Source organism: Ambystoma mexicanum, chromosome 4q, assembly GCF_040938575.1.
Source record: "Ambystoma mexicanum isolate Mex_15411 chromosome 4q, UKY_AmexF1_1, whole genome shotgun sequence".
NCBI classification, from domain to species: Eukaryota; Metazoa; Chordata; class Amphibia; order Caudata; family Ambystomatidae; genus Ambystoma; species Ambystoma mexicanum.
Genome location: NC_090928.1, coordinates 305,195,702 through 305,267,790, shown reverse-complemented (window position 1 = coordinate 305,267,790; position 72,089 = coordinate 305,195,702).

The window sequence follows — 72,089 nt, the reverse complement described above, 5'->3', positions numbered from 1 at the left end:
TTACGTCACCAAGTTCAAACAGTTGGCTCATCAAATCACCTGGCCTGAGGAAGTCTGCATAATGCTGTTCCAAAGAGGCCTCGGAGTAGACCTGAAGGACGAGTTGGTACGCGTCCCAAGACCCCCCTCTTTCGAGGATCTGGTGAAACTTGTTCTACAGATCAATTACCGCTTACAGGATAGGTGTTTGGAGCGGAGACGTTTCCAGAATTCAACCCCTTGTCCTTCTTCTGTTTGCCTGACTACTGAGACCAAGACTGGCAGTAAGAAGGAGCCCATGCAGATCGGTACTGCCAGGGGACCCTTATCGGACGAAGAGCGCTCTAGATGTAGGCGTCTTGGTATGTGCATGTATTGTGGATTGGCAAAACATTTGTTACGTGTATGCCCGGTCACTCCTGCTTGCAAGGTGGGAAACGCCTGCTTCCTCTCGTAATAGGGATATACGGGCGGGAGGCAGGCAGTTGTCCATCAAGCAAGGAGATCACTGGAGACCAGAGCACCGGGTTGTTACTGCTTTTGGTTCACTTACCCATCCCGGGCCAACCTATGGTTGAAACACATGCCATGGTAGGTTCGGGGGCTGCTGGAGTGTTCATGGACATAGGTTGGGCTCAACACATGAAGAAATCACGATGGTTGATGGTTTGCCGCTGAGCGGAGGACCCATAGAAGAACACACAATCCCGTTAGAGATGTCAATCCATCAACATATGGAGGTCCTTGCGTTCAATCTCATATGAACCACTCATTACCATGTAATCCTAGGGATGACTTGGCTGGTCAAGCATAACCCCTATGTCAATTGGTCAGCTCAAACCCTGTTTTCTGGCTCCGGATATTGTAACCACTCCTGTCTGTTGTGGGTCGGATCAAAGAAAGTTCTATACTCACCACTGCACTCACATGCAGGAAGACTTCAGTGGCGACCACGCTATCCGCCAAATAGCAGCAACACCAAGAGGTGTTTGGCACTGACATCAAGAAGGTTCTGCCCCCACACAGGGTGGACTGTGCTATAGATCTGCTCCCCTCAACGGTGGTTCCTTTCCATCGTATGTTCTCTCACCTTCTAAAAGACTACCAGTAAGGAACTATTTGGATGAACACCTGCACAATGGTCTGATAACGGAATCTAAGTCCCCAAGGGGGGCTTCCCTGTTTGTTGTCCCCAAGAAGGATACAGATGAGTTAAGACCTTGCCTGGATTACAGCGAATTGAACAAAGTTACAGTAAAAGACAAGTACCCGCTACTCCTGATATCAGACATCCTGGAAGCCATTCAGAACGCTAAGATCTTCACTAAGCTAGATCTCAATGCTGCCTACCACTTGATAAGGAGTAGAGCCAGCGACAAATGGAAGACCGCCTTCAGAACATTACCAAAACCAGGTAATGCCCTTTGGTTTGGGAAATGCCCCAGTGGTTTTCCAGAGATATATGGACAGAATATTTTCTGACCTATTGATGGGGTCAATAGTTGTTTACTTAGACGACATTCTGGTGTTTTCTGTTAACCCAGAGGAACACACTCTACGTGTACAAGAAGTCCTGGAACGCCTTCGGAAACAACACCTAAAGGTCAAATATGAGAAGTGCGTGTTTGATGCCCCCTCAGTACCCTATTTGGGTTACTACATAATCTCAGATCAAGGGATTACCATGGGCCCAAGGAAGATCCAGGCGATTCTACAGATGCCTGCCCCACTGTCCATCAAAGAATTACAGAGCTTTTTGGGGATGGCAAATTTCTATAGAAAGTTCATCTCAAACATTTCTTCTTGCGTGTTACCACTCACCCGACTTCTCAAAAAAGGCGCCCCTTATGTGTGGAATCAACAAAGTCAGGAAGCATTTTGTGCCCTCAAGAAATTATTCACTACAACTCCCATTTTAAGGCAACCTGATCACCAGAAGGTTTTAATCCTGGAAACTGATGCCTCTGATGCGGCAGTAGGGGCGGTGTTGAAACAAATGCAGACCACCTGCAAGGAACACCCTCTAGTCTACTTTTCCAAAACCCTATCATCAGCAGAGGGTAACTAAGCAGTGCTGGAGAAAGAGCTGCTTGCTATCAAACTTATCTACAAGGAATGGAGACATCTGCTTTTGGGGCCCAAATACCCTATTGAAATAAGAACGGACCACCGCAACCTGATGTCGCTACAAAACGTGGAGTGCCAGAACAGTCAGCAAGCGAGGTGGGCACGTTTCTTTTCTCACTATGATTTGAGATTAACCTATCTTCCAGGCTCCAGAAATGTGGTTGCCGAGTTGTTGCCCCGGAACGGCTTGATGGACAAACAAGGACCCCTATGGGGAAAGATATTTCCCAAGACAGTGTTTATTCATGCTGTGAACAGTTGGATCCAGCAATTGCAGAATGAGGTCCGTAGCAACCCTCCAGCCCTCACGATACGTGCCTAACTCCTACAAAGAGATGGATTATTCTACTATAAAGACAAGATCTACATACATACATCGGCATTCCAAAGCAAAGTGATGGAACTGGGACACGATTCAATGGTTGCAGGACATCGTGGACAGAAACCCACCATTGACCTGATCCGGCAATACTTCTGTTGGCCTTCTTTAGTGAATGATGGTAAGACTTATGTCAAGGATTGCACAGTATGTGTACAAAACAAATGTCATTTCCCTGCAGGCCTTCTTTGTTCACTTTCACTCCCCACTCGCCCAGGCAGAAAATATCAATGGATTTCATTGTGGACTTATCCCTTTCCTAAGGATGCTCAGTCATAATGGTCACAATAGACTATTTTACCAAATTAGTTCATTTTTCTAGTCTAGGAAAACTCCTGACTGTGGAAGAAATGAGCGCTGTGTTTCTGCAGGACGTCTTTCGTCTACATGGCTTGCCCAAAACCATAATGTCCAACCGAGGGGTGCAGTACACCTCCAGGTTCTGAGGAGCCTTGTGTAAACCTCTTGGGATTTCCAGAGCAATGTCATCAGGGTATCACCCTGAAACCAACGGGCAGACCGAGCGACTAAACCAGACCCTGGAGCAGTACCTCAGGTGTTTTACCAACTATGCACAGGATAATTGGGCCGCACTACTACCATTGGCTGAATTATCTTACAACAACATGGTTCATTCAGCACTCTGTAAGAGCCCGTTCTTCAGCTCCTATGGATTTCACCCCGTTTGGATTCCCAACTTGCCTTCCGTGGTCACTGTGGTACCAACAGTCGAAGAAAACATCAATAATCTCCAAGAGATCCAACAAAGGACCAGCCAAGCCCTGCATCAAGCCCAGGCATGAAGCAAGACCTTTGCAGACCAGAAAAGGAGACAGACTAAAGCATACAAGAAGGGCAATTTAGTCTGGTTATCAGCCAAGTACCTTCGAGGTCGGCTAAAGCCAGGCAAGTTTTCACATTGGTTCTTTGGGCCCTTCTCGGTTATTAAGGTCATTGATCCTGTTGCCTACAAACTCTGCTTGCCCAAATCCTGGAGTCGAATACATCCCGTTTTTCACATCTCTTTGTTAAAACCCTTCTTGGGAAAAGACAAGAAGAAGGTTATTCCCCCGTACCGGATTGTGAAAAGGAATATGAGGTGCGACAGATATGTGATTTGCGTTTTCATTGTGGAATCATCCAATACTTGGTGGATTGGGAATGCTATTCCACTGCTGACAGATCCTGGGAACCACATTCCAACATTGAAGCCCCTCGGTTTATCTGCCAGTTTCATCTGGCACACCCCTGGAAGCCCTGGGGTGCAGGGCATAGGAAGGGGCATGATGTTATGCTTATGCGTGGATACCCGCATCCTTGGAGACTGTTGCCGTGCACATCCTTATGGAAACAGTGGAGACGTTTTTGCCCTTCCCAAAATGGCCACGTGTGGCGTGCATGTCATCACGTAAACGCAACCAACCAGGAAGAACCAGACCGGCATTTAACACAGACATGAACAGGTAAGCACTGCGTTGCACTGCCCTTTTCATTGTGAAATGCTAGTTTAGCTTTCTTTCATTCTGCCAGCCTGCTCTTTGTCTGTTCCTCATGTTTTCTATGCGGCCAGTCCCCCCGGGTGTTGTGTTGCGTCTCTGTCCCCGGGCCCGGCTTCGGTCGGGCTCTCTCTCTCTTGGCCTCACTCAGTTCAAATCCTCCTTACCTCCATTCTGTCCTACGCTCGCCGGCTTTTCTTGTCGGTGAGCTCCTGCATTCTTCCGGTGCTACATTGTATGCTGTGTGGTCCTTCATTCTTGTTTCTGCTGACTTTGGCTACCACAGGGATTCTGCCTTCCACTGCCTTCATTAGGCACTGGATAATTCTGGACACTGTCATTCATCCAACGCATACCTCGCCCCCTTATTGGGGGTAAAGATCCAAACTACTCGAACCATCAATTGTGTCCTCGCTTCGTGGGATCATCAGGATTTTCCTCTTGGAACAGGTTTTTTCCTAAGAGACCAAGCTCTCCGGGTGGCCCCTGTGCTGCCCAGATTCCACCTTGGGTGGGCACAGTGGTGACATGGGGTGATAGGCCTTATCTCTTTGCCCCAAAAGAAAGTAAACCCAAGAAGACTAAGCTGGAAGAGGGCAACAAGCCACAAAAAGTGAGACACGATCTGACACCCTGCAAAATTTGTGTAGGTTGTGTTCCTGGGTTGATTTGCCGAATACCAGGATGTCGTTGCTGCAGTTCAGATACCCTGGAATGTGTTTGATCACGTGGTGGATCTCCTTCTGGAAGATCTCTGCCGCCGACGATATGCCAACATTCAGGAACTTGTAGCTGTATAGCCCCATGTGGGTCACGAAAGTGGTGATGCTCCTGGACTCCTGTGCTAGCTCCAACTTATGGTAGCCCTTGTTGAGGTCAAGCTTCGAAAATACGGTTGCACCATTGAGGAGGTGGATCATGTCCATTATTCCCGGGGCTGTCGCTCTCGTTGGATTGCCATGTTGGGGCGGCGCATATCTACGCACAGGCAAATGGAGCCCTCAACCGATTTATTAGGAACCGGTGCAATAGGTGCAGACCCATGGAGTGGGCTCCACCGCCGGCCTCAAGATGTGGAGGTCAAGTGAGCGGCTCAGCTCCTCTTCCACCTGTTTTTGAATGTTTATCAGGATGCCCCTGTAGGTTTGGGCAACCGGCTTGACTTCTGGATCAATGTGGAGCCTCACTTTGCAGTTGCACAGTTTGCAAAGGCCTTTGAAGAGGTTTGGATATGTTTTTGTGACTTCTCCTTCAGGGACATGATGTTATGCTTATGCGTGGATCCCCGCGTCCTTGGAGACTGTTGCCGTACACATCCTTATGGCAACGGTGGAGATGTTTTTGCCCTTCCCAAAATGGCCGCATGTGGCGTGCACGTCATCACGTAATTGCAACCAGGAAGAACCAGACCGGCATTTAACACAGACATGAACAGGTAAGCGATGCATTGCAACTGCCCTTTTCATTGCAAAACGCTAGTTTACCTTCCTTTCGTTCTGCTAGCCTGTTCTTTGTCTGTTTCTCATGTTTTCTATGCAGCCGGTCCCCCCCGGGTGCTGTGTTGCATCTCTGTCCCCGGGGCCGGCTCCGGTCGTGCTCTCTCTCTCTTGGCCTCACTCCGTTCAGATCCTCCTTACCTCCATTCTGTCCTACGATCGCCGGCATTTCTTGTCGGTGAGCTCCTGCATTCTTCCGGTGCTACATTGTATCCTGTGTGGTCCTTCATTCTTGTTTCTGCTGACTTTGGCTATCACGGGGACTCTGCCTTCCACTGCCTTCATTAGGCACTGAATAGTTCTGGACACTGTCATCCATCCAACGCATACCTCGCCCCCTTATTGGGGGTAAAGATCCAATCTACTCGAACCATCAATTGTGTCCTGCGCTTCGTGGGATCATCAGGTTTTTCCCCTTGGAACAGGATTTTTCCTAAGAGACCTAGCTCTCCGGGTGGCCCCTGTGCTGCCCAGATTCCTTGGGTGGGCGCAGTGGCGACTTGGGGCGATAGGCCTTATCTCTTTGCCCCAAAAGAAAGTAAACCCAAGAAGACTAAGCCGGAAGAGGACGACAAGCCACAAAAGGTGAGACACGATACTGACACCCTGCAAACTTTGTGTAGGTTGTTGTGTTCCTGGGTTGATTTGCTGAATACCAGGATGTCGTCGCTGTAGTTCAGACACCCTGCAATGTGTTTGATCACCTGGTGGATCTCTTCCTGGAAGATCTCTGCCACCGACGATATGCCAAAATTCAGGCACTTGTAGCTGTATAGCCCCATGTAAGTCACGAAAGTGATGATGTACCTGGACTCCTGTGCTAGCTCCAACTGATGGTAGCCCTTGTTGAGGTCGAGCTTCAAAAATATGGTTGCACCATTGAGAAGGTGGATCATGTCCATTATTCCCGGGGCTGTCGCCCTCATTAGATTGCCATGTTGGGACGGCGCATATCTACGCACAGGCAAATGAAGTATCTCCCACATCTTTGTCATCACTTCGCTAGTGAAGTGGCTACCTTGTTCCTACTAAATCCTTTGGGGTAGTCCAAAACACCAGAAGATGTGGTTGATCATCAGGGCAGCTGCTGTTTCTGCAGTGCAATTTGGGCCCGGGAGACATTCCACCCACTTAGTGAACAAGCATGTCACGGTCAACATGTACTTGTTCCCCCTAGAGGAAAGAATCACGAGCCTGATAAAATCGACTTGTAAATCTGACCATGGCAGTGTCATCCCCCTCTTTTGGAGAGGCACACGGTGTGTGAGGGATGTTGGCTGAAATTGTGCACACACAAGACACCCCTTCAAGTATTGGTCGAGGTCCTGTCCCATGTGTGGCCAGTATGCAACCTCTCTTAAGATTTCAAGTGTTGTGAGAAACCCCTGATGACCAGCTGTGGCCGCATCATGGGCGTGACTTAGCATCAGGCTTTGGAATGAGGTGGGGACCACCCACTGGTCATGGCCAGCTATGGATCTCCTCACCAGCAAACCGTCTTGGATTCTGAAATGTTTTGGACATTTCATCAACACTCTGAGTTCCTCTTTCCCAATGTAATCGGTATCCGTCAGGGGAAAGTTCTCAGGGTCCTCAATGTGTTGATAAAACTTACAAATTATTGGATCCCCTTTTTGAGCCGTAATCAAATCAGCATCTGGGGTCTCCTTACTGCATTGTGCAGTTGAGAGTTCCTTGTGAGCATTTGTCTGGGACCTAGTGATAGCAGTGACCTGGAATTCCACCAGCAGGGACTCGATCTCAAGTAGATCCCCTTGGATGGCTGTGGTTTTGGCCAGCTGATCAGCTAGGTCATTTCCAGTTTTGTCTGGTCCCTCTACTTTAAAATGACCCTTGATCTTTTTCCAGTAGATGGTCATCTCATTCGAGGTGACCAGATCATCAATATTGTCATGAACTGCCGATTACGTCCATTCTGGACTTCGTGTTCCATGATGCACCGAGGTCTGAACTCTGTGTTCCTTCCAACACTGCTTACCAGCCTTTGCGCGTTACGTGCAACTTCCTACTAAACAGCCATGCCCCGCGGCTCTGCGTGTCTCAACGCTACTGCTTGGAGTAGTCAGACGTGTGTTGCCAGAGTCCACTCGGTGCTTCCTTTCTAGTCCTTGTCCCCAATTCCCTGATTATATTTTCCCGTTCATTCCCTTTCCTTACCCTCCTACTTCCGTGCTTCCTTCCTGGATCCTTTCTGTACTCGGTCCTACAATACTCCGTACCTCTGAGTCAGGACATTGTTCCCTTCCTGGTTCCCGATCCTGGAGGTTTGAACGTTACCCAGCACAGGACATTTCAAACCTCACGCTGGAATCCGAAGACTCGCACACAGGCCTATATAAATCCCGGACCGTGCGAAAGAAGGAAGTCACTTCCAAGAAGGTCGCAAGTAATGAAAAACAGGTGAGAAGGGGAGAGACTTGTGACAGATTGAGACGCCTCAAACCTGATACAAAGGCAGATATGGAAGCCGCAGTTCAAGACCTCATGCGAGGTATGCAGGAATTAACCACTGAAGTCTAGAACCTTAAGGCAGAGAATGCAGCATTAAAGCAGTTAGTTTTATCTCGTGACTCTGCAGCCAAAGAAAGTGTCTTGTTGGGAGGAGTAGTGGACAAATATGATGGCTCATCAAAAACCCTCCATTCCTTCCTTGATTCTTGTTTGATACAGTTTACCTTCAAACCGTACTACTTTTCCACCCCAAGAGCTAAGGTGTGATTTATGATATCACATCTCACGGGCAATGCCTTAACCTGGGCAACCCCCTTAGTCAATGTGGGTGATGCACTCCTAGATGATTCCGATGGGTTTGTGGACGCCCTTAAGGCCATGTTTGATCACCCGGGACTCTTGTATAGTGCACAAGAAAGACTGCTTGAATTCCAAGAAGGGTCCCAAGATATGCTCACATATGTGACTCGCTTTAAACAACTAGCAAAAGAGGCCGATTGGTTCCAAGAAGTCAGCTTCACCCTCTTTCGAAGAGGTATGAATGATGAGATAAAGGACAAATTAGCTAGCGCGGCTCACCCAAGCTCCTTCCAAGCTCTCATGGACCTCTCCCTACAGATTGATTTCCTGATCCAGGAAAGAAAGGCAGAGAAAAGGAAGTCTAAGCCAACATCCCCAAAGACAGTCACAGACCACCCCTACGAAAAAAAAGCCGTAGCATCACAGGCCTCTGATCCAGAACCCATGCAACTAGGCGCCTTCGGAGGACCAATTTCCCCCCAAGAAAGGATCCGTCGGATCAATACAGGGCTGTGCATATATTGTGCCTCTGATAAACACCTTGTAAGAGAGTGTCCTATTGCGCCGCCTCGGCGTTCGGGAAACGCCAGCTCCCGATCCTAAATGGAGCACAGTTTCGGGAGAAAGATGTTTGCTCCTCATCAATTCCTTCCTTGAACTCCCCAGGACAGAACAATCTCGTGATTTTACAGACATTTCCGTCACCTTCCAAAAAAGAATCCTGCCCCATCCTGGCCTTAGTGGATTGCGGAGCCATGGGCATTTTCATAGATCATGATTGGGCCCTCAGCCATCACATTCCCAGAGAAACAAAAGAGGTAATGCAACCTGTTAAAGCCATTGATGGCAGACCCTTGTCTTCGGGACCCATAACTCATCAAACCAAGGAGATTCTGCTTTCGATAAACAACCATCAAGAAATGATTAGATTTTACATCATACGATCTCCCCACTATCCCATGGTTTTAGGCATGCCTTGGCTACAGAAACACAATCCATACATCAATTGGGCAGCAGGCTCCTTGTTTCTTGGATCAGAACACTGCATGGCCCATTGTTTATCTCTTACCACCTTGCCAAGCCCTCAGAAAATCTCCAGGAACCCCGGCAATCCTCGGTAACAGTCTCCAACATCGTCCAGATTCCCCAGGCTTACCAAACATACTCAGATGTGTTTTCAACGGCCATTGTTCAATCTCTCCCACCTCACAGGCCTAAAGATTGTGCCATTGATACTGAACCTTCAGCTGTGATTCCCTTTGGAAGAATGTTCATTCTATCCGAGCCAGAAAAGAGGGCCCTCCGAGAATATCTAGATACCAACCTAACTAACGGAACTATTCAGCCTTCCAAGTCCCCAGCGGGAGCCTCTCTCTTCTTCGTTCCTAAGAAAGATTCCAAGGAGCTTAGACCATGTTTGGATTACTGTGGCCTTAACAATGCACCCTCAAGGACTGTTACCCATTACCTCTTATTTCGGACATCCTGGAGGCAGTGAGGGGTGCAGTCATATTCACTAAACTCGATCTCAGGGGTGCCTACCATCTCATTCGTATAAAAGAAGGTGATGAGTGGAAAACAGCCTTCAGAACTCGCTTTGGCCACTTTGAGTATCTTGTGATGCCCTTTGGACTTGCTAATGCCCCCGCTGTATTCCAACGTTTCATGGATTGGGTTTTTTCTGACATGTTGTTCCTTTTCGTCATTGTATACCTAGATGACATATTGATTTACTCCAAGGAACCTCGGAAACACCCGGAACATGTCAAGGCAGTTCTACAGCGTTTACGTGAACATAAACTCCTGGCCAAACCTGAAAAATGTCTTTTCCATGTATCTACCGTTCACTACCTCGGATTTGTTCTTAGCCCAAAAGGCATCGGAATGGATTCTTCCAAGGTTGATTCCATCCTGTCTTGGCCTGTTCCTACCACTGTGAAACACATCCAGTCCTTCCTGGGGCTAGCTAACTTTTACAGGAAATTCATGCCCACGTTTTCCAACATTGTACACCTTATTGTCACAATTTTAAAGAAAGACACTCTGTTTCAGTGGTCCTCAGCTCAGGAGTCAGCATTTCAACGATTGAAATCGGAGTTCACTCGAGCCCCTACCCTAACTCAACCTGATACAGACCGACCCTTCCTAGTTGAACCTGATGCATCCGACTACGCCATCGGAGCAGTATTGAAACAAGAACTTGAGGACAAGATGGAACATCCCACTGCCTATCTCTCCCGTACTTTGACTCCCAGTGAAACTCATTATTCCGTCCTGGAGAAGGAGTTGCTAGCCATCCGACAAGCCTTCACTGACTGGCGTCATCTCCTTCTGGGAGCCAAACACCCAGTAAAAGTCCGTACGGACCATCAGAACTTACAGGTCTTACAGTCCCTGGAATGCAGAAACAGCGATCAGGCCCGATCCAATCTCAAACCCAAATCCACCATTTTTCTGGAGTACATAACCTCATAGCTGATGCCCTGTCCAGGCATCCTGATTATGCGCCCCTTGAGGACCGGGCTTTTCCCAAGATGTTTCCTAACACAGTGTTCGTTGCTCAAGCTTTTACACTACTGGAGGATATTCGAGCCAAGACACCGTCTTCCGAACTTTGGAAGGAGTTTAAAGGAAGCAATTTAAGGAATCTCAAGATGAAGGACGGATTTCTATTCAAGGAAACACGGCTGGCTATTCCCACACAAGAGCTGAGACATAAGATCACAAATCTATGCCATGATACCCTCAAGTCCGGACACCGTGGAATCACCAACACCCTCCGTCTTATACAGAGACAGTTCTGGTGGCCAAGGATGAAAGACGACGTAAGAATTTATGTCCAATCCTGTGCAGTGTGCAATCAGAATAAGTATGATAACAGAAAACCAGCGGGTCTCTTACACCAACCAGCGATACCAACAAGACCTTGGGAAATCATCGCCACAGATTTTATTGTGGAATTACCCGAATACAGAGGATACACGACCATAATGGTTACCATCGATTTGTTTACACACATGGCTCATTTTACACCTTTGTACAAGCTACCATCTTCATCTGAATTGGCTGGGATATTTCTGGAACACATATTCAGACTCCATGGACTACCTTCCAAGATCATTTCTGACAGAGGGCCCCAGTATATATCGTAGTTTTGGAAACAACTATGTCGGATATTGGGGATCCAGCCCGCATTTTCCTCGGGGTAACATCCACAGATCAATGGAGCAACTGAACGAGTCAACCAGACCTTGCAACAGTACCTTTGTTGCTTCGCCACCAAGGTACAGGATGATTGGTCACTCTTGATTCCTGTGGCCGAATTCGCCTACAACAATTCCGATCATTCAGCTATCAAGATCAGTCCGTTCTTTTGCAGCCAAGGATTTCAACCTTCAGAACTACCCTCTGTTCTTCCACATCCTACCCCAGTTCCTGCGGTTGATTCCTGGACTGAAACACTGATCAATGTGCACAAGGAAGCCAAAGAACACCTGGAAAAGGCCCAAAAAGTTGTTAAACACTATGCAGACACTAAGAGAAGGCCTAGTCCTTCCTATGCAGTAGGAGATAAGGTTTGGTTGTCTTTGAAACTCCTTCCTCGGCATCTACAACCAAATAAGTTGGCTGCCAGGTATTATGGACCTTTCTCCATCCAGTGGCCTATCGACTCTGACTTCCAGAGTCGTGGAAAAGGATCCATCCAGTCTTGCACACTTCTCTGTTAAAAACATTTGTACAATCCACTCGAACTGCTCCAAGACCAACTCCAGTAATTGTCAATAACCAACTCGAATTCGAGGTTTCCAGGGTATGTGACTCCAGGTACAGAAGAGGTCAACTCCAGTATTTGGTCAAATAGAAAGGATATCCTCCCAGTGAGCGCACCTGGGAACCTGTCTCTAACATGAATGCCCCCCGATTGATACAAATATATCATCCTATCCACCCAGGCAAACCCAGAGGTGTGGGACTTCAGAGGAGGCATACTGTCATGAACCGCCGATTACGTTCATTCTGGACTTCGTGGTCCATGATGCACCTAGGTCTGAACTCCGTGTTCCTTCCAACATGGCCGTCTCTTTCGAAACACTGCTTACCAGCCTTTGCACGTTACGTGCAACTTCCTATTAAACAGCCACACCTCTGCGGCTCTGCGCGTCTCAACGCTACTGCTTGGAGTTGTCAGACGTGTGTTGCCGGAGTCCACTCGGCGCTGTCTTTCTAGTCCTTGTTTCCAATTCCCTGATTATATTTTCCCATTCCTTCCCTTTCCTTACCCTCCTACTTCCGTGCTTCCTTCCTGGATCCTTTCTGTACTCGGTCCTACAATATTCCTGTACCTCCGAGTCAGGACATTGTTCTCTTCCTGGTTCCCGATCCTGGATGTTTGAACGTTACCCAGCACAGGACATTGCAAACCTCACGCTGGAATCCGAAGACTCGCACACGGGCATGTATAAATCCCGGACCATGCGAAAGAAGGAAGTCACTTCCAAGAAGGTCGCAAGTAATGAAAAACAGGGGAGAAGGGGAGAGAATTGTGACAAATATTTTGGATTAATTTTCCATGTTTCAATGGTTTATTATTAGCACATAGCATGCCTCTGGTTTTCCAGTTAACCAGGTGCTCCACGAAACCGTTCGTACATAATCCGAATCTGTGATTATGACCCGTTCGTGGAGTTGGTCTTGGACAGCAGTAAGGATGGCTTGATGCACAGCCATCAACTCTGCCACTTGACTACTTTGGGGACCAATTTTGTACTCAGCGGAGGGTTCTGGGGCATCATTCACCCATGCATTCTCTACGCCGCCCACAAGGTCTTTTTCCCCGTTGTTGTCAACATGGTAGGAGCATCCATCCACATAGACAGTGGGCATTCCCTCACACTGGTCTTCTTCATAGACTTTGTGTGGGGAATTAAGGTATGCCTCCATGTTGTCCTTGATTTTAAGACTTTCGTCCTCAAGACAGTTTTCGCTGGCACAATCATGCAAGACAGCCAGACCTTGCGCGAGGGGACTTTTCTTGTTTTGGCCATATCTGACCTCCACAGGAAAGCCTTGCATTGACAGAATCCAGGAAGTAATTCGGAAATTACTCAAATTTCCGGCCCGATTCTGTCACTTTGGAGATATTGCAGAGGCTGGTGTGGAGTGTCCACTATGATGTGTTCCTCCTGGATAAACGGGCGGTAATTCTTCAATGCCCACACTGTTGCCAGGAGTGCCTTCTCACAATCGTTGAATTTTTCCTGCACAGAGGATAAAGTCTTACTCGAATGGGAGATTACTTTATTGACCTTATCATGCTTTTGATATAATAGTGCAGTCAAGCATGTATTTGAGAACCCTGTCTCCAAGAAGAACTCCTTGTTTTTGACAGGGTAAGCTAGGCAAGGCGCTTGTGAGAGGCTTCTTTTGAGTTGTCTTACTGCTTCAGCTTGTTCTGGACCCCACTCCCACTTGACCCCCACCTTCAAAAGATGGATCAGGGGTCTTGTGATCTCTGTGTAGTCTTCAATGAATTTTCTGCTGTAATTAGTCAGCCAAGGAGGCTCCTTAGTTCCCGCAGACTTGTGGGGTCTTTTAATTTCTGGAGTGTTTCCACTTTCTTTTCCTGGGGACAGAGACCCTGAAGATAATCTCATGCCCCAAGAAATTGACACAAGTTCTGCACCACTGTGCCTTTTGAAAGGACAGTTTTGCTCCAGCAGCCCTCAACTGTGTCAGAACATAACGGATCTCCGCTATGTGTTCCTCCACAGTTGAGCTCTTGACTAAAACATCATCTACATAGGCCAGGTTACCCCTTTCAACCAGGTCGGGCATGGCCTTGTGTAGAAAAATGTTGAATTAATTGCCGGAGTTGATGTATCCGAAGGGAGTCCTGGTCCATGTGTATTGCTGCCCCCCAAAGGTAAAGGCCAGCTTGTATTGGTCCTCCCTACTGACAGGTACAGTCCAGTACCCATTGGTCAGGTCAATGGCAGTGAATACCTTTAAACCCTGTATCTGGGCCAGCCCTTGGTCAATGTAGGGAAGAGGCCATCGGGAAGTATGGACCAGTTTGTTGAGCTCCCTAAGGTCAGCACAGAGTCTCCACTGGCCGTTTGGCTTCAAAATCCCCAGCCCCGTATTATTGAAGGTGCTGTGGACTGGACGAATTATCCCACAGGACTCAAGGTTCTTAATTATTTCAGTAAGGGACTCCATTGATGCGAGAGGCAAGCGATATTGCTTCCCAAACACTGGAGTCATGCCAGGGTCCATGGGAATTGTTGTTGTGTGGATGTCGGTGCGACCGCAGTTATATGAGTCCACCGCAAAGAGATCTTGAAAATCTAAGAAAACTTGTTTCAATGTTTGCCTTTTCTCCAGAGTCTCACAGGCCTCAGCTAGGTTGACTCTCTCTTCAACCATCTGCCTGAAGCCTGGAAAGACTTCCGGTTTTGCTATCTCAGCAGCCTCCTCCAGCTGAGTGGAGAAGTACCTGGTCAAAGTGCTGATTTGGACTGGTGGCTTCAGGTGGGGAAGGCAGTCCTCGTGGACTTGGAATATCACCTCATCCCTCCCGAAGTCACAGGTCACATCTTCCTTACCATAAGGGCAGGAAGTGTACACAAGGAAATTCCCCCCATGCCGGGTGAAGATCCTGTCTGGTGTACCGTCATCGTCACTATCACTGTCAATACAGTCCTTGGGGATTGGTCCTAACAGTTCATTAACTAAATCTATGGAAAAATGTCGGTCATCAACCGCCATTCCAATAATGGTGGCTGCCGCTAGAGTGATACTCTTTAAGTCGCTGTTATCCACCTCTATTGGAATGGTGTCATGTTCCATGTTGACTAGTGGTGTTGGGTTTACCCCCAACCCTTGTTGTAGGAAGTGAGCATTAAGATGCATATAGGCGTCAGGGTTTTTCAATTTCTGTCCTCTTTTAACTTTCACTTCCAGGGAGAATTGTTTGGTCCTTTCTAGGATGGTGACTTCCTCTCCATTCTGAATTTCAACTGCATAAGGCAGCAATTGAGCTGACCTAAATTCTTTCTCTGGGTCATCAAAGCCCATGGGATTACCCGCTAATCGGGACCAAGCTTTGAAGTTTATTAAGTCCAAACTAATGGCAAAGCGATTGAGAATGTCACTGCCTAAGTAAAATGCAGCAGGGACATCTCGCACAACCCAACAATTATGGACTATGCTCTTGTTGCATATGGACATTTTTTGCATACACCTGCTAGGCAGGAGATGTTTGGAACTGGGTGTTTCCAGATCCATTTCCCATTTGTCTATCAGTTTAAATGTGGGAATGGCTGCATCTTTTGGGAGTGTGCGGAACATGGCTTCGCTGATGAAGCTCTTACCGTTGCTCACACATACTCGGGCGAGAACAGAGTCCTTCCCTTCATTTAACTGAATAGGGATGAACAACTGCTCTCCAATTTTCTGAATATCAGCCAGGCTTTGAGCTGATTTTTCATCTTTCTGGACTATAGAAGTGGGAATTTCGGATTGTGAATTTGTAAAGAATTTCAGAGTGTTTCCTTCTAGTGTGGAATGCCACCTTAGCCTGGAAGGAAGGTTGATTTTCAGAAATAGAAAGGACTCGTCATCACCAGTCTGTTGTCCTACTGCAATTACTGTCACGTCTGGGATTTGATTATTCTGGAAGTGAATTCTATTTGGTCAGATTTTTGTTCAACCATGTGGCATGTGCCGTTTAAACTAACATGGTTGACACCCTGTTTCAATTTTATGGTTTGGTTAGTCTGGGTCCAGAGGACCTTGTTTACACAATCTATGAGGGGTGACAACCTACGCAGGATTTCATTCCCTAGTAAACAAGGTGTGTCCTCTAGTCACAAATATGACCGGGTGCTTCACCTTGTGTCGCCCAATTTTAATGTCCAAATCCGCAGTCCCCTCGATGGGAATTTCCTTCCCGTCGAAGTTCTGAAGTTGACCAGGAAGAGTGGTGAGAGGAATTTGATATTTCTCCCCCCTTCCTGAATTCAGTTGATCAAAGGCCCTTTTTGACAGAAGGGTAGCTTGGGATCCAGTGTCCACCAGTGCCAGAATTGTACACTGCCCCTGTATTTGGACCGGGGCATAGAATCTTCCCTCCTTCTCCGCAAGGGGGCACAGATAATGTACATTTTGGGACAACTGGTGGGTTAGTTTCTTGGTTTTGGACACTGACAGGAAGGTGATTTGGGCAGGATTCTGTTTGGAGTCTTGGGAATCTGAAAGAAAAGGTGACAGCTAGATATGGGGGAAGCTTTGGGTCCCTCTGGCTCTGGTTTTGGGCTGCCCCCCTCCCCTTTTTGGAGGCAGTCACCAGGTTGGGTTTGAACCAGGGGATTTTCCTGCTGATGATTCTGGGGTTTGATGATGGGCGGTGCTAACTCAGTCCCCACATCTACCCAGTCTGGATGGGGATCCTTTGGGACCCATTTTTCTTTGGGAGGAGTTCCCCCATCTCTGAAGGAGAAAATCCTTTTCCCAGGATCCTCTGAGGATCCCTCTCCTTCAAACTGGAAGATTTGTACCTCCTCATCAAAATGGGTCTTTTTGGGCTCTTTATTTCTCCTACCCCCCTCTGCTCCTTGGGTGGCAGACTTTCGGGAGCAGGAGATCTTGGTTCCGGTTCCTGGGTTTCCAGGGGCTTTTTACAAGTGGGGAAGGAAGCTTCCTCCAGGACTTTACACCCCCCTTCCCCTTGTGCCTCCTCCCTGGGAACCGGTGGGTCGTCGGGGTTCTTACCCCGTCATTGCTCTGGAGCACCAGGTCCTGGATTTGAGGCATTCTGCGCCGTCATGCTCATCGGAGGGTTCTGTTGAGCCCTCAGCATGCGACCCAGATCCTGTGCCATGTTTTGGACCTGGCGCTCTAGTTGGGACACCCGCTCTGGCTGGTACAGGGTCCTCATGTCTCCCCTGGGCTAATCCCGGGAAGGGTAGCTATCCCTTTTCCCAAAATACCCCGGGTTAGGAAAGTTTAGGTACCCCTCCGTCATTGGCCTCCCCTCTCCCAGATTGGGTTGTTTGGGCTCAGGAAAGTGGGGAAAGAATGAGAGATTGTTCTGGGGGTTAAAGTTTTGCGGGTACCTTGGGAAGAAATTCTGTCTGATATTTGGGGAATTACTGCCCTCCTGGGAGAAGTGAGGAGGAAAGTTCCCTGGGTTAGCTGCTGTCTGGCTGGATCCCCCCTCTTGGGCTGGAGGAGTCCATACATAACCCAGGATGGGTCTATTGCCCTTGTAGTGTTGGCTGATGTAGTCAGGAGAGTTAGAGGTCCCATTTGTGGGGTTACCTCCATGGCTCCCTGTTTTTGATTGGCCCGAGGGCCTTCTGGGTTTGGGGTTGTTTTGATTCTGTGCGGACAGGTTTTTAGGCGCCCCATCTCTAAATCTAAAATGGGGGAAACCTTCACCTCTGCTACTTTAGCAGCAGCAGGGGTGTTAGTTGTTTTGGGGCTTTTGGGATTATTTTTATTTTCCACTGGCTTTTGCACCTCATAAATGCGTGTGGCTTGTTCAATGACCCAGTCTAGTGATCTTGTCTCATGAAAGTCCCTCACTAGCTGGGTCATGATATACTTAGGGAGAGCATGGAAAAAAGTATTTACAAACTCTTTGCTGTCAGTGCGCACCCTCCTAGTGGTCTGCGCAAAGGCACTTTTTGGCTCTTGAACAAATTCTTGTGGGGCCTGATCTTCCCCACATTGCAAGTTATAGGTTGCCTTGCGAGCCTCCTGAGGATTCCAGTGAATAGAAAAGTGTTTCAAGATGGCTACCTTATAGGTCGACCATCTGGAATGATTCTGATCCTCCAGCCCCGCAAAGAAGCTGGAGTATGCGGGGGCCTAATTTCTTGGGTCCTGTGGCACTCAGAAGAGTCTTCTGATTCTTACTTGCTCCCAGGATTGGCTGAGTACCCTCCCTCCCCCACTGTCCTAGCTCGGAAGAGGTTTTCAGGATGCCCTTAGTGGGCCTACTCTCATGGAGTTCCCCACTAAATTTTACCATCTGGTCTCTGGGTAAATTATATTTTTGAGGATCCATTTCTCTGACCCTCCCCTCATTGGAGTCCCCCTGATAAGAGAAGAACCCATACACCGATGCCCGCCCATCCATTCCTGGGAGGTGCTGATCTATGAGCCCCATATTCCTCATTGGATTAAAGTCTGTCATCCCCGTGGCCCTTGGCTCATGTGCGCCAGTGGACATGGGGGTAACAGAGTCTATGGAGTTGAAGAGATGACAGTCTCTGGTACCCGGGTTCCTGAGGTTATGCTTAAGTGTTTCCCTTTCCCAGCGGACCTCATCTCTCTCAGGCCCTCCTCCCTGTTGCCATGCAAGAATCTGGCCCTTTTGCTCTTCTATCAATGCCTTCCTAGTCTCTATTAGCCGTTCCTGCATCGCCATCTGCCTATGGAGCCTGTCATTTTTCTCACAGAAAGCCTCATTGTCACTCTGTGCTTCCTGGGTAGTTTTAGAATATTGGGCCAATCTTTGCTGCAGGAGGGTTACCTCCTGAGTCCTGTCCTGACTGGCCTGGTCCTTCTTGGCTAGAGCATCTTCCACCCTCCTGGCGTGCTCTAACAGTTTTCCATGGTCTTTTTGGAGTTCACCCAGTCCCTGAAGGGCCAGGTGATTTTCTTCCATTTTGGCTTTTAAATAACTGACCTCCTGGCCTAAGGTGTCCCTTTCCTGAATGAGAGTACCCCTCTGTGCAGCCAGGTCATCCCTTTGTCTTTGGAGTGCACCAGTTTTCTGGCGCTCTTCATCAAATTCAGTCTGGGTGTCAAGGTCTTTGAGATTTAATTTATTATTTTCTTCTTTTTCTTGGTCTAGACGGTTTTGCAGGGTGACTACCTGCTCTGCGCATGCTCTATTAAAATGTATTTGCTGTTCCAGCTTTTGTTGGCTCTGTATTAGAGAGTCCAAACTTTCATGGCACTCTTTCTGCAGCACCAGTACTTTGGTATCCTGCTCTACCTTCTCCTGCTGCAGGAGATCCAGATCTCCTTTTATTTTTATCAAGTACTGCCTGGTTTCATTTTCTGATTCTAGACTCTTTTGTAGCATTTGCTCTGCAGAGTCCAGGTCAGTTTGGGGTTTTTCTAGTGATTGTACACGTCTATTTCCCAGATCTAGGTTTTCGGCATATTTTTCCTGTATTGCTCCAATATGGAGGTATATGGAGATTTTGGCAATTTTACTTTGCTCTTCTTTTACCTTAGGGGCCATGTACAGTTCACTCAGTGCCATGTATAATGGACCCTGATCCTGCCATATGTCTAATCCTGTGGCAGTGGCCTGTCCTTTAATTTCCTGCAACCAAACATTCTGATCCTGCTCTGTCCATTCACCCTTGACAAATAATTTGTGCAGTAGGTGTTCCCTTTCTATATTCATTTCTACTAGGGTCGCCATTCCGGAAATATTGTTTTCCTTTCTGACTTACAGAAGTTATTTTATTTTTGCAAACAGACCAAATTCCTTAGAGTGTTCCTATTGAAGGGTGCTTTTCACAGTGTAGTACAGTGTGGTAACCCAACAGGGTTTATGTACCCTGTCAGTTAGCATGCTGTATTAGACTGTCACAAGTGGTATGTCTAATTCAGAAATCTCGTGACAAGCCCCCAATCTTGTAAGTGATTTCAATCTGGCACTTCACCTAAGTCAATGCATAGCGTTGAATGCACAACTGAAACCCTTAATTATTTATTTGTGTCTATAAGTTCTTTTATTCTGAACGATGTACCACTTATATCACGCCCCTCTCTTTGAATCCCCCCGGTCACACTGAGCCAGGAATCAGGCTGGTTTGCAAAGTTAAAATATTTATTTATGTATTTCACAATATATATCAGACTATTTTTAATGGTTATACAATGATTGCCAATGGGGTGATGTCACACTAAACAATCTCTTTAATCATAAGGAGTAATAATGCGCAAAAACAATGAAACACAGAAATAATACTTTTGTGGGTTTGTTCAAATCAAATAGCAGTGTGGTTATTATTTCCCCCTGCACACCCCTCAAGTCCCCCCCAATATGCAATATAGAGAGATAGAAGGAGAGAGAACAGGTTTCAGGAATGCAGAATTCAAGCAAATATATCAATCCCAATTTCCCCCCAGCAACACACAAGAGAGAAACAGGAATATTTGGCAAACTGTCAAAATGGTTTTAAAGTTGGCTTTGAATGGAAGAGGTCAAACACTAAATATGGGCTAAATCACAATAATTGTTGAAATACTAATGGGAGCCGCTTTGTGTGGTTGCAAACACATACTAGCAATGATTTGAGAGTAATGAGCAAGTTGAAAACTTAATTTTGAGGTCGGGTGCAATGAAAAGCTATTTTACACGTTACAGATTTTGCCAAAACGAAAAGTTTGCGGCAAACTTTTCCACATGCGGTAATCGCGATCGCGGGAGAACTATAAGGATTCAGGATGTGGTTTTTGGGTTCTTTGGTAATCTTAGGATGTTAGCTACAAGCAGACACTTACATTTCATCTCTAGCATCACAACTGAAGAAGTTATGAACATTTTCGTGGAGGTGGTTTTTTTCAGATAGAGGCAGATTGTAAAATAAAGATGCGCTTTTAAAAAGACAAACAAGATTTCTTATACTAGGGATGGACTATGAAGATGCAAACTACACGACAGCACAGCCACCAGCCCACGCCGTCGCTGGATGGTTTTGCTTGCCGAGACGCTTGCCTTCTTCAGAAAAATATATGTCAGCTCAAAGATCAGTTTAACACTACTAGTACAGAAGATAATAGGGCAAAGTACTCCTTTGTCGTTCATAAAGAGACATAGTTGATCAAATATAGTAATTTAGGCAAGAGGATCATTTTCACTAATGCTAGGTTACTGGCCAGCAAGAGCGGAACATTCTGCCATCTCTTATTTGTCTGAGATGCACGTCTTGTGAACCATATAGTTCAAAGAGAGAGGAATGCTTATTCCTAGATATCCAGACTCCCAAATATTTAAAACGCTCAGGCATCCACTTCAAAGGCTATGTTTCTGATGGCCTAGTCGTGCTATCCATGAGGGGGAATATTTTGTACTTAATGTAGTTAATCGTAAGGCCGAGAATACATCAAATTCCGTAATATCCTGCATTATTGGGTCTAGGTTTATGTGTGGGAAGCTGACATAGAATAATACATTGTCTGCACAGAGGGGGATGATTTCAGGGGAACCAAATAATCTGATCCCCCTCCTTTTAGGACGCTCCCTAATCAGATTGGCCATGGGCTCAATGGCTAGTGCAAACAATGATGGGGGCAAGGAGAAACCCTGGCGCATTCCCCTTTCCAGAAGCAAAGGTTTGGAAATTGCGTTAACTAATTAACTAAGACCCTAGCAGTGGGTTGTGAATAAAGGAGTTTAATAAATTGAATCATATAGTCCCCGAGCCGTATTTATGTAGGATTAAAAACAGGAACTAACACAAGACCATATCAAAAGGTCTTCTGTGCGTCTAATGTGACTGCGACGGCAGAAGCCTCCAGTGACAAGCAGGACATGATATTAAATAAACGGTGGCTGTTCAGTGCAGTAGATCTTCCTGGGATAAATCCTGCCTAGTCACTATTATGCACCAGGCGTGGCTTCAGAGGGAGCAATCCGTTTGCTATAATCTTAGCAAATGTTTTGGGGTCTACGTTAATTAATGATAATGGTCTGTATGACCCACAGTCAATGGCAGGTTTGCCCCCCTTGAGCAGGATTGTGATGTGGCCTCACAGGGAGGGCAAGGTTAGCCAATGCCTCTTCCCATAATCGCAGCAGATGGGGGAAGGGAGGGGGGGTTCAGTTTTGCCCTGTATGCTACATAGATTTCAGCAGTCAGTCCATCTGGGCCAGGGGCCTTTACCCTGGGGAGATCTCTGATAACTCCCATAAGCTCTTCACTGGTGAATGGCATATTAATCTGTTCCCTAGCACTCACCGACAGCCTGGATATTGGTATATCTTCCAATAGGGAGTGAATAGCCTGCTTCCCCTGAAGCGGGCCAACCTGATAAAACACCTCAAGCATTTCCCAGTCCGAGTATTTACATTCTCACTGCTCATTCAGTATACCATCTATTTGTGGAGGGCCATGTTCAGCCTATATCAGTCGAGGAAGCGTCCCACCCCAGGCGATACCCTTCCCCATAGCGCCTTGCAGCTGCAGATTTCACAAAGTATTTGGTTTCTTTCTGCCTAAGTGCCCGAAACTGCTCAAGTGTAGTATGTATTTCTCGGGGGCGTGGCTATTTGGCCGCAGTGTAAGGCGAGTTCCTGGAGGGCTCCTGCTGATCCGCAATTGATCCGGGGAAGAAATGACTAAAAGTTGGCTGAGGGATGCCGTTTTGGAGGCTACCGGCATGGGAATATGGAGAGGATGCAGCGGGCCAGAAACGGAATGAAACCGCATGCTGATCGCTGAGATAGGGGCGGCAGAGGTTAACTAGCGAAGACAGAGAGGGTGGCACAAAATGGCGTCCACAGCAAAACAAAGGACTGTCCTCTGTGTGACTTGGCTGGGTCCCTGATGCAAAGTGCTCCCATGCGCTGAGCAGGTCCCGCTCGCAGAATACAGCATAGCCCATTAAGAAGCAAAACAGCGGTGCGCGAAGAGGCCGGCGAGAAACGGGTATTAGAGGCACGGATCACAATTTGGCCTGGAGATGTGGTCTGCGGGACCGGATAGCAGCCCCGACGCCCAGGACTAAGCGGATCCCGGACGAAGGAGTGGACGGGCTCGGATTGTGCACTCCGACACTGCTGGGAGTGCTACAGCAGCCCGGCGACGGATCCGAGTGCTGGCCTAGAGCGGGCACAGTGCCAAGAGAACACGGGGGGAGAACAGTCCGTGAGGTGCAGGGCATGTAACCCTAACGCAGACAGGAGCGATGTGCTGAGGGGAGCAAACGAAGAGATGCACGTTGGCGGGTGCTCAAGAGACCCGAACTGTGCATCATACTTGCAACAGTAGCAAGTTATTACCTTGGCATCGGAATACACGGAAACCGAGAGGGATACATTATAACAGCCAAACGAAACTGGCGCACAGCTGCACTAGGAGGGCATCTTTAAAACAAATAAAGGAGGATCTCTAGCACATGTGAGCTGGGCACTGGGTTGCAGTGTGGGGACAAAATAAGAAACGCAAAAAGCAAGGGCAAACTGCTCAACACGCCATAGCAGGCAGGTTGACATAGCAAGGAGATACTGGTGGTGCATCACAGGGCACAGTGTGGCTGGAAAGTAAAGCAGCCCCGCTGTAAGCGAGTGCAGGCCAGCAAAGACGAAGGACACCAAAGTGCCCAAAAGCAGAGAGAAGATGTCGCTGGCATGAGACAATGGGCCATTGAAACGGATGTCCAACAGAGGGGGACCGTAAACTATTAGCACCCAGACCCCTGAGGAAATTAGCAAAATACGGCACACGGAAGGCCAGTGACAACAGAAGGCAGAGCCGCTGCCACAAGCGCTGTTAGGAAGGAGGGCCGGTGGAGCAAGAGCGTGCTGAGGGTGAGGCCCTGCTGCAAGTGAGACTGCAGACCAGCCAATATAAGACGCCCTAACATCCTGGTGAAAATTGGGCAAAGCACACAGGGATAACACCTCACGAGAAGGAACTCCCCACCTGGTGAATTGTGCTGTCGTGCGCGAATGCGCGCCCAAGAGCCCGAGGTCAAGCAAGAAAGGCTGGTGGGGAGAGTGAGAACCTCAGCACTACCAAGGATGAGCAACTCAGAGAAGAAAAGCGAGCAGAATAATGTCAGTGACAGGGGGTAAAGCGAAGGCTAAACAACCAACAATGGATATATTTGCCAAGACACAGCAGACCCCGACCACCCCGGCACAGGCCCCGACGAGCACGCCAGCAGAAGTTGCCCCCCTAAGGGATGACCAAGCGATCCTTGCGGCTATCACGGAACAAAAAACCTTGTGGAGATCAGCGATGGCGGACCTGAAAGTGGCAGTGGAGACTAAAATAGACGCAGTGGGAATAGAGGTCAACCTATTGCGGCAGGACATGAGAGCGCTCGCAGAGAGGATGACTTGTCTCGAAAGTTCTGTGAAAACTAATACAGACACCTGCGCCAGCAATGCTAAGGAGGTCCATATACTAAAACAACAAGTATCCAACTTGGAGAATCGAGCGGAGGAAGCCGAAGGGAGAGCGAGACGTAATAGCATACGTGTGGTCGGTCTTCCAGAGAGAGAAGAAGGCAAAGATCCAACGGACTACGTGGAGAACATGATTATACAGGAAATAGGATCCGGCAAGCTCTCCCAAGGGTTCTCGATTGAACGTGCACATAGAGCCCTGATGCGAAGGCCGCAGCCCGGGGCCCCGCCCCGAGCGATCATAGCGAAAATCCTGAATTACAGGGACCGGGAGAAGATCCTGGACTTTTTTAGGAAAGGAGGAACGATAAAAAGAGCGTCGGCGAACATAACAGCATACCCCGACCACACCATGCAGGTGCAGAGACAACGCTACGGATATGTAGCGATAAAAAGGAGACTACGCACAGGCGCATTTAAATATATGCTTCTGTACCCTGCAAAACGCAAGATATTACATAAGGGCAAAACACATTTTTTCGACAACCCAGAAGAAGTGACGAATTGGCTGGATGCCCAGGGTTGCCCGGATGGCGATGAGGAACAGAGGCGAGATGAACAAGATAAGTGACATGAAGCAATTCTACGGGTAGTCAGGAAGGGGAGTACTTGGGGGGGGAGACACCCCTGCACGGTGCGCCAACCACTTTCCAATTCCTCATGGATAGGGTCTTAACAACCCTATTCCAATTCCTGTGGCGCTTACATTGACGATATCGTCATTCTTAGCAAAATCTGGGAGGACCACTTCTTCCATCTTTATACCATCATGAAAGTCCTCAGGAAAGCTAGACTAACTGATAATCCAGCTGGGTGCAGGTTAGCCCGATCAGCCATCAAATATCTTGGCTTCTTCGTAGGGAATGGGAACGTACAGTCCCAACATGAGAAGGTAAAAGCCGTCAGATACACCAACCCCTAACACCAAAAGATCTTAGAGCTTTCCTCCAGTTAATAGGATATTACAGTAGGTTTATCCCCAACATTTTGGACTAAACAGCCCGGCTAACAGATAAACTTAAGAATGCCGAATCCCAAAAACTTCATTGGAATGAGGAAGACGAGATCTGCTATAACATCTTGAAATAGACCCTTTGCCAGAACCCAATCCTGAAGGTAGTTGATTTCTCAAAGGAGTTTGTGTTACAGGCGCATACCTCCCTTACAGCGCTAGGAGCCGTCCTGTCCCAAATTTGCAACGGACTAGAACATCATATATTATATACCAGTCGCAAGTTGTTTCCACGTCAAAAAAAAATACTCTGTGGTAGAACTAGAGGCCCTAGCCATCAAATGGGCCATTATCCATTTTAGGTAGTACCTAGTAGGATGAAAGTTCACACTGGTCACCGACCGCCCACCCGTAGTTTGGATTAGTCAACATAAAGACTCCAACCCTCGGCTCATGCGATAGTTTCTAGACCTACAACCTTATTGTTTCACGGTGGAACACCGAAAAGACAAAGACCAGGGAAATGTAGATTGTCTTTCCCGGTTCCCCATTGAAACAAATGGGGTTACAACACATGGAAGAAGGGTATGTGAGAAACCTGACGGTGTCTCCCTAACTAGTCCCCGGGGATCTGTCATCCAGGTGGCCGGGACACGGCCATCGCTATTGGATCCAGTTCCTGGGGGTGGACCAGTAAGAGAGGATCACCTGGATGGGGGATCCTTGGGGAGTGGAAGTGGCACACCGACAGGTGAGACAAGGTGTCCCCCTTCTTTCAACACCTTTTCTCCCTCAAAACCAGGGAAATGTAGATTGTCTTTCCCGGTTCCCCATTGAAACAAATGGGGTTACAACACATGGAAGAAGGGTATGTGAGAAACCTGACGGTGTCTCCCTAGCTAGTCCCCGGGGATCTGTCATCCAGGTGGCCAGGACACAGCCATCGCTATTGGATCCAGTTCCTGGGGGTGGACCAGTAAGAGAGGATCACCTGGATGGGGGATCCTTGGGGAGTGGAAGTGGCACACCGACAGGTGAGACAAGGTGTCCCCCTTCTTTCAACACCTTTTCTCCCTCCTACCACATAAGATATTCCAAAACACTGCCCCCCCTTTCCGACACAAACTCTTTCGCACACCACAAACAACGGATTAACACCCGAGATGTTTACCTACCATGTCCCAATACAAGGGTCAGGCATGGTCAGGCAATTGACCAGAATCACACACACCTGATGGCCCTTTCCCTTCACCACTAGGATAAAAGGTAGAGCACAAAAGCACACTACGAGCAAGGCAGACCGCACAACGAGACAGCTACCCATGCACATCAGTTCAAGAGGAGGAGAAAGGTGGCAAATATCGAGAGGCTGATAAGGAGAGATGCAACCTTGCCCGTTGCAACCCAGACCTGCAAAACCTCTGCAGAAGGAAAAGTAAGGCTGCAGACAAAAGCTCAATTGTGTTGCAGCAGATGTCAACAGTACAGAGAGCATGCCTACACTGATAAACAGGACCGAGGGAGGCACCTGCTACTGTGGTACCAGCCTTGACTCCAGATATGCTGAAAAGCCAAGCGGTTCATCACAGCCAGTGAGTCGAGGGGAGGACTGATAGAGAATCCGAGCTGTATTGAACGAAAGCTGCAAAGTAGCAACTTATAGGAAGTTCTAAGAACTGTCAGGATAAAGGGGAAACCAGCTACAGAGGGATCCAGCACCATGTGGGTGCTTACTCGAGAGATTCCGGTCAATCCCATGTTTGTTGAAACAGCTAATACTAGAAGGCCTTGGGAAGGCCGTAAGGGAATGGTTAAAGTGGTCATAGAGGGATCTTGCAAAATCCTCTGTACATTCGAAAAACTTTGACCGACAGGTGATTGTGAAAGGCATGATTAATGAAGTTGGCAAAAGGGTTCACCCGGCAGAGGGATGCTGACAAAAAGGGGCGAAGCATGAAGTCCCTATGAACAGTGTGTTGACAGGAGTGAACCCGACCAAGGGATGTCCACGGTGAATTGTTTGAAAAGACATTAACGCTCGTGAAAGGGGCATGGCTAGCTAGCCATGTAAGAGACTGGAAGGACCTGGAGCTCCTGTAGATCCGACAAGATCCTGAGTATGCCCACTGACAGATTGCACAGAAACCATCCCTAGAACGAAGGCCCAGCCACATAAGATTGTGGGGCATGCAATGAACCATGCCAGACTTGCTACAGACCATCTGACAGGAATATAATGGCATTTTAAGACTGCCGAAATGTCCACGATCCCGCAATCAAAATGGCTACCCGGGAGAACAAAGGATAAGGATACATTGTAGCAAGCTCAGCGCAGCGCGGCGCATCAGAAGACACGAGCCGTAAATGACGAAGCCGCCAGCCAGAGGAAGCTGTGTAGAGTGAGCGGGCCGCTGGAGCCAGACGAATGAGAGCATACCTGCAGATGCAGCATGACACTTTGAAGACACACGGAGAGCGCATGTAAGTCAGCCGTGCGAGCAGCTGAGCGAGTGGAGGCCGAACAGACCCATGGCCAGATTCATCGTTCCTTGCTGTAGATGGGGCAGTAACACGGAGCGAAGTGAAGCCGGGCCTCCATGACAGCAGCCGGCCCGGGTGACGGTGCTGCACGGAGCTGATAGAAGTACACCCATATGGCCCCCCACAATGGATCAGACAACGGAGCGCGGCTGGAAGAATAAGCCCGCTTTGAAGCGGGCCTGACACTCCGAACATCACAGGCTAGTCAGAGCGCCCGCCTACAGGGCGAGGGACACAAGGCTGAATGCTGAGTGTGCAGCACCCGCGTCGTGATAAGCGGAGGCCCGAGAAGTGTGATATTCGAACACACACCCAACATAGGAAGCACTCGCAGCGACGTTCTAAGCAAGCCCAAACCGAACGTACAAACATATAGGATCTTGCATTGCACTGGAGTGCATTGGCTTGCTTGAGAGCCCCTGCCAAGAACATCTGCTCTTCCAAAACGTACAGCACAAGTAGCAGGCTGAAGATTGCCTTGGGCAGCTTGGGCAGCTGGAGAGCGGATTTGAGGCAAAGAGCGAAACAACCCCCCTGGGCATGCTGAGAGGGGAGGAGGGGGCTGGCATATTACACCGAGCTCCCCCCTCACAACAAACACCACGGCACCCACAAGCAGTGATTGAACACATTAAGGGGCCCTTGCACTCAAAGGTCAGTGCATGGAACTGGCTGCATGGGCGCAGATAGACCACCATACCCTACGGGAAGGGGAGGCAGAAAGTGGCCACTTCAGGCCCAAAGAAGACACATAGCCCACTATTAAACTTGGAGGAAGGAGAGTGGATAGTGACTTGAACACGAGAGCACACTGCCAGACACGCCCCGTAACACCGCTGGCGCAGGGTGGGACGCCTTGGCCCACGGTGAAGCAGTCTGGTGCCCCAGGCAGAACCAAGATCCACTGGGTCACCGCAGGCACATGATAAGGACATTGGAACCCCGGAAGCTGCAGGCAGCATAGCAAAGGACAAGAGGATGACGGCTAAAGCACTCAAACTGAAAGGGAAACAACCCACTATGGACGAATAGGCCAAAACTCCAACACAGACGGATAAAGCTAAGGACAAAGAGAGCAGCTCACAAGCAGACACAGCACAAACGAGCAGCGATCAACAGATCTTCAAAGCAATAGGGGACCTGAAGGTTACCTAGGAAACCAAGCTCGAAGCAGCAATGGCAAGCCTCAAATCATTGCTAGAACATAAGGTTGACACAGTGCAAGTGGACATGACCCTCCTGCGACAAGATGTGAGAGCGATAGCAGAGCGCACAGGAGTTCTGGAAAAAGAAGTACAAGCAAATACTACCACCGGCAAGTCAACTGCTTCCGAGATCCACACATTGCACCAGCAAGTGAGTAACCTGGAGAACAGAGCCAAGGAAGCCAAAGGATGGGCCCGAAGAAATAACTTATGCACGCATAATAGGGCTCCTGGAAGGCGAGGAGGGCCTTAACCCCACAGACTACACAAAAAACATGCTGCTGCAAGAAATAGACGGCGGGGCATTGACCCAAGGGTTTGCAGTGGAAAGAGTACATCGAGCACATATGTGGAAACCTGCGCCGGGAGACCCCCCCCCCCCCGAGGCCGATCATCACCAAAATTCTAAATTACCGGGTCCGGGAAAAGATCCTAGAACACTTCCGTAAACGAGGCACAATCTGGAGGGCATCAGTGGAAATAACGGCATACCCAGACTACACGCTTTAGGTGCAAAGACGCCAACTGAACTTCGGAGTGATGAAAAGAAGACTGCGGGAGGCAAACTATAAATACATGCTGATGTATCCGGCAAAACTGAAAATATTTCACTAAAACAAAGCCTTATTTTTTTAAACCCCGGAAGAAGCCATGGAATGGTTGGATGCAGAGAATGGCCTGCTGGAAACGAGTGACCACCAAGGTGGCGGAAAGGGCAAACGAGGCGGCGGTCACCAAGATTGAGGTGCTGTATAAACAATGACATTGGGACTGGAATATAGACTTGCGCTGGACAGCCAGCATGAGGGCAATGTAGAAGGCGGGCAAGCATATACAAATACGCAGGAGATGCAGTGTACCCAACTCGTACCCCAGTAGATAGATTGGGCAGATTGCCATTAGAGTGGCAACCCCCAGCTGTGTCCTTGCACCGGGCTAGCCAGGGCAGGACTAAATGCGGGGTAGCCTGAGATCCAGGGATGGAGCTGGGCAATTGTTGGGGAAGGGAAGTTGGGGCTGGGTGGGGAGGGGGGAGGGAAGAAAGTTGGGAAAGTTGCAGTGTTGTGGATTGGGGGTAGTTGGGGCTGGGGAACAAGCCTATGTACATGGGAATTGGCGCTTTAAGCAGCAAAAGAAGGGACACAACGGAGGAGGCGGGACAAGGCGGGATGATGGGGGACCTTAAGGTAATTTCCTGGAATGCCAGAGGGCTCAATAGCTACCTAAAAAGGAACAAGCTAATGATGTATTAAAGGCGGCAGAAAATAGATATAGCCTTAATACAAGAAACTCACCTTACAAAGGAAAAGCTGGGGGTAATACAGAAGAAGTGGAAGGGGACGGTTTATGGGGCAATGTATTCAGCCTATGCCAGAGGGGTGATACCTGGATAGCACTGCATGCCCATTCCAGTTATTGCAACCACAGTGGAAGAGGATGGGAGGATGGTGGCAATACGGGGGCTGGTGGAAAATAAAGAAATATGCATTGTAAACACATATTCCCTGAATCAGGACACAGTGACATATTTCAAGGCTCTGTATACCAAATTGAGCCCATACCTGGGGGAGGTGGTGATCTGGGGAGGAGATTTTATTTGCACACTAGACCCGAGGATAGACAGGTCGGATAAGAAAGTTGGTAGGCCCGCCCCTGCGGCTAGGGCCTTGAGAATTTTGCTGACAGAATTCCAGCTAGAAGACGAATGGAGGGTACAACACCCACAAGATAGACAATACTCACATTATTCCAACCCTCAGAACCTGTATACGAGGATAGACTATATGTTTGCCACACAAGACATCTTGGCAGACATAACACGTATGGAATACAAAGCAAGGGTTCTGTCGGACCACTCGCCTCCAGTTATAGCATGGCAATACCGGCACCCAAGGGCTAGGATCCCAACATGGCGGCTTAGAGCAGAACCACTAAAAGACATAATGTTTAGGGAGGACCTAAGAGAAGAGAAAACACATTACTTCCAAGACAATACCGAAGTGTTGACTCGGCCGGTACATTATGGGAAGCATTCAAAGTGGTGGTGAGAGGAATAGCTATAGCCAAATCCAAGGGGTTGCAGGGAGGATTGTTTGTTTGTTTGTTTATTTATTGTGCGCGCCAGACTCTGAGGTAGCAGGGCGCATGAGACAAGGAGATTTACAGCTTGGTTACAGAAATTACAAGTTACAGAACATGGAAGAAAAACAAGAATTTCTTGGCTCTACAGAGTGAGACAAGTACAAGTGCAGACAATACGCAGCCAAGCAGTCAACATATGACTAGCGTTTACATAATAGCAGGTCAGTCTATATCAGGTGCAATACATGTGGAGGTACGTGATAATCAGAGAACTGCAAAAAGCGGAGATTAAACTAGAGACAATGATGAGTAAGGGGAGCGGCACTAAGGAAGAAGCAGAAGCCATAAGCGAACTGCAACAGGAATGCGTAAAACACTGAGAAAGACTATGCAATCTAAACTATAAAAATACGTAGAGAGGCAGCATGCGGGTGGAGACAAACCAGTGAGGATGCTGGCCTGGCTGTATAAGAGCGAGACCCCTAGATCACCGATCAGAGCAATAACGGGGAAGAACGGGCAAACAGTGGACACCCAAGAGGGAGCCAACTTAGAATTCCTGGAATATAATAAACACTTGTATGAAGACAAGGGAGGGAGCGGCAACGAGGAGATGATAGATACGCTGAGGGATATAGGCATGCCACATAAGCGTGGAGGGGCGGGTAGACCTAGAGGCCCCGATCACATTAGAAGAGCTGTAAGCGGTGGTAGTGCAACTGCCCACTTGTAAGATCCCGGGGGCGGATGGACTTCCCAGTGAGTTTTATAAAATGTATAGAAATTAGGTGCTCCCTTCGCTGTTATTAATGTTAAATGAGGCATTCGAAATAGGGAGACTACCAGAATCCCTTAGGGAAGCAATTATCATCCCACTCCCCAAACCCAATAAGCCTGGTATGGATTGCGGATCATACAGACCGCTATCGATGCTGAACCAAGACAGCAAAATACTCACAGCGGTGCTGGCAAACAGGATGAAACGGGTAACACGCAACTGATACAACCGGATCAGACCGGATATGTCCCGTGCAGGAACATCTCCGATAACCTCAGAAGACTACACCTGGTTTTAGAGCACACAAAGGGAGACTCGAGCGAGATTGCAATTGTATCACTTGATTCTGTAAAAGCTTTTGACTCGGTCAAATGGCCTTGGCTAGGTGCAGCCTTGACTAGCTACGGGATAGGATCAGGGTACCTCCAATGGGTCAAATTACTGTATAGTGCGCCGCTAGCCAGAGTCAAGACAGAGCGATCATTTTGGAGAGATGGCAAATAAGTAGGGGCACCAGACAGGGGTGGCCATGGTCACCAATGTTGTACATATTAGCACTTGAACCGCAAGCGATATACCTGAGACAGCAATATGAGGAAATAGGGATCAGCATGAAAGGGGAACCACATCTAATTTCGCTGTATGCAGACAATATGCTGCTATACTTAAGATATCCGGAGGAAAACTTCCAATATATACTAGAAGTGATGGAACGCTTTGCGGTGCTATCCGGCCGGCATTGCAGTGAATCCCAAAAAATAATGTATATTCCCCTTGGGTAGGTATGTAGGAGTCTCCAGTGAACGACTGTCATCCTGCCAATACCATGGGAGACAGACACGTTGAGATATCTAGGGATAGACATTTATCGCACGGTGGAGGCTGAAAATCAACACAATACGGAGAAGGCGGTGGTAAACATTAGCAATAGCATGAGGTTCTGGGCCAAGCTCCCCTTGGCAATAATGGGGAGGGGGGCACTGTTGAAGATGGTGGTACTGCCGAGGTTATTACACTTCTTTGGGAACAAACCATCCTTGATACCAAGGCGGTTTTTTACTAAACTACAGAGTATATGCAGGGAATTCCTATGGCACAGAGCTAGGAACAGAATTTCCCTTTGGAAGCTGCAAAATACGCATGATAAAGGGGACATTAAGTTACCTAATTATGAGGTCTATTACTTGGCCAGCCAACTGCAATATGTAGCGAGGTGGCTATCAGAAGACTCAACCTCAGAATCAAGATTGCTGAGAAGAGAGAGTGCCCCGTTCTTCCTGATGGAAATAATATGGCTCCCTAAACCACGGATGAAAGAGCGCTCAGAGATGATGATACTGGGATGGAAAATATGGCGGAAAGCTTGTCAGGTCATGGAGAACCCAACACCCTGTTCCCTGCAGGTGCCGCTAGTGGCGCTGATGGGAGGAGATGGGCAACTAATGAAAATGATCCAAAGGTACTGGGAACCAGTGGGGATAATAACAATGGGAGACATATGGCAAGAAGGGGAAATAAAGGAATTTGGGATGCTGGTGGAGGAAACAGGGCTACAGGCAGGACAATACATTACATATAATCGAATGACACGGCGGATCAAAGAGACATGGTCTGAAATAAGACTTGAAGAGGAACCTGAAATAACCATTGAAACAATATATGACATAGCATAAGGCGGGCATGAGATTTCCAGATTGTATGAGATATTGATGTCCAGGGTGGGGAAGGAAATGGTCCAACTAAGACATGATTGGGAAGAAGAAGTAGGGGAACACATGAGCGATGCGATGTGGGAACGAGCGCAGAGCTATCACAAGAAAGTGTCCAGAAATGCAAGGCTACAGCAAATACAACTATATGTAACCCACAGAGCATATATGACTCCCCAAAGAATAGCCAAATTTAAGAACGCAGAACGGCAAACATGCCCCAAATGTGGAGAGGAAAACGCTGGGATGATGCATATGTTTTGGCCATGCACGGAAATTGGGAAGCTCTGGGCAGAAATAGCCCAACGGCTAGTCGAAAAAGGGGTCAGATTAAATGTTGATTCAGTGTGGGCATGCATGATAGGAGGGTTCCCTAGACCTCGTCAAATGAAGCACCTAAGCAAATGAAAGGATTTGGCATGCATACTTGCTAAACGCAGAATAGCTATGGGATGGAAGGCGTGTAACAGACCAAGGGTAGAAGTCTGGTGGGCAGATTTGCAGAAATGGACTGAAGCGGAGACAGCAGTGTGGCAGGAGGCGGGGGTCAAGGGAGGGGAAGAAGAAGCAGAATCCCTGATGGCCTACAAATGTCTAATAACTACTCTATATGAGCATGCCCAGGACTGGTCTACAGACCAGGGCTCAGCGGAAGATACCGGGGAAGAGAACCCAAATTGAGAAACCACAGAGGAGGACGGAACGAAGTAGGCTCAAGTTGGAGGGTGGGTAATGGGGTAGGCAGTAGTCATTGATTGGCATATGAAAAATGCTGAAATGTTGTGACATATACTGCAAGTTTTGTTGTTTGTTGGTTGGTTGTTGAAACTAATAAAAATTATAAAAAATAAAAAAAAGACTGGTGAATGTAAGAAAAGCCATAGTGAACCAGTGGGGCCCGAGGCCGAGCCATCATTGGTAATACGCGGTGTCCCGGTGTACAGCAGAGCAGAGGACCTGGTAGGTGAGGACTGGGTCGCAAAGCAGTCGGCGAGGGGAAGATCCAACACAACCCAGCTACGCAATTCGGGAGAAAGAATCTTTTGAGGCCACAATCACAAACCTCACGGGCCAACAAGACTGTGAGCCAGATCCACGGACTCAGCATCAGGTTGGTGGGGGTTCAATCAGCTGCTGGGAAGCTGGCCTTCCAGCACGCTTCGGTAATTGACTTACAATGAGCCTGCCGACCGGAACCCTCGCAAGGACACAAGGCGGATAACACCTCAGCATGAAGGGGCCTGGGCGAGCTACGGTGGCTCCCCCCACGGTCCTCCGGACCTTGAGGCTGAGAGAAACACTGACTCCAACCAGTGGTGCTTGCTGGCCTGGACTGTCGTAACGATGTATGAGGCGGGGAGAAAGAAGCAATGCAGGAGCAGGCAGCAAAACCAAAACTCATACACAACAGGTCAGGGCTCTGGAGATGGGGGAGGCTGTGCCAACCTGACCACTCCCTGGCAGCCATTATCCCAGAATCACTCAAACTGACCACCTACCCACGGGATCCCAGGCCTCTTCCCACCCAGCACAGCAGTGACTGGTATATGCAAGGCTGCACAGGACTATAACCACCTTGCGCCCAAACGTGGGCTTCAGACGCATACATATCTCAGGGGCGAGGGAACCTCTGCGTGTAGGGCGAGCCCAACCATAACCCCCCCCCCCTTGGCCCGCAGACCACAGCGATCCTGGGTACCCAGACAGGATCTGGATGACAGCTCAATGCTGGGAATCATGGGTAAAAGCATTCCTAGCAATCGGTGGTGGCACATGACAACTCCATACAACGCTGCTGGGCAAATGAAATCAACCGGCAGAGTTTGCTTGACCCTCTGCGGTAACCCCTAGGCACACAGAAAGGTGAGGGAATCGATTCTACCGGCATAATGGCTGCATCCAAGGCGGACATTGAAGCATGTTTTCAGGAGTTTCAAGATAGACTCACCTCCACCTTTCAAGCACAATTTGCGACATTTACAGCAGAGGTGAAACAAACCTAGACTGACCTGAAGAAAGATGTGGCAGCCTTGGAAGAAAGAACTGATACCACAGAAAGGGCACTCCAGGAAATAGTGGAAGAGAATCGCAAAACAGACGACCCCTCGAAGTTCTGGCTAGGATAGCTCATAATGTAGAACTACAATGTGAAAATCCAGAAAATAGATCTGGCAGGTCAAATATTTGCATCCGGAATCAGTCCTGCATATCTTCACAGACTTATTGGGGGATCAGGGGGATGGGGACCTCCTGCTCGACTGGATTCATAGAACAGGGCCTAAAAGGCTGGACCCTGGTGCAGGGCCAAGGGACACATTAGTGGTGCTAGCGCGATACCCCCAAAAAGAATCCATCTTGTGAGCAGCCCACCTAGTGGAACAGATTAGGTGCAATGGAGTGGAAATCCATCTCTACCAAGACTTGGCCCAGTCAACCCTACAGAAAAGAAGAGAAATAGGAGTCATGGTAAAATACCTGCAATTCAAACGGATCAAATATAAATTGACTTTCCCCTTCGCTTCCTCTTTCAGTGGGATGGCCGACAACACAGAATTACGACTAAGGAAGAAGGGACTCGGGTGCTCCACATCAAGGAGGATGACACTTGCCTAGTGGCAGTGGCAGCATCCAGACCCCCACAAGTGACAAAAATGTGGGAATGGTCCCGACAGAAGCACAAACACAGGGGGAACCAACATCGTGGTATGACCCTTCAAGAAATTCAACCTTAGGGTCCCCGGGAAAGAGATATCAGCTAACAGAGCAGACGATTGAGGGAATGGAGTTTGCATTGGACATTGCAAGAACATAAATCAGCCCTATGGGGCGGAGAACCACTCTTGGAAGTACCACTTGGAATCATGATAGGGGCTTTAGGATGCCCCACAAGTTGGCCATGGCAATACTTGTGAGCATAAGCCGCGGACAGTTGGCCCGAGGATTATGTAGATACTTTGGCTTGCACCAGGGAGGGATGGAGGAGGGGGCAGGGCGTATAGGGGATAGGGAGTGTTGGGGAAGTTGGGGAAGGGGAGGAGGATAGGGGAAGGGCATGGAGAAAGTTCTGGAGAAGTTTGGGGGAGGGAACGGAGTGCGGCTCGAATCCGGACAGTGGGCATTTCAAGAGGACTCGAGAAAAGAAAGAAGTCAAAGATCATGTAGTACATAGAAATTCATTTTCAAATTACTCACACTTAACGTGCAGGGACTGAATACCCCGGTTAAAAGGAAGAAACTTGAAAGGCTACTAGCTTACCATCAACCTGCCCTGGTGGCCCTACAAGAAACACACATTAAAAAAAGGCGATAGATACAAGTTGAAACTTAGGCAATACACACTATTGCTCCAAGCAAATGCTCGGGGGAAAGGGGTGGGATTCTTGATAGCCTTTAGGAAGGGTGTGCGACGGCTCAGGTCTTAACTTCACAAAGTGACAAGGAAGGAAGGTACCTCTTTCTCTTAATATGAATAGGAGAAATTACATTTACAGTGGCATCTATATATGCCCCAAACTCAGGACAAGATGGTTTCCTGAGAGCAGTACTTACGGAACTGGAGATGTTCAGTGAGGCCAAGCCTTAATGTTAGGGGATTTCAACATGGCATGGGAACCCCAGAAAGATAGAAGCAACAAAACTACATATGGTCAAGCCCCTTCTTCACAAACCCTTAAGAGGAAAATTGACCACCTAGCTCTGAAGGATGTTTGAACATCACTTCAGGGAACGGAAATTGGCTATACATTTTATTGGCTGTATATATAGTGCTAGAAATTAAGGTTGGATAAGCAGGAGCTAAAAGCAGCTCCTGGGCATCCAGCATTTACCATGACCTTGAGCGACCACTCGGGAATGAGGAGCTAGCACACAGCGTTCCAAAATCTAACTTAACTTCCACATAAAATGGACACATAATTTTGTCCATTATTTATGGCCCCTTATGTTCTAAATTTTGTAAAGATGTATCCTGATTTTTACTTGTAGATTGTCCCAAACACATGTAGTTAAATTCACATAGGTGTGATTGTTCGGCATCAGTCAGCTTGGGGAGCCAAAAGTAGCTCCTAGTAGCTGTTGGTGTCAAGCTAACCAGGCTCTTCCAGACTACAAGCAGGAGCTAAATGGCTCCCCATCTCCCCTCAATTTGAACCTGTGTGTGTGTGTGTGGATATAACTGTAAGCAGAGGCTCCACTGTCAGACACAACCACCCGCAGCACCTCCCCGTCAACCTCAAGTCCATTGAATTGTACCTACAAGCGCTGGGATTCCAGTTCTCTTCTGCTTCCAGTTGCATCACAAGTATAGATATATACATACACACACACACGCTCTCTCTAATATTGTGATGCCATATGTGGGAGTCTAGGAGATGATGGGGTCTGGGAGGTCCTGACCCTGGAGGTGGTACACAGGGGATTCCCCGGGGCCTCCATCCCATCCCTAGCCTCGTGTGTCGGGTACCATTGCCTATGAAATAGGACACACGCAACGAGAACTCTGTGGAACATAGGAAATATGGGTTGTGGTGGTGATGTCCTGCAAATCACATTTCACCATCAGTGAATGCTATAGGAGAGTGGAAGATATATGAGTGATGTTAGCTTGCGGGAATGCACCATGAGTCATCCCAGCACCGTTACAGTGGAGCTAATAGGCATTTCAATTAGGCGAGAGAGCTTACAGGCAAATTTACCAGCGACTTGCCCTTTTAGGGTAATCTTTGAACATGAAAGGGTGGAGGGAGGAGAGTAGGGATACAATCAAAGAGGGCAGAGGGGAAAGGAGGAGTTAGGAGAGGCAGAGGCTGATAAGAGCAGGCAGACTGCTGGAGCGAGGAGAAGACCGGAGGAGAGAAGTGGAGCAAGGACTGAAAGGAAAGAAAAGGGAGTGCAGCGCTTTAAGACCTGGACCAGGAAGATGTTCGGTGATAAGAGACTAGTGTAGGTGATCCCTGGTTAAGAATATTTATTTTTGAGAGTAAGTAGGTGGGGAAAGGTTAAAGTAGCCTGGGGTCCAACTGTTTGTGGACTGTCTGATGCCTGACCTCTATAAGGTACCGGGGTGGTGGTACCTGCTATAGCAGGGTCCAGGAGGACCAGAACCAGGCCTTGACATCACTTGCACCAGTCAAGAAAAAAGCAAAGTGCCATGAAAGAAGGGTTCGAGATACTGTAAAATCCCATAGACTATGCATGACTGTTTAACTGCCACAGAAGATTGTCTTGAACGAAGAGGGAGAGATTGAAGAACTGTTGAAGAAGCTCCTAAATGTAGTGAAGGATCTGGCAGGATACCAGACTGGGTTTTACAGAGTCTAACCTGATCACTGCTAGTTCAATCAGCCCTTATACCTTTGGTAACAAGAATAAAGTGACCAGGAAATTTCAAGTGATTGTTCGCTCCCTGAGCTGTCACTTTATTATATATATCTCAAACAATACTTATACAGTTATCGTCTTTCTGTGAATTGTACCTACTTAGAAGATGGGTCTGCAATCTGCGTCTTTCCAGATGTTTTGGACTAAGACTTCCATGATTCCTCACTACTGACTATGCTGACTAGGGCTGGTGTAAGGTGTAGTAAAACCCTCTGGAGAGGCAAAGTTTGCAGACACCTGGCTTAGAATCACATACCTTGCACAAGCTGCTTAGTGGTTGGCATTTTCAGGGATGTTCCTGTCACACTATCCCTATCTTACTTGTACAGGGAACCATGAACTTCAAGCATCATTGCCCTTAGAATGTGGCATTTCTGGCATGATGCATGTTTCACTGAGTGTTGTGTTTTGTGCTATGCCCTTGCTTTTAAGAGCGGATTTGATTCTAAGCAGATACAAGCCATAGAAAGACAATTACTGGGTAAATGATGTTTGTCTTCTGAGGCTTGTGAATCTGCTTAGATTCACATGTTTTGCATATACTAGCAAGTACTACTAGAAGACGCAGGTGTGTAAGCTGAGGGTACAGTAGCAAATAAAGTGTTCAAGACAAGTTGGCCCACCTGCAAATTGTCAAATCTCTGCATCACTGCCTCTGGGTGGAAGGGTCAGCAGGCTCATGGGCACTGTCAGCCATCACCAAAGATTACCCCAAATCACTTTAACCTTTTCTTGCACCGATATATATTTCCCGGTAACTTGGACTACCTTTCTCATAATGCACCTGCAAGATAGTTGAAAAATCCAGCAGCCTAATCCAGGATCTTTCTTGAACTAAATTGCATGCACACTGATTTCATAGTGAATTGAAGGTGGAGACGGGCATGTTTCAATGGACTGCAACACACAAACACCATGGCAATTGTTCTGCTTTTGTTTCTTTACAAAAACCCCTGGGGTTTTCAGCACTGTATTCTTGCCCAAAGTGCATGCCAGGAATTTCCATTCATGACACTTAGGAATGCTTGTGGCCAGCCCAATCATACAGCTTCACCCTGGCTTTCCTCCCTGCAAGCAATGATTAGAAGCTGCCACGCCCTAAAGATTTCTGTTCATGCATTGAACTCTGAACCTTGAACAGCTGAAACCCTTTTTCAATCTCTCTCTACTTTGCTGAAGATTCTGCTTTGCGCCTTGCCTGTGACTCATCCCTGCTACTGTGTTGCCTTGCTCCAAATTCCACAGCCCGTCCCACTGTTGGCTCAGTCCCCTCCCTCTCTGTCTGCTGCCAGTGTATTTTCTCCTTTCCTTTGTGCTGTGTTCCAGCAGCCATTAGCCCGTTTCTTGTGCTGATTCCTTGAAACTCCTGCAGCAAGCTTATTGTGCTGCATCCCTGCATCTTCCAGCATCTTTTACTTGTGTTGTTTGCCTTCATTCTCCTTTTCTGTTCCCTGCTCTTCCTTCTCTTGCTTTTTCAGGTCTACGTAGTCTCAAGCGTTACCGTGCTTAGTCAAACTACTTTCTCTTGCTTCTGTTTGTACCTTTTCCCTTAGCTCAAGTCCTGTGTTTCCAGTCCAATTTTCCAGCCTGCCTTTCCAACCTAGATCCAGTTACCTTGCTCACTTACCTTTGACCTGTATCTGACTCACTCGCCTTGTACCAGGTCCTTGCCTCAGTTACCTTGCACCAGTTCTGTGCTGCAGTTCTTTTCATTCCTGCATCCTGCTTTTCTTTTTGGAATTATTGTTCTTATCAGCTAAGTGTTTAATGGTGACCACACAATGCACCTCTGTGTATTCCTCCATATAGAAATGGACTAATATACTATAGGAGACAATTTCTGACCTTTCCTTTTCCTCGTCCTATCTGCAGTCTGAAGTGTATTTCATGTAACAGCGTGTTGCTTTCTGTTCACACAGAAGGCATTCATTGCATGTTCTGGCTGGATCCACACTGACTTCTCACTTAAGTACACTCCTTGCTTTGTGTCTTATGGTCCAGATACAGAGGCCACCCTTGCAGCTCTTTCCATGGGCTTGCAGGGTGAGTTTCTGTAAGAGTAACGTGCACAGAAGTACTGAACCTCCCTATTTCTCTGGGTAGTCTTAAGTCCGACGTGTATACACCCCCAGTGGAGTTCCTCAGTTGTCCAGTAAATGCCTCCCCAGCCCTTCCTGTTCACTGTCATGTTCTGCCCTTTCTTCCTGTTCCGTTGTTCTTATTTAAATTGTCTGTTCTTCCTTCTTGTTTATCCTCCCGCTGTATACGCTTGCCTGTCCCGTTATATCAGCATAGCAGCCCCCAACCCTACCTAATCAACTCTTGCTTGTATATCTACACAATAGTACCGTGTGGCGTGAACTCCATGTTGCTTCTTTACTAATGTCTTCAAACGGCACATTTGCAATAAATGTTAGTCCTGCATCCTAGCTGCGAGTGAACTTACAGTGAATGGGAATGTCTTATGAGCCAAAGTGCAACAAAGCTGTATACACCTCACAATCCATCTTGCAATGGAGGCTTAAGTGACTGGATCACCCTCTCTACCTGTTACAAAGGAGACCGAGAGTTGGCTTGCTTTATAAATATATTTGTTCCTGCTAAGGTAGAACATTTCATCTCTTGGAACATCGAAAGTGTGAAGTACCTTTTTTGCCCTACTCTGCGTTTGGAAAGATTGATGGTAATTCGATGGACTGATTAACATGGAACTTTGAAATATATTTTGGTGAAAAACATGGATGTGTTCTTAAAACCACTTTGAAAGCTCACTAATGGTTCTGTGCCTCAGTGGGCTTGTAGTTCACTTATCCTTCTAGAGGATATGACAGCTATCAGGAATGCATTTTAAGTGCGCTCACTTGTAGGGGCTTTATGCATTGGATCAAAGGGGCCCTTAAGGAGGTTTTGTAGCACTTTGTGTCCCATCCAGTCAGAGGGTGAGTGATTGATGGGTATATGTGCTTGACGCCAAATGCATTGATAAGAGACACATTTCACCATGACATCTTATGTTGTGACGTGGTGTATGCTGAAAGCACTGCCAGGTGGACCTTAGGGGAATTGTAAAGAGAACTTGAGTGAGCCAATGAGGTACCTCAAGCGTGTTACAATATCTGCTGGAACACAGTCAATAGGACTGATATTCCTGTTTGAACACCAGGTGATGAACTGCTTCCATTGATTATAGTAGTTAAGTACTGGGCAGCCCTACCTGTACACACAACTGATATGGGTTGTTTGTCCTAAAAAAACTTCCGCTACATTTTTTGTACCTAATTTATTTTTACCTACTGTGGAGGGAGACCCCCTGCAACCCCACCTAATGCGGGGGAGACCCCCTGGAACCCCACCGCCCCAATTCCCTCCACCTCAACCTATTCCCTTATCCCACCCCACAACTATTTTTGGCATAAGGGCAAATTGGACAATACCCACACAACATGCATTTGGGTATGAGGAGTATCTGGACGTTATATTCCTGAAGTTTGCACAGGTACTTTTATTCAATTCCGCTCCAACATTTTGAAAGCAGCATGTTTGACTAAAAACTGGCAAAACTCAAAAGGTCCTGCGTCCAGGGTTTGCGGTGCAGCGGAGGAAACAATACTTTAATTTGTATTATTCTGTGTAGGTTATAAAATACCTCCTCCTGCTTTTAAATTTGGCAAACATTCGGTGGGTTGATGTGGCGATATCTTTTTGCAAAAATACTAGGGATTTAAATATGGTAACTCTTGTCACAAAATACTTGCACCGAGCCTGGCTGACGAGATCTAAGTTGGAAAGAATGTTAATATCCAGTAACTCAGCAACTTAGTTAATTCTCATTCATTATCATATTCCTTGCCTGGTATAGAATTGAATTGGTCTTCTAGCAAATTCAAGTTTTTAAAGTGTATTACTGATGTTCTATTATCTTATGCTTTATTTTGCACAACAGCCGAAAAATAAGTTCATACAGAACAAAGATCAGATGGATTAAGAGCATGCGTTTACATTATTGAATGGTATTTGTATGCATTGTTTATGTGCTTGCCATGCTATTCAAAACATATATATATATTTTATTAACATTTTGTATACACTTTTTTCTTGCACTTTTAATCCAAGCAAATGTTGTGTCTGCATCCCTTGTTCTCACGCCCCAAGTTCCCTTTCCCTCCCCACTGTCAGCCTGTGTGTCCAAGTTGCCGTCTTGCGCCATTCTTTGTCGTCCATACCCAATATCTCTACTATGATTATTACCTAGGCAAAAGTGACTGGCTAGGATCTCCCGTCTGTTTATTGTCGTGTGCTGAGGCCCATAGTTCTTGTAGCATTACTCTCCAGGATTCGAAGTCTGTGTTTTGCGCCTCATGTACGTGGCGGGCTGTTTCTTGCCTAACTGAGATTTCAGCTAGCATCGATTTCTGGAGATTGCCCCACCACCATCGTGCTTCCTGGCTCCTATCTGTCTTACAGTTCGTTGCAATCCTACGTTTAGCGAGGATATACACCAGATCTTTCAGTTTACTAATATGTTTTGCCTGCTTCGATCGTGGGAAGATGCCAACAGGCAGGCCTTGGGAGAACGTATGTCCAAATTTGTGTCTACTTTGGCTAATATTTGTGTTATATCTTCCCAGTATTGTTGTATGCTATTACAGGCCCAAAACATATGAACCATGTCTACATTCACCTACCTGCTGAAAAACGACCAATGCAATCCTGGCTGGGTCACTGCATGTGTTGGTGGACACAGAATTATCACAAAATCTGTATACTGCAGTTCGAATTTATTTTGAGTGCAGTTAGTGTAATAATACACTTACATTTTCAAGAACATAGGACATTCAACATTTAAGACATACAGAGTGTAGTACCTGAGTTCAATAATTCAAATGGTAAATATTTGTAAAACCAATTTCTTGTGTTTGTACATTCTCTACAGGTTCCTTGGGAAGGAAGCTAGAGAATTTAGTGGAGTCATAATCAGGTAAATAGCTCATGAGGTGTGGGCACAATCAAGAGTTGAACAACAACATATTTAACATGTCAACACGACAGTGTTTCGGCCATTTTGTGAGGAGCTAGGTGAGCTCTAGTGGTGTAGGCCTGCATCAAGACAAGAGTTTCTTGGGAGATGGGTATCCTATGTAGTCTGTTGGAGTAAAACAGACAGAGAGTATATCAGGATATGGTTGGTCGAGAAATCTAGCTGTAGACATGTAAGTAAATACTCAAACAAGGGGATGCCGGTGCTTACCGGATCCAAAGAGCGCATTGGCTAAGGGTGTGGAAGTGTCCAAGTTCACTTCAAAAAGATGGAGCCTTCATCTTGTGCAAACGCAGTCATTCCTGTCAAGAAGATAAGTGAATGATCAAAGGGCTATGACTAGCTTTGCCGCAAAATACAGGTGGTGTAGGCCAGTGTCTTACCTCTAAGGCCTGTGGTAATTAATCAACAGGTCGTGGTAAGAGTGAGGGTTGAGGTCCAAGTGGGATCCTTGCTGTGGATAATTAGAAATAAAAGGAACTCAAAGGCGGTCAGCGGAGCCACTGTGGTGATCTTAAGTGGTGTGCTCAACAAGTGTCAGAATGCGTCAATTTAAAAGTGACCGAGTCGGATAATCGCATTCAAGGTGCAATTATGGCGGCAAGGGTCACTGGAGTGATACGAGGTTAAGTTTGCTCACGTCGAGTGGACGTGCAAGTGAGCCCAAGGTGACTAATAAAGGCTATGGATGGTATATGGAGCCTTAAAGTGGCGAGACTTACGCCCGTGTGGGTATAAGAGGGGCTGAGTGCATGGTCATGTAGTTTGAACATGCTGTAAAACTGGTGTCGTGCTGAGCCAGGAAAGCCACATTAAGTGGGACATGTTGTGCCTATGGCGTGGTGGAGCCCAAGGTGACTAATACAGGCCAGTACGTGGAGTGTTACCGTGGCAAACTCACGCCCGTGTGGATATATGAGGGGCTAAGTGCACAGTCACATAACTAAAGCATGGTGTGCATCTGGCATGGTGAGTGACCAGTGCTATCATACCAAGCAGAACATGCTGTGTAAATGGCATAGTAGAATCTGTGAGAGCGCGAGGTGCGCATGCAGTGAAATGACTTACCTATTGCGATCGTGAGGAGCTGTAGTAAGGGAGCTGCCGGCGGTGCGGTGTCTCAGAAGCAGCGCGGCTGCGAGTGCATGCAGGAGTCATGGCAACGGTCCAGTTAAAAGGCGGCGGCCATTGTGGGAGGTGCCTAAGCTAGTGCCTGTGTCTAGTCGGGGCGGTATTGTCAAAAAAGGACCATAATTCAGAGAGTCAGTCCGCCGTGGGGTATGGATGAGTCATAGTACTAGTGACACCAGTGGACAGTGTGTACCACGCGCTAGCTGAGCAACAGGCAGTCAGAGTGGGCACTCGGTCATATGAATGACATGCGCATGTATGACACATATGATGTGCCACAGTGGGGAGAAAGACACTGGTGTTATGCGGTCCAAAAATCTTCAATAATGTGGAGTGAATGGACCCATGGGAGTATATGATTGTGTGTCCATTATAAAAATGTATACAATCTGGAGCTCTTGGTGCTCTGAGGTGTAGAATGTAAACAGCCACTGAGGGCTCATGGTTGGTGGTCGTTCTGACATATGTGTGCATTGAATGACAGTAATGGTACAGATCTGTTCAACAATCATGCAAAATGCGTGGCAAACACAGCAAAGGATGGACCAAATGTGCAGCAGTTGTTTTACATCATTTTACAAAAAATACTTCCACTCTACAGTGATGTTTAAACCTTCTTTTACAGTGCGAAGTTTGTGGACCCACTTCTGTTCTAATCGGGTCAGAGTTTTATCAATGTCTCCACCTCTTTTGGTGGTATTCACTTTCTGTATTACGCACCACTTTATGTCCATGTTGGTGTGGTTTTCCTTGATATAGTGTTCGACTAGTGGTTTGTCTGGCACCTTGTTTTTAATACATGATCGGTGCTCACTGATTCTGGTTTTCACTGCTCTCATGGTCTTCCCGACGTATAACAGTCCACAGGGGCATATCACTTGCTTCGTGTTGCAGTTCGTGTGATCTTGTAAGGTCCAGGAGATATCTTTGTGTGTGAAAACTTTTGTAGTCTCAGTGAACTGGCAAGCTGTGCATTTCCCACAGCGATAGTGGCCTTGCACAGGCAGCAAATTCCAAAGAGTGTTGGGTTGTTTGGGTGGTTCTAGGAAGGTGTGTACCAGTGACTCCTTGATATTTCGGTTTTTCTTGACGGCAAATAGCGGCAATTTCTGGAGAGATCCAGTTATTTTAATTAGAGGCCAATGTTGTTTGATGGTCTTCTTAATCAAGTTGCTGAGGGGACTGTAGGTTGTTGCGCAGACCAACCTGTCCAGTTGTTTCTTGGTGGTTTTGGTGAGGCAGACAGTGCGGTCGGTGTTAGCTGCTCGTTTGCCTGCATGCCTGACGGATTTCCTCAGGTATCCCCTGTCAAGCAGACGGTTTTGCAGATCTGTAGCGTGTTTGTCGTATGTGTCACGGTTGGTGCAGTTCCTCCTGATCCTCAGGAATTGCCCGTAGGGCAGGTTGTACTTCAGGCTTTCTGGGTTAGCTTCCTAAGTGTAACAAGGTGTTACGATCGATGGGTTTACGAAAAAGTTCCGTTTGTAGGTGGTCACCTGACCTATAGATGTGTAGATCAAGGAAGTCAATGCCATGAAAGTCCCAATGCATGGTAAATTTGATATGTGGGTTGCATTGGTTGAGCCATTGCTGGAAAGCGGACAGGTCTTGTTGATCACCCTGCCAAATCAGAAGAACGCGTCGATGTATCTTTTCCCAAAGTACAGTTGGTCTCTGAATAAAAATAGATTTTCTGTCATAGCCAGTCTCACGCACTCTAGTATGAAGTTGATGGGGACGGCTTCGATGTTGTTTCTTTTGTGCAGCAAAAGTCTTAGCACCTCCAAAGCTTCTTGTTGAGGGATCGAGGTGTAGAGGGCCTCAACATCTAAGGTAGCTCAGATGTAATCTGGTTCCATGTTGATTGTTCCCAGCATCAGGGCGGTATCAGTGCTGTCTTTGAGGTAGGAGTTTATTTGGTTTACAAAAGGCTTGGGAAAAAAGTCTGTGTAGATGGACAAAGGTTCGAAGATAGAATCACACGCCGATTCAATGGGTCTTCCAGGTGGATTTTGTAGGCTTTTGTGAATCTTCGGCAGTATGTAAAATGTCGGAATCCGCGGATGAGCTTTATTCAGGCATTTTACATACTGCCGAAGATTCACAAAAAGCCTAAAAAATCCTTTGTCCATCTACACAGACTTTTTTCTCAAACCTTTTGTAACCTCTACACCTCGATCCCTCAACAAGAAGCCAATTGTACAAGCAAGTCAAAGGGGTCAGCATGGGGGCCACCTTTGCACCTGATATTGTTACGCTCACCTGGTTCCCACAGGGGCGTCGATCGGACCCGGACAGCTGCGGTCTCCACCAACGTGATGCGTAGTGAAGAGATGACAGTCTGGACTGGCCCGCCTAATCTTGTCTGCTGGACTCGTAGAAATATTCTCCTGCAAGTGGAGAAAGGGATTTAGCCACCCGTGGACTTTAGTGATGGCCCCCCAACAGTTCTCGTTCTCCCCACTAATCACCTCCGATATTCCCTTTTGGTAACCTCACCTTATGTTTTTAAATGATGAGCTCTCCATCCTGCATGGCATGCAGGGGTGCGTAGATACCAGTTACTTCACTGGGTTGAAGGTACTGGAGGAGTTCCGGAGGAATATTGACTCCAGTGTCTATAAAGTTCAAAGAGTTCAATATGTCCGATGTTCACTCTTGCTCCATTCACTCGTTAGGTTGCAGCTGGGTCCAAAAGAATTTTGCCTGGAGGGAGCTGATGGCGTTCAGGTAAGAGTCTGTATTACCAAACACTGTCCGGTAAAAGTTGCATGAGTTTAACTTGCTGTTTTCTCTCCCTTTATAGGTGCGGCATAGGAAGATGCGGCGAATTAAAGAATAATACCTCTGGTGGTAAAGCAGGTAAGCCTATGGTGGCAAAGAGATTGTCCTTGTTGGTTTTCTCGGCTCACCTTGTTATTCCTTTTGTTTTCCCCCCAGGTGCTGGGTTTCGATGAAGAAAATGATGGAGGCAGCGCCGAGTCGAAAGATGTGGTGGACTGGTGAGTATAACGCGGCGCTGCTGCTGGTGAAGCGACGCATGCTGAAATAATGTCCTTTCCAGGCTCGGAGATGTGCTGGGTCCGGAATCAGGTAAGGAATCAAATAATGTCGGATCTAACCTCTTCTCCTTTCTAACCTCTTCTCCTTTCTTTGCCTTTTGTCTCGGAGCTCCGGATTCGAGGCGGGCGTGGCAGAAGACTGGATGCTGACTTGCAGACACGGTGAGCGTCACGGTGCTGGATGCAGAATAACGCAAAGCATGGGCTGCTGTTCGGGCGTGGTTTAAATAGCCTGCAAAGTAGTCCCAGGTAAGAAGTTCCCCAGAACCACACCCGAGTGAAAAATAGTCCCTGTAATAAAATAGTCCCATCCAATCCTCACGTTGGCTTGGAATCATTTGCAGCATGGTCTGCATAAGGTAAGTAAAGTCTATGAGCCTGGCGCCTATGGCGCCAGGACTGATTTCTATGATGGGCCTAAGGCGCCAGGACTGAATCCAAACAGCCCACAGCCGGGGCTGTTGGGGTTTTAATGAGTATCTGGATGCCTGCTCCCGGGGCTGATGGACTCGATCCGGAGGCCCGGGGGTAGGCATCATGACAGATATTGCCAACCTGTACATGGCACATTATGCAAAAGAAAACATCATGGGAGCAACTAATCCCTACAAAGACAACATCATACTTTGGAAAAGATACATCGGTGATGTTCTTCTGATTTGGCAGGGTGATCAACAAGACCTGTCCGTTTTCCAACCAATGCAACCTACATATCAAATCTACCATGCATTGGGACTTTCATGGCATTGACTTCCTTGATCTACACATCTATAGGTCAGGTGACCACCTACAAACAAACTATTTCGTAAACCCACCGATCGTAACACCTTGTTACACTTCGGAAGCTATCTCCCAGAAAGCTTGAAGTACAACCTGCCCTATGGGCAATTCCTGAGGATCAGGAGGAACTGCACCAACCGTGACACATACGACAAACACGCTACATATCTGCAAAACCGTCTGCTTGACAGGGGATACCTGAGGAAATCCGTCAGACACGCCAGCAAACGAGCAGCTAACACCGACCGCACTGTCTGCCTCACCAAAACCACCAGGAAACAACTGGACAGGTTGGTCTGCGTAACAACCTACAGTCCCCTCAGCAACTTGATTAAGAAGACCATCAAACAACATTGGCCTATAATTAAAGACACTGGATCTCTCCAGAAAGTGCCGCTATTTGCCTTCAAGAAAAACCGAAATATCAAGGAGTCACTGGTACACACCTTCCTAGAACCACCCAAACAACCCAACACTCTTTGGAATTTGCTGCCTGTGCAAGGCCACTATCGCTGTGGGAAATGCACAGCTTGCCAGTTCACTGAGACTACAAACGTTTTCACACACAAAGATATCTCCTGGACCTTACAAGATCCCACCAACTGTAACACGAAGCAAGTGATATACACCATTGTATGCGCCTGTGGACTGTTATACGTCAGGAAGACCATGAGAGCAGTGAAAACCAGAATCAGAGAGCACCGATCATGTATTAAAAACAAGGTGCTAGACAAACCACTAGTCGAACACTATATCAAGAAAAACCACACCAACATGGACATAAAGTGGTGCGTAATATAGAAAGTGAGTACCACCAAAGGAGGTGGAGACATTGATAAAACTCTGACCCGATTAGAACAGAAGTGGGGCCACAAACTTCGCACTGTAAAAGAAGGTTTAAACATCACTGTAGAGTGGAAGCATTTTTTGTAAAATGATGTAAAACGACTGCTTCACATTTGGTCCATTCTTTGCATGATTGTTGAACAAATCTGTACCATTACTGTCATTCAATGCATACATATGTCAGAACGACCACCAACCATGGTCTCTCGGTGGCTGTTTACATTCTACACTTCAGAGCACCAAGAGCTCCAGATTGTATACATTTTTATAATGGACACACAATCATATACTCCCATGGGTCCATTCACTCCAATTTATTGAAGATTTTTGGACCGCATAACACCAGAGTCTTTCTCCCAAATGTGACACATCATATGTGTCACACATGTGCATGTCATTCACATGAACGAGTGCCTGCTCTGACTGCCTGTTGCTCAGCGAGCGCCTTGTACACACTGTCCACTGGTGTCACTAGTACCATGACTCATCCATACCCCACAGTGGACTGACTCTCTGAATTACATGTCCTTTATTGACAATACCGCCCGACTAGACACAGGCAGTGGCTTACGCACCTCCCACAATGGCCGCCGCCTTTTAACTGGACCATTGCCATGACTCCTGCACGCACTTGCAGCCACGCTGCTTCTGAGACACTGCACCGTCGGCAGCTCCCTTACTGCAGCTCATCGAGATCGCAATAGGTAAGCCATTTCACTGCACGCGCACCTCACGCTCTCGCTTCTACTATACCATTTACACAACACGTTCTGCTTGGTATGACAGCACTGGTCACTACCGTGCCAGATGCACACCATGCTTTGGTTATGTGACCGTGCACTCAGCCCCTTATATATCCACACGGGTGTGAGTTTGCCACGGTAACACTCCACGTACTGGCCTGTATTAGTCACCTTGGGCTCCACCACGCCATAGGCACAGCATGTCGCACTTAATGTGGCTTTCCTGGCTCAGCACCACACCAGTTTTACAGTATGTTCGAACTAAAGACCATGCACTCTGCCCCTCTTATTCCCACACGGGAGTAAGTCTCGCCACGTTGGGGCTCCATATACCATCCAAAGCCTTCATAAGTCACCTTGGGCTCACTCACATGTCCACTCGACGTGAGAAAACTTAACCTCGTACCACCCCAGTGACCCTTGCCGCCATAATTGCACCTTGAATGCGTTTATCCGACTTGGTCCCTTTTAAATTGACACATTCATACTCTTGTTGAGCACACGGGTCCGCTGACCGCCTTTGAGTTCCTTTAATTTCTAATTATCCACAGCAAGGATCCCACTTGGACCTCAACCCTCACTCTTACCACGACCTGTTGACTAATTACTACTGGCTTTAGAGGTAAGACACTGGCCTATACCACCTGTATTTTGCGCCAAAGCTAGTCATAGCCCTTTGATCATTCCCTTATCTTCTTGACAGGAACAACCGCGTTTGCACAAGATGAAGGCTCCATCTTTTTGAAGTGAACTTGGACACTTACACGCCCTTAGCCAATGTGCTCTTTGGATCCGGTAAGCACCGACATCCCCTTGTTTGAGTATTTACTTACATGTCTACTGCTAGATTTCTCGACCAACCATATCCTCACATACTCTCTGTCTGTTTTACTCCAACAGACTACGTAGGATACCCATCTCCCAAGAAACTCTTGTCCTGATGAAGGCCTACACCACTAGAGCTCACCTAGCTCCTCACAAAATGGCCGAAACACTGTTGTGTTGACATGTTATATATGTTGTTGTTCAACTCTTCATTATGCCCACACCTCATGGGCTATTTACCTGATTATGACTCCACTAAATTCTCTAGCTTCATTCCCAAGGAACCTGTAGAGAATGTACAAACACAAGAAATTGGTTTTACAAATATTTACCATTTGAATTATTGAACTCAGGTACTACACTCGGTATGTCTTAAATGTTGAATGTCCTATGTTCTTGAAAATGTAAGTGTATTATTACAATAACTGCACTCAAAATAAATTCGAACTGCAGTATACAGATTTTGTCATAATTCTGTGTCCACCAACACATGCGGTGACCTAGCCAGGATTGCATTGGTCGTTTTTCAGCAGGTAGATCTTCATGACCTTGCTCACTGGCATTCTTTGATATTACTGTACCCACCTGGGCAGAGCAAGGCATCAACCAGTTACACTTCCTTATATTACATTCACCTGCCTGCATTTTGGGCATTGCTGTTCCTCTGCTTTGTTAAAGCTCACTATTTTCGGAGGGGTTAGGTAGGCCCTGTGTGTCACATATAATTGTATTAGCTGGAGTTTCGTGTTCCTAGATACTGTTTTATGGTAGGCTATTGCTTTGCTCGATTCCTTGTCCGCAATTGGTATTTGTAGTTCTTCCCAACGCTGCCGGGTCTGCTCTGACTCCTTTCCAGGCTGGGTTATAATCAATTCATACAGTCTCGATACTGTGTGACCCTCTTCTGATATATCACATAATGTTCCCAACACTTCGTTCTGTATTAACTCTCCCGACCTACTTGTCCATTTCTGCTTTAGACTCTTGAGTAAAGTGGCATAAAGTTAGTGTTGCCCCTTGTATAATCGCATTTGTACTGTAAGTGTGAAAAAGTCAACTGGCTTTGCGTCTTGTAGCAAGTCTCCTATTGCCGCCCCCCCTGAGGTTCCCAGTATTTTCTCAGCTGTATCCTATTTTGCACTACTTCTCCTACTAACGTTAGCAGTGAAATCTGGGGTGAGTAGGGTTAATAGACACCAAGCGTTTTGGCATGTTTTTTTCCCTAATGTCAATAGAAGTGGAGGCTTATCAAATTGTGTCTCGGGTATCCATACCACCTCTTTCAAGAAGAAGGGGGCACATGCAGGCCCTAGCAAGGGAGTGTATAAAGTTTGTTCGTCGGATAACCACCCTGTGACAAATTTGAATTGACATGCAACAAAATATGTATCAAAGTTGGTCATCTTGATGCCCCCTTGGTTATGTGGTTTCTACAGTTTTGCTAATGCTAGCCTGTACTGCGCCACAGGAACTCCCGACACACAGTGTCTAGTTTCAATAAAAAGTTATGCGGGATATCGTACGGGTTGTTTGTGAAATAATGCAGAAGTCTCTGGAGGAACACCATCTTTACTAGCGCAGCCCTACCCATCAATGAGAGAGGCAGTTTAGCCCATTACTCCATTGACTTTTTTACTTTGTCTACCGCCCTCTGTGTATTTTGTGTGTGCTCTGTTTTGGGGTTGTGATAGAGGTCCATCCCCAGGTATCTGAATGTTTCTATCTCCCATCTCACCGGAAGTGTCGGTAATGCATTCACTGCATTACTTCTATTTCTTGCCAAGGGATACAGGCATGATTTCTGCTTGCTGACTGTAATGCCCGAGAGGTCTGCGTAATGCTCAAGCATGTCCAGTATGTATTGTAAGTTCGTTTCTGGGTGTTGCAAGTACAAGAGCATGTCATCTGCATATAGGGGAACCAGGTTCCATTTGCCATTCACCTTTATACCCGCCTCCCGGTATTCTTTATGGAGGTATGCTGCCATGGGTTCTAATGCCAAGATAAACAACATGGGAGACCATGGACAACCTTGCCTCGTATCTTTCTCCAGGACCCACTTTTCTGAGATTTGGTGGCCTGTTTTTACCCTTGTCACCGGTGTGCTATATAGTAAATGCACCCATTTGATATACGCAGTTCCCATGCCAAATTTCTTTAGTGTGGCTATGCACCATAGCCATCTGACTGAGTCCAATGCTTTGATCGCATCTATTGAAGCTATTGCATATGGGTTAGGGCTGTCTCTCATGTGATCAATAATGTGGTGCAGCCTCCGCAGGTTACAAGTAATATTTCTGTTTGGTACATAGACAGTCTAATCTGGGTGTATGAATCCATCTATTACTGGTTTTGACCTATTGGCCAGTAGGGTCATCAGCATTTTCCTATCTTGATTTAACAGCGACAGCGGTCTATATCATCCACAGTCTGACTCAGGTTTATTTGGTTTAAGCAGTGGTATGATGATCGATTCTCTCAGTGTTTCCGGCAAGCATCCTATATCAAATGCTTAATTAAAAATTAATCGCCAGTAGAGGGGACAGGATTTCTGCTCTGTATTCATTGTAAAATTCGCTGGGCAACCCATCAGTGTCTGCCGTTTTCCCAGTGCAGAGCCCTCTGATGGTGTCTTCCAGTTTTTCTAGGGTTATGGGGGGGCCTCACGTCGCGCTGCCACTTCTGGTTCTAATTTCGGGAGGTCTAATTGTGGTAGCGCCTTGTCTATCTCTAAGGGTTGTATACTTGATGTCTCCGCATATAGATTTTTGTAATAATCTAGGAAGCATTTATTTATACCTACTTGCGTCTTGCACTGTTCCACATTTTCATCAGTAATAGAGTTGCGCTTAGTTTTGCTTTTATATAGCCAGGCCAGGAGGAGTCCTGGTTTGTCGCCTTCGTCATGTTGCTTTTCTATGTGTTTCAAATAATTTAGTTTACCTAGTCTGTCCCAATGTTTTAGGCATTCATGTTTCAGCCAGCTGGCTTTGCGAGCTTGGTCGCTAGTTATGCCACCTGCTTTGTCTATTTCTTGTAACCTAGCTTCTGCTTTAGCTAAGTCTGTCTCTATTGACACTTGTATGCCACCAGCTTCGGCTATTGCTACACCCCTGATTACCACCTTAAAGGCTTGTCATAACGTTCCTGCAGATTTCACGCTTCCGGTGTTATGTGTGAAGTAGTCTTTAATGCCCATCCTCAAGTGGTCGCGGAATCCCCCATCTTTCAGGGATTTACTTAAAAGTTTCCAGGTTGGAATACATGTTCTAAAAGTGGTGTGGGGGGGGGGGGACAATCCAGTTGACTATTAACAGAGCGTGGCTGGTAGCACCCAGGCTTTGTGTTCTGCGGTCGTGAATTCACTGAACGTTAATGCTCCTGTAAAGACGTAGTCTAATCTGGTGAGCAAGTCTATTGGGGCTGTGTAATGGGAGTATCGGTGAACCTGTGGGTGAGGAGTCCTCCATATGTCCGTCAAGTTAAACCCCTGTAGTAGGGTGTTCAGGGCTGCTGGGGCCAGCTGCATGAGCTTGTTGTTTGACCTGCCTAGCTTTGGATTTAATGTACAATTATTAATATTAATGTGCTGCTTCTATATGGGCCGATCTTGGGGGTACAATGCTCCGAAGTAGGCTGGAGTATCATGGTTCAGTGCATAAGTGTTAATAATGCACACTTATTTTTTTTTCAAGAAACCTTTGTACTGTAATCATCCTACCTTCCTTATTCCCAATTGTCTTAAGGTCCCGGAAGGGGACAGTCGGCGCTATCCACACCAACACATTTGGTGACCAGGGCCTTCTGTCTCTCTACCGTGAGGTGTGTCTCTTTCAGGAGCACTATATTCTTTGGCATTTCAGGTATGTCAAGATCCTGTTTCTTTTGATGTAGCTATTAAGTCCTCTGACGTTCCAGGAGGCTATATTAAGCGTCTCCGTCATATGTAACATTTACTGTGTTTTCTTGCATTTTTCACATGGCAGGCACTCATATAATATGTGACGACATAGGCTGAGTTCCAGCTACCCCTACTCCCTCCCCCCCCCATCATTTGCCCAGCTCTGTACCTTTGTTCTCAGGCATCCCAGCTTCTTGCTCTTTTCCCAGTTCTCCTGACTCTTGGCATCCGGAGCGCAGCGGGCGGATACGTAACAGCTAGCATCTGTCTACTAACACCTAACGTGGGTGGAGGTTGCTCTCGCAGTATGCTCTTGACTTCTAGAAGACTGTGTTGGTCCTGCAACATCGCCCCTGCTCTTTATCAATAAAATGTTGCCAAATATTCCTGTGTGGGTTGTTCTTCTTGCGTTTGAGTCCCATGTGGGTATGCGTGTTCCTGTCCACGCGTATTATGTAACCATTCCATGATCCGTTGTGTCCATTGTTCGGTCCTTCGTCCCTGTTGGGAGGTTTTCTCTGTCTAAACATTTATGCGCTTCATCGGGGGTCTCGAAGAAGATGGTCTGGCCGTTTCGTATGATCTTCAGCTTCACAGGGTACAGCAACATGCATCTGAGATTGGCGTTTTGGAGTCCCTTTTTAACAGAGGCAAAATACAGCCATTTTTGCACCTGTAGGGTATAGTCAGGGTATGCAGTGATTGTCGCAGATGCTTTCCGTATGCTGCCGTCTTTCCTGAAATATTCTAGGATCTTCACCCTATCTCTATAGTTCAGTATTCAAGCTATAATTGGTCGTGGTGGCTTCGTGGCCAAAGATCTATGTGCTCATTCCACTTTAAAACCTTTGGATAGGGAGCCAGGGCCAACTTCCTACAGCAACATGTTTTCAGCAAAGTTCATAGGGTTCATTCCCTCTGCGCCTTCAGGAAGGCCTATGATTCTGACATTGTTCCTTCAAGCACTACTCTCTGCATCTTCCACCCTTCCTTCTAAGTTCCTCATCTGTTGTGGTAATATCATTACATCCCTTGCGGATTCCTTCAGGCATACTGTGTTCTCTGCAACCTGTTTCACAAGATTTACTCTTTGTTCAGCTAATGATCTGACGTCTTGCCGCAGTAGGTTAACATCAATGCTGATGGCATCCATTTTGGCTTCGAGCACAATTTTCAGGGCCGCTGTGGCTGCCAGTACTCGCTGATTGCCTTCTCTTGCGCTAGCTCTTCCTGTTGTGTTGGGTCCATTGTCGTAGACGTTGTGTTGTTCATTGGCTTCATAAATGTATCTAGCATAGGTTGTCTAGATTTGCCTTTAGATGTTTTGTCCGCCATATGTGCCTGTTTTGTTATTATGGAACTTGTTCTTCGGTGGCGATGTTAATGTGTTCGAGATTGGTTAGCCTGCTGCTTGTATCCCAGGCTTCAGTGTAGTGCAGGTGGGCGCTCCACAGAAGCCCACAGTTTGCGCCTGTGGGCACACACAACAGCGTGCGTCTGTTCCTCCTGTGTGGAATACAGCGCCCTGCTCATGTTTTGCACCCCTTTAGGGGGTGTTCACAAGGAAATGGCACTGTCCGCCTCTGTGTTGCCTCATCTATAGTATACTTTTCTTGCGTTCCGCCAGTTTGGTTGCGCATTTTGCATATGTTAAAGTCTTCCTACACCAGTCCGCATTGCGTTTTACTTTATTACGCCTAGTGTGGGTCAGGAGTGGATGGTAGCATGTGTGCTCCTCATATGGCCCCTTTCGCAGCACGTGTCAGGACTGCTGTGTCATGCCTATTAACCCTTCAATTCTGCTCCTTTGTCCAGGGCTGTTATAGGGTAAGGTCAACGCTGCAGTATAGTGCCATTCCTTACTGCTGCACTTTGCCATATATCACCTTCCTAGCCCAGGCTAAAGATACTTGATAGGCCTCCTCGGTGCTGCTTAAGTCACAGCTTGTCCCAGCAACTCCCTGGATCACTGGATCTTGCTTGGGTCATGCTTGATTCTGCTGCAATTCACAATCTGTGCCGTCTGGGCACTTCTCTGTGCTGTAAGGCAGGTTTGTTTTCTTCCGGCTGTTGCGTATCACGAGGTGGCAGAGTCCTCTGGTCTGTTCCGACTTCTCACGCTAGGCACCCCACCATGTGGCGCCATTCAGCACGCCCGCTTCCTGCTGTACACCTCTGCGGTGTACGGGGAGTTGTCTGCTGCGCAAGTTGCAGAAACCAACCTCTGCTGCGCACTGTGTTTTATTCTGCCTCGGAGCTCGCTTCCGTTCACCATACCGCCACACTCAGTTGCTCCTCTGTGTGCTGTCTTAACGGCCGCCGCTCCGGGTCATCGCAGCCATCGTCTGGTCCGTAGCACACTGCCTTTACGCTCCTCTGTGCTTAGTTGCCGCTGGCAGTCCGGAGGGGATTGCTGTGTGTCTTGGCCGCCATCTTGCCTGCGTGTGGGCATTTAAGTGCTTGTTGGCGGGCTCGTTCCCTGCACAGCGTGTTCCCACCATTTCCACACTTCACCCCTGTAGTCATTGATTGTTATCCGTTTAAGCGCCACTCTCCTGGGTCAAACATTGTTTGGTATCCACTTCTTTGGCACGGATCAGGCAGGAACTTTTCTCAGTGCTTCCTCACTGCATGGCTTCCTAGCCATGCTATTTTAACAGTGTACAGGATTGATTTGAAAATCTCGTAACTGCTCTATTCTCATTGAGAGAGAGAGAGAGAGAGAGAGAGAGAGAGAGAGAGAGAGAGAGAGAGAGAGAGAGAGAGAGAGAGAGAGAGAGAGAGAGAGAGAGAGAGAGCGTGCGTATACATATATATATATTCAGTGAAACAACTTAGGTAAGCTAAGCAACCATAACTCACGCCGCCACCGTGCACTTCCAAGACTAACACCAGGACATCACTGATGACATCACATGTGAAATTAATGTTGATGAAAAGTCCCTACCTACAAGGGGTTGTTTTTATTATGTTGGTAACAAGGTGGCGCGTGTTATGGTTGCTTAGCTTACCATAACTGGCAAATTTCTGAGGTTTTTCGGTTTTACCTGTAACCATAACGTCCCTGTAACAATGTTTTTCCATTGAATTTCATCGGTTTTTATTAGTGCAAGTTTTTTCATTGAATTTCATAGGTGTTTATTAGTGCAACTTAACCATAACGTCCCCTTAACTAGGTTTTTTCATTGAATTTCATAGGTTTTTATTGGTGCAACTTAACCATAACGTCCCTTTAACAAAGTTATTTTCAGTGAATTTCATGGGTTTTTACCAGTGCATGCTATTTTCCTACAACTTACTAATATAATACTAAGCCAATAAGCAATATTTGCATCCATTTTACACCCACCTTGCAGCATCATTTTTAACACCTCTATACACTTTTTGCAACTTTTAGAAATAAATTTGCATCCGTAGACGTCCGGGAACATCGGACTTCATCGCAAACCTTCTGACAGTGCCACGTGAGCATAAGCTTGCGCGCAGCATGGCGATGTGTGCAAAGGCGTCTACACTTCGTGATTGGATCTGTGCTTCAAAGACAGTTCGGAACTGCATTTTCTACTCATCTAGGAACTTTCAACATCAAAATTTCCCTTGCACACCTCCTAAACCTTTTCACATTCATTATCCATTACCAATCTAGTACACAGTACATACTTGGAAGAATGTTATCAAAACTGCTATTTATCTTAAAAATGACATCAGTTATTGGCATCCCTCCTCCCCAAGAGCAACCACCACCACCACCAGCTGGAGGACCTCCACAACAAAAAAAGCCCAGTACTTTCAAAGACAATGAAGGGGACCAAGAAGATGAGGTAGAGGAAGTGCCTGCTTCTAGCACCAAGATCGAATCAAGAGTGTGCCAGTTCTTTACTGTTGGGAGTGTATCAAAGGCTAAAGCTACCAAAGTGAAATGCACCGAGTACAATTTAAACTACCTGGATAGTACACATACGGGACCACCTCCATGTGCCGCCACACCAAATCCAATGACCGCAATAACTCTCAGAAAGGTTGTTCCTTTCTCAGCAAGTAGTAAGCTGTCTTCCTCCACCTCATTTTCCTCAACAAATACTGTAAGCACACAGCCTGATGTCTGTAGGCTTTGGCGCATTATAAATAAATAAGGAGGGCTACGGACCATTATCGTCCATTGCAGCCCCTGAAATGGGGGATAAATGACATTAGCACCCCTGGTTGCAAAAGCAGGAACCCAGGGTGCTAAAACATAGATTTTTCTTCCTATAGTGGGACGCCGCGCCTGCGGCATCCCGCTGCAGGAAGGAAAATCCTTTTCCAAGACAGCTAACATGGAAAGAGAAGGCGGGGCTCTGTACACAGCCCCTCTTCCCTTGCCATAGCAGCCTGCAAAACCCTATGAACATATTACCACAAGCACTTTTTTCCCTTTCAAACCTATCCTACCTTCGAATAAATTTACCACATAGCCAGTCCCTGGTAGACATAGCCACTTTAATACCATTTTTCATCCTTAGCGGTAATGGCCAGTAGCCAGGTTGTCCGCATCATGACCTTATGCAATGACCCAGACAATCTGGCTACTGCCCACAGCCACAGGCTATACCTCAGTCAACAAAGGTATATGACTATTTTTTATACCTAAATTACGACACTTGTCAAAAAATAAAACACAGGCACATTTGCAAAACCATGCTTTAATGTCCTTGCCAATGCTCGTCACGAGTTTGCTCAAAATCCGCCCATGTTTTTTTAAAGTGCCAAAATGTATGTACATAAAATAGTCATGACTTAGCCATCACTTGACAAAATCCATTCAGTCTTTACACAAACATTGAAGGTTGGGTCTATAATCTTTCTCAAAATGTTGTCCACATTCGTCAAATAGCAACAAAGTTAAAAGCCATCTAAAAATGTTGAGATCCCCCTCTAATTTCACCCCTCTTGAGAAAATCCCACCAAACTTTAGAAAACCATTTATATCCAGATCAAAAATCGTTTTGCCAAATGTTATGCAGATTCGTCAAATGACACCACATTTATATGCCTTTGCAATATTTTGGGACCCCCCCTCTAATTTTGCCCCCTCTTGACAGAATCCCACAAAGCCACTCAGGATTAGTTCTAGAATACAATAGCAAAATTACATGAAGTTTCGTTGAGTGGCGCAAAAGTTATAAGCCATCCAAAACTGCTTTTCCCCCAACCCTGTAATGCAGAAATAGGTCTGAATGTCCTAGAACATCGGAAGGGTCTGTGAACACCACAGGCCTGCCCCAGAACATCTGGAGTGTTTGCGGACTGTTGGGGCGGGGGGTCACCCGTGTTTTGGCTTCTTATGGCCATATCCTATCCCATCCTCATCCCTCCCACATCCCCAGAGATCGTTTATTGAGTTTGACAAGTGCAATGTTGCTTTCTTTTTTGTCTTCACCGCGCCGTCCGTGCTGAAAGTCAGCGAATCCAAGATGGCGGGCGTTTCAGGCAAACCGACGCATTTCACATTTTCTCACCACCCAATCATTGGGTGCGTCCCGATGTCCGCGGACCAAGCAAAAGTCCTGGAATTCTTCTGCTCAATCGGGGGCAGTCCGTGGACCGAACAGGGAAGTGAGTCTGCGGAGCGGACATAGATATCACTAAATTTGTTGCCTTACGTTTTGGTGGTTTAAAAAAAAACTACTGCATGGATTTACACCAAATTAACAAAAGCACGCTTTTCGGACCAAGCCGCCGCTCCTGCCACTAATTTGGTGAAAATCCATCCAGCGGTTTGGACTGTAGGCGTGACCAAAGTCTTTTCCCACTGTGTCTATGGGAAAAAAAGAAATGTTGGGACCCCCCGCCCCTATAACTCTGTCCCCCCTTTACCAAACGTCACCAAACTTTGCAGAAGAATTCAGAGCGGGCCATATACTTTCTTTGCAAAGTTCGGTGAGGATTTGTCCAGGGCGAGCAAAGTTATAAGCCACCCAAAAAGTGCTCTTCCTACGGGTTTAGCAACTTAACCATAACTACATGGCCGCTACCGCAGGCCATGTAATATATCGGTGAAAAGAAAAGTTGTTAAAGAGATGTTATGGTTAAGGTTAAGTTGCACTAATAAAAACCTATGAAATTTAGTGAAAAAACTTTGTTAAAGGGATGTAAGTTATGGTTACAAGTAAAACTGAAAACGCCCAGAAATTCGCTAGTTATGGTAAGGTAAGCAGCCATAACTCGCACCACCACCGTGCACTGCTAAGACTAGCACCAAGTACATCAAAGATGACATCACAAATGTATATACATTCTGTTCGGCCTGCTCTGTAATTATCTGCTGATTAGCACTGTCTTGGAGCCCACCAAGGCTTGTAGTGTATGCAACGGTAGTCAGAGCGATCTGTTGATGCAATCCTGCTCAGCATTTCGGGCTGTAACCACGAGCAGAATTGTTTTTCTAATTCAAGCCTATCCCAATTTCAGAAAATGTTACCACATAACTGGTCCCTAGTGGCCAGACCCATTTTGACCCCATTGCTGGTCCCTTGTGGTCATGGCCAGTAGCTGCCATGACTCGGAAAATATGCCCACTGCCCATGGCCACAGGCTATACACCAGTCACCAAAAGTATATCACTATTTTTTGTACCTACATTATGACACTTTAAAAAAAATAAGACGCAGATACATTTTCAAAACCATGTTTTCAGGTCCTTGCCAATGCTCCGTGCATGAGTTTGCTGCAAATGCGTCCATGTTTTATTTTTTTGAAAGTGTCAAAATGTACATACTGTAAGGAACTCATAGTGACAAAGTAAAAACAGACACAAGTGATCACAGTTCAAGGGTGTTTATTAAACTGTATAAATGAGCAAGAAAAAAGCCTTATCTAAACCCAAATCTAAGATGGGAGCAAGCTACACCACCAAGTTACAAAATAGTGTGGGATAATGTTCATCAGAAAAGAAAGAAGTGTTCTCAAAATGATAAGTCAGGATGCTATGGCTGGGGTGTCCCTTCCCCACGTTTTTAGCACGGGACAGGGTGGAACTCCTGAGCACAGCATACTCGTAGGTCTCGCACGGAACAAGGTTACAGTTCATTTCCAAAATATCAGAGCCTTCTGTGGCCAAGTCTCTTTCACACGAAGTCTCTTGCCTCAGAGGACCTGATGTGTTACAATCAACAAAAACAAAAGTTCCTTCAATAAATCTTTATGGGGCGATTACCCTTCGCCTTAGGATCCCCCTGTGCCGGGCTCCGATCCCTTGTACAACGTGGGCCTCTCTTAGTCGGGTTCACTACGATCTTCCCTTCACAATATCACCATTCAAGAATCTCAATGTCTTTTTAAACAGCCATTCACTGTGGACAACCCCCAGCCGGGTTCACTCTTGTCGACAAAATGTTCACAGATGTATTACTGTTCACCACAATTCGCAGGCATCCCTCAGCTGGGTTACATTTGCCAAACACACAGTTCACTTTGCTTTATCAATATGCAGGATTCACTCTCCTTATTCCCCTTGACATACCTCTGTCGGGTTCACATAGTCATTCTAACACAGTTCATGATTTGCTCATTCTCATCAGAAAGCGTGGGTTCCCTTCCCGTAGCTTTCTTTCGGCATCCCTCCATTGCATTCACACTTACCTTAGTTCACAATATTCATAATCTCATCAGAAAGCGGGGTTCCCTTCCCCTAGCTTTCTCTTGGCATCCCTCTGTCGGGTTCACACTTTCCACAATTCACATAAACAGTTCCTTTAGACCCCTCAGGTTCTTCCTTTTACCCAAGTCCGGATCTCAGCCCCCAGTCAGGCTTTCCTTTAAGCCCTCAGCCAGGCTTCCCTTTACATTCCTTCTTGTCAATGCGTCAGAGACTTTCGATTGTACAAGGGGTTTGACTCAACCCTTGTATGACCCCTCTGACTCCTCACGCCAGCCTCTCTGAGGACCTCCTGGTACTTGTAGTTTCAACAAAGGGGAGCAGCCAGAATCCTTTGAATGAGTGTTAAGGTGGCGCCTACCCACTCTGCAGCTGGTCCTTCACTGTACTTTCTTCCAAGCTCAAACACACATACGTTCTTTGTTCACAAGATAATACTATGTTGCCGTTCGCAACCTTGTGCTCAACACAGTCCGGTTTGCTATCAGCTCTCTCTGACTCACCAGCTGTGCTGAACCCGTTGGCTTGTCTTGTCTCTGGAGTCAAGGGCGTTATCAAAGTAGTCAGCGTGCCTTCCTGCCTGGGTTATCAATGCGGGAAGCCACTGTGCACTGTTGGCATCTGCTAGACCACACGCCTGCTGTAAATACAGGTCTTATGATTCATTTCACAGAGGCTTTGCAGGTCTGGGGTGAAAAGGGCAAGGGCACTTCCCTCGTTGTCGTCCTATCAGGTCTCGTTGCCTTTCTTCTCCGTTTGAACTGCCGGTCCAGAATAGCTGCTTCCTCGTGTGCTTAGCCTTGTTCGAAGTGCTCTTTCATGCTGCACCTTTTATCTCTGTGGGGAAGGGCCTTCAGGTGTGCGTAGTGATCATCAATTGTCTGATTCTGCCTGATCATGGTTATGGAACAGGTCAGGTAAATGGTTTGGGTGTTAATCCGTTGTCTGTCACAGTGTAGGAAAGTGTTTGTTTTGGAAAAGGGGGTGAGGGGTAGAACTTATGAATATCCTACAGGGTAGGACGGGGAAAAGGTGTTTTAGGGAAGGGGTTACCGCATCTCACCCTTAGGCGCCCCACCTCCACTCCTCAAAGACCCCTTATCCAGGTGATCCTCCCCCACAGGTCTACCCCCAGGAACTGGATCCAATAGCGATGGCCGTGTCCTGGCCACCTGGATGACATATCCCTGGGGACTAGTAAGTGAGACACCTTCAGGTTTCTCACAGTACATAAAATAGTCATATAATTTAGCCCCCACTTGACAAAATCCATTCAGACTTTGCACAAACATTCAAGGTTGGGTCTATCATCTTTCTGAAATCTTTTGTGCACATTCGTCAAACGGTAACAAAGTTATAAGTCATCCAAAAATGTTGGGACCCCCCCTCTCATTTTGACACCTCTTGACAAAATCCCACCACACTTTGCAGAAACATTCAAATCTGGGTCTTAAGCCTTTCCCCAAACCTTTGTGCAGATTTGTCAAATGGCACATTTATAAGCCTTTCAAATATTTTGCCCCCACCCCCTGACCCCTGTAATTTTGCTCCCTCTTGGCGAAACAGCACCAAACTCTGCAGAACCATTCAGGGTCAGGTCCAACATGGTATTGCAAAAAGTTTCATTGAGTGACTCCAAAGTTATAAGCCATCCAAAAACTGATTTTCACCAACCCTCTAATGCAAAAATATGTATGTCTGTCCCCGAACATCTGAGATGATCGCGAGCATCACATAGCTGTCCCCGAACATCCAAACTGGTTGCAGACTTCGGAGATGAAAAACAACTGTTTTTTGGCTTTTTATGGCCATATCCCATCCCATACACAACCCTCACCTCCCCAGAGATTGTTTCATTCGTTTGAAAAGTGCAATGTTGTTTTTTATTATGTTTTTACAGTGGATGTCCGCAAATCCAACATGGTGAGCGTTTCAAAAGTTTCAATGCACCTCATGTTTTTTATGAACCAATCTGCAGGCACATTTGATGTCCGCGGACATCACAACGGCCCCTAGACTAATCAGGGGCCTGTCCGCGAACCGAACAGGAAAGTGAGTCTGCGGACTGAACCCAAATTTCCATAATTTATTTTAACTACTTTTTGGCCATTTTAAAAAAAAACTACTGGATGGATTTACACCAAATTTAATTTAAGTACGCTTTTGGGACCAATCAGCCGCTCCTGGTGCAAATCTGCTGAAAATCCATCCAGCGGTTTGGGCTGTAGGCGTGAGCAGCAATGTGCTTCCATTACATCTGAGGAAAACCACAAAGTTTGGGATCCCCCCCCATAATTTTGCTCCCCTGTATAAAATCTCACCAAACTTCGCAGATTCAATCCGAGGGGACCATATACCTTCCTTGAAAAGCTTGGTGAGGATTCACCTGGGGGGGAGGGGGACCAAGGGGGAGAGGTATAAGCTGCCCATAAAGTGCTCTTCATATGTGTTGGGAAACTTAACCACTACTACCTCATGCCCTGTTATATATATATATATCTTTTTTTTTCCTTTTTTTTTTGCTACCTTGCTGCACTGCATGCATGTTGGTTATTTCTACTTGACATTTGCTTAAAACTTGGCTGAATCTGTTCTGCGTTGAGAGTCGTGAAGATATAGGAGACCTCCGTCCCCAAGTGCCGCACAGGGAGAACCACTTATCACTCCCTGTGCAACCCTTGAGGCCACAGGTGGAGAAGATCCGAAGCCGGAACCGAAGTACTAGGAACCCCAAGGCAGCTGTGAAAGAAGGCAATGATTACAATCCAAGCAAGCAGGGTACAACAAGTAGAACAATCGGGGTCTTACCGGGGACTTGATGGAGAGGACGTTGAACCTGAAAGGGAGGGCGGTTCCAGGACTCACACAGGCAAGGGACCGGATAGGACCAGTTGTAGTTCGCCAGTCTCCACCTGGAGAACGTTCCACCACTTGGGAGGTGAGACCCACGTTGCAGCGAGGCGATCTGGGATATCCAAGAGGAGTCCGTTGAGTAGAAGAGATGGGTCTGAAGCCAGGAAGAGCCGTCCGAATAAATGGAAGAACAAGAGCAGGATCCAGAGGGAGTCCGTGATTCAGTCCGAGGTCAAAGAGCCGTGTTGAACAGAGGAGCCGGAGTCGCCGCAGCCAAACGTGATCCAAAGGAAGTCCAAAAAGCAAGAGCGAGGTTTCAAGAAGGTAAGTAACACACGAGAAGGTTCGTCAGACAGGGTCTCCAAGGAAATCAGCTGTGAAGCGTGGAGTACAGTTACTGACCAGTTTAAATACCGTTTACCTTCCTGGTCACGTGACAATGACTGGAGCCACGTGACCGTGAACCCGGGGCACATGACCGTATGGACGAGTCACGTGACCGGGCCAACACAGTACGAGAGTTCGAGCGGCTGCCTAATCTCCATGGCAACTGCCAATGGAGAAACGGCCGTAAGCGCGACTGAACGGCGTATGGCGATTGTTTCGCCAGCGCGCGAGCCACACCGGGTTGCCTGCGTGAGTTCTGGGAGACAGGTGGAGGAGAGTGTGCGCCGGGTGACGGGACATGGCCGGAGGTACGAACCGAAGACATGACAGAGCCCCCCCCCAAAGGCCCACGACCTCGTGGGCACGAAGGATGCTCCCGATGGAACTGAGCAACCAGCCGGGGGGCCTGGACATCCGAGGCAGAGACCCAGGAACGCTCCTCCGGACCATAACCCAACCAATCGACCAGGTACTGCAGGCGACCCCTAAGAAAACGGGATCCCAGAATGTCCGAGACCTCGAAAACATCAGGTACCCCCAGGGAAACAGGGGCAGGAGAGGGACGAAGACGCGTCGAGGAGGGACAGGGCTTGAGGAGGGAGGTATGGAACACAGGATGAACCCGCCAAGAGGAAGGGAGAACCAGACGATAGGCCACCGGGTTGATGACCCGGGAAACAACATAAGGACCCACGAAACAGGGCAACAGCTTGCGACAACCCTTTAAGTGGAGATGACGGGAGGACAACCAAACCCGAGAACCAACGGGATACAAGGGCGCCATGGTACGCCTAGCGTCCGAGGAGGCCTTCATGGAAGACTGCGCCTCCTGCAGATGAACGAGGACCAGGGCATGGAGGGACGTCATATCCCGAATGCAGGCCGCGGCGGCAGGGTTCTCGGAGGGTGAAATGTCAGGGACAGGGAGGAATCGGGGATGCTGACCATACATGGCATAGAACGGAGAAAAACCCGTGGAAGAGTGTGTAGCGTTGTTGTAGGCAAACTCAGCATAACGGATGTTCTGCAACCAGGTCGTCTGCTGCTGCAGCATCAAACAACGCAGATATTGCTCCATGGACTGATTTGTTCTTTCCGTCTGACCATCGGTTTCAGGGTGGTAAGCGGAGGAGAACCGTGCATCGATACCTAGCAGAGCGGTCAAGGCACGCCAGAAACGGGAAGTAAACTGAGAACCACGATCGGACACCAGGACAGAAGGAAGGCCGTATAGGCAGAAAACGGAATCAAAGAAAAGTTTGGCCAAGGCAGGGGCAGAAGGGACACCACGACAAGGGACAAAACGAGCCATTTTGGTGAAGACATCGACCACAACCCACACGGTGTCATACCCCTGAATCCTGGGTAAATCGGTCACGAAGTCCATGCTCAGGGTGTGCCAGGGCTTTGGTGGCATGGGTAGCGGGCGCAATAGTCCCAACGGGCGACCCCTACGATGTTTGCCCTGAGCACAAACTGAGCACGAGTCGACGTAACAGCCCACATCCCGTCTCATGGAGGGCCACCAACACCAGCGTTTTAAGAGATCCAAGGTGCGGGCCTGGCCTGGGTGACCATTGACCGGGGCATCATGTGACCACTCCAGGGCTAGGTTTCTGGTGTCAGTGGTAGGGAGAACTAGACGGTCCTGTACATACGGTAGACCGTTGTGAAAGGAGGGATCCCATTCCGACAAAAGATCGGGGTGTTTTTTGACCCAAGAGCGAATATCCTCGAGTAGTGGTAGAGGAGGAGTACAAGTGCAAATAACATGCCCCCGGGGCAAGAGTGTGTCAGGAAATACTGGCAACGAAACCCCCCCAGGGGAGCGAGACAAAGCGTCTGCTTTACTATGCTCAGAGCCAGAGCGATGTTTAATCTGAAAGTCAAAAGCGGCGAAGAACAGGTGCCATCTGACCTGTCTACTGTTTACGCATTTCAGGGTCTTGCAAGTTTCTGTGGTCGGTGTATACCGTGACCTTATGTTTGGCCCCCAACAGGTGATGACGCCAGGTACGAAAGGCGTCCATCACCGCCAGTAACTCTTTTTCTGTTACGGTATAGTGGGTTTCTGCGGTGTTAAACTTGCGTGAATGAAAGGCTACAGGATGAAGCCGACCTGTTGTGGGACAGGCTTGCGACAGGATTGCCCCTAATGCGAAGGAAGAGGCGTCAGCCTCAACAACGTACGGCTGGTCAGGGTCGGGGTGCTGGAGCACAGGGGCAGTGGTGAAGGCATTCTTCAGAGCGTCAAAGGCCTGTTGGTGCATCTCCTCCCATTTGAACGGAACAAGAGGACTGGTAAGGGAAGTGAGAGGAGACACAAGAGAAGAAAACCCAGAGATAAAACGCTGATAGAAATTGGCGAAACCCAAGAAAGATTGCAAGGATTTTAGGGTTTTTGGTGTTGGCCATTCGAGGACCGCCCGTACTTTGGTGTGATTCATGGCCAGACCACCAGGTGTAATGTTGAACCCCAAAAACTCCACATTAGTTACATGGAACAAGCATTTTTCGGGTTTCACAAACAATGAGTGGTGACGCAGCCGGGACAGCACTTCTCGTACATGTTGAACATGTTCTTTCAGTGTGTGAGAATAAATGAGTATATCATCTAGATATACCACCACAAACATGTCCAAGATGCCCGAGAAGATGTCATTCATGAAATGCTGAAAGGTGGCCGGGGCGTTGCATAGACCGAAGGGCATGACTGTATACTCGTAAAGGCCATACCGCGTACAGAAGGCGGTCTTCCACTCGTCTCCCTTTCGGATGCGGACGAGATTATAGGCCCCCCGCAAATCCAACTTGGTATACATGGAGGCATGGGTTAGTCGGTCTAGAAGAGGAGAGATGAGTGGAATCGGGTACCTGTTCTTAACAGTGATGGCATTGAGCCGACGATAATCCACACAGGGGCGAAGGTCGCCCTCTTTTTTGGGCACGAAAAATATGGGGCTAGCTGCAGAAGATTTAGACGGTCGTATGTGACCCAGGCGCAGCGCTTTATCGATGTATTCTTTAAGGGTCAGATCCTCCGACATGGATAAAGAATAGATGCGGCCCGAGGGTACTACAGCCCCGGGAACCAAGTCAATTGGGCAATCATATGGGCGGTGAGGAGGGAGTACTTCGGAGGAGCCCTGATCGAATAGCATGCTGTAATAACGATAAACTACAGGAATGTGATTGGTGACTAAACCCACTATGTGTGAGGCAGGGGGAATTACGTCGCCCAGTATTGATAGTTGGGCAACCGCACCAAGAGCCTCTGCTGGGGTGTCTGTCCCTGTGTCTGCAGGTAAACAGAAGTTCTGACAGAGCTCGGATTCGAAATAAATCTGACCTGTTCCCCAATCGATATGCGGGTTGTGTTCTCGTAACCATGGTATGCCTATAATGATACCAAACTGGGGCATGGATATTAGATCGAAGTGGAGGGTTTCTTTATGGGTCGATTGGATGGTCAGGACGAGGGGAGCTGTCTGTTGCTTGATGGGACCAGAAACAAGCTCAGTCCCGTCGACTGCTTGAACCGGTTCGGGTCGGTGTTTGTTGATCAAAGGGAGGTTTAGTGTTTGGGCTAGGGTGATATCGATATAGTTCCCGGAGGCCCCGGAATCGATGGTGATCTGTACGGGATGAGTGATACCAGGGGCAGGCTGTATGGTGGCTTCTACCTGAATGGGCCTGATTCGACCAAACGATGGAGTGTGACTCGGGGAAGGGCATGGAGAACTCGATCCTACCCCCGTATCTAGGATCGAGCTGGACGAAAATCCGGTTTCTTGGATTTGGGTTTTCGAGGACACTCCTTGACTAAATGCCCCCCCAATCCACAGTAAAAGCAGGCGTTCTCGGCCCTTCTGCGCTCCCTCTCCCTTGAGGTGATGGGACTCCTAACACCCCCTATTTGCATGGGCTCGCTGGTGGGCTCAGAGTAAGATGATGAGACGGCAGAGCTGGCAGACTGGGAGAACCCGGCCTCAGCCCTGCGTTCAGAGCGCCGTGCGTCCACTTGGAGTGCCAAATCCACCAGAGCCGGGAACTGAACCGGTAGGGACGGTATCATGGCCAGAGCGTCCTTCATAGGGTTGCTTAGCCCTCTATAAAATACAACTGATTTCTTGCTTTCGGGCCATGAGGTCACAGCTGCTAGTTGATTGAATCGTGTGATGTACTCAATGAGGGAGCTCTTACCCTGCGACAAATCCAATAATTCTAGATCATGGGATTGCGCTTTGTATCTGGTGTCAAACACCCTGGACATTTCTGATATTAACTGGTCGAAATCATAGAGGGCAGGATGATTGTTTTCTAACAGCGGGTTTGCCCAAGCAGCAGCCGTGCCGGCTAGGTGAGATAGAGTGAATGCCGCCTTGGTGGTGGGGTCAGGAAAAGCAAGGGGCCGACACAAAAAGTGCAATTTACACTGGTTAAGGAAGGTTCTGAACTTCCTCGGGTCCCCATGGAACTTGTCTGGGGCAGCCAGAGGAAAGGGAGAGGGTAGGACCACCGGAACAGGAGCCGAGGGAGCCGGGAGTGGGTGTGCAAGGGGTACAGAGGCTGGAGTGGCGTCACCCAGCTCTGGGTCTGCGGGTAGGGGATGCTGGGCACTCTGTAATAGGTCGAGACGCTGATGGACTGCTGCATTAGCAGCCACCATGTCGGCCCGTAGTACCGTAAGTGCTTGGATGACAGCGGCCAGGGGGTCTTCAGCGGCGCCCTCCATATCTCACACGACTAGGCTTCACAGTCTGTTCTGCGTTGAGAGTCGTGAAGATATAGGAGACCTCCGTCCCCAAGTGCCGCACAGGGAGAACCACTTATCACTCCCTGTGCAACCCTTGAGGCCACAGGTGGAGAAGATCCGAAGCCGGAACCGAAGTACTAGGAACCCCAAGGCAGCTGTGAAAGAAGGTAATGATTACAATCCAAGCAAGCAGGGTACAACAAGTATTCAAACAGAGAACAATCGGGGTCTTACCGGGGACTTGATGGAGAGGACGTTGAACCTGAAAGGGAGGGCGGTTCCAGGACTCACACAGGCAAGGGACCGCATAGGACCAGTTGTAGTTCGCCAGTCTCCACCTGGAGAACGTTCCACCACTTGGGAGGTGAGACCCACGTTGCAGCGAGGCGATCTGGGATATCCAAGAGGAGTCCGTTGAGTAGAAGAGATGGGTCTGAAGCCAGGAAGAGCCGTCCGAATAAATGGAAGAACAAGAGCAGGATCCAGAGGGAGTCCGTGATTCAGTCCGAGGTCAAAGAGCCGTGTTGAACAGAGGAGCCGGAGTCGCCGCAGCCAAACGTGATCCAAAGGAAGTCCAAAAAGCAAGAGCGAGGTTTCAAGAAGGTAAGTAACACACGAGAAGGTTCGTCAGACAGGGTCTCCAAGGAAATCAGCTGTGAAGCGTGGAGTACAGGTACTGACCAGTTTAAATACCGTTTACTTCCTGGTCACGTGACAATGACTGGAGCCACGTGACCGTGAACCCGGGGCACATGACCGTATGGACGAGTCACGTGACCGGGCCAACACAGTACGAGAGTTCGAGCGGCTGCCTAATCTCCATGGCAACTGCCAATGGAGAAACGGCCGTAAGCGCGACTGAACGGCGTATGGCGATTGTTTCGCCAGCGCGCGAGCCACACCGGGTTGCCTGCGTGAGTTCTGGGAGACAGGTGGAGGAGAGTGTGCGCCGGGTGACGGGACATGGCCGGAGGTACGAACCGAAGACATGACAGAATCTTACATTATTCCTGTGAGTAATTTCTGATCCCTGAATAGGATAGATTGTTAATTGACTTCGACGTAAGGTGT